This window comes from Acipenser ruthenus, chromosome 4, assembly GCF_902713425.1.
Source record: "Acipenser ruthenus chromosome 4, fAciRut3.2 maternal haplotype, whole genome shotgun sequence".
In the NCBI taxonomy this organism is placed as follows: domain Eukaryota; kingdom Metazoa; phylum Chordata; class Actinopteri; order Acipenseriformes; family Acipenseridae; genus Acipenser; species Acipenser ruthenus.
In genome coordinates this window covers 107,111,088-107,169,250 of record NC_081192.1, presented here as the reverse complement: position 1 = coordinate 107,169,250, position 58,163 = coordinate 107,111,088, and the positions used below count along the sequence as shown (strand labels likewise).

Sequence of the window (58,163 nt, the reverse complement as noted above, 5' to 3'; positions counted from 1 at the left end):
TAACCCAGGTACGTGGTTTCACACTACACAGGATTGTGACCCGGGTCCAGACCCGGGTAGGAGTGCTAGTGTGAAAGGGGCTTAACTAGCCACAAATTATACACCTGGGAGTGTACTGAAATTAGCTAGTTGCTTAAAAAAAGATAATACTAAGTCACAGGATGGCAATTTAAATATACATTAAAATAGCTTCTATTGAAATGGGTTAATTAGACTTCTCAATTATTTAACAATGTGTCCTGGTTTTCAGCTTTGAAAATCCGGTCACCCTATTGCAGAGTGTTCATTAATAAGTGATGGTTCGTGTTGACGCTGTCTCTACATCTTGGTGAGTCTCAGAGTGTTCATTAATAAGTGATGGTTCGTGTTGACGCTGTCTCTACATCTTGGTGAGTCTCAGAGTGTTCATTAATAAGTGATGGCTCGTGTTGACGCTGTCTCTACATCTTGGTGAGTCTCAGAGTGTTCATTAATAAGTGATGGTTCGTGTTGACGCTGTCTCTACATCTTGGTGAGTCTCAGAGTGTTCATTAATAAGTGATGGTTCGTGTTGACGCTGTCTCTACATCTTGGTGAGTCTCAGAGTGTTCATTAATAAGTGATGGTTCGTGTTGACGCTGTCTCTACATCTTGGTGAGTCTCAGAGTGTTCATTAATAAGTGATGGCTCGTGTTGACGCTGTCTCTACATCTTGGTGAGTCTCAGAGTGTTCATTAATAAGTGATGGTTCGTGTTGACGCTGTCTCTACATCTTGGTGAGTCTCAGAGTGTTCATTAATAAGTGATGGTTCGTGTTGACGCTGTCTCTACATCTTGGTGAGTCTCAGAGTGTTCATTATAAGTGATGGTTCGTGTTGACGCTGTCTCTACATCTTGGTGAGTCTCAGAGTGTTCATGTGCACAGGCACCACGGTGGCTCCGGAAGCATAGCGAATCTCACGCAGAATTCCCGTCCATTGCTTGGTGTCCTCTTCATACCTGTGGGACAGGATTCACAAAGCAGTGTTAGAACAGGACTCAACCTGCTTCAAGCTGCTGACTGCAACATGTATTGCACCCTTTTAAGAAGGTTGTAGCTACACAACAATGTCAGCAATGTGCCTGTCAAGCACTCCATTCACTATACACTGTGTGGCCTAAATATGCACTTTTAGAACAAACACATTCTAATGCAGAACTTGCGATTTCATTTGAAAACACGGGATCTGGTACTACAGGGTGAAATTGTGCCCACCCCTTCAGTGCTCTCTTTCCTGTCATTAACCAACCACCTGCTTCACCACTTGACTGACATGCTTTACAGCCAGTATTTATTTTAATTTAGAGTGCCCAATTATTTCACACACAATTCTCTTCTCATTTTAGAAGGCCAGTCCTGCAGGTCTCCGCTCCGAGCTCACTGGGCGCCTGGCCAGTATGGTCCACTGTAGCGCGATGAGTAGAAACAGTCCCTGCAGGTTGTGCCTCCCTAATCAAGGCCAATGCAGTGCTCCCTCCGGAATCCCCAGCAAAGACCAGCAACTTCACACAGCCAGGACGCAAACCTGGTTTGTACCATTTCTATAGCAACCTAACTGGGTGGTAATAATGTGTGTTTACATATATATCATCTTCATTACTTACTTCCAAATGTCATTCATTTCTGTCGGAACCAGCTCTTCAGCCTCGTTTGGCATCATGGCAAATCCTCCGATTGCATAGAGATTGCCAGCCAGGCTGATGAGATTCATGGAGCTGCGCTCCTGAGGGAATTCTACGAAGGCTTCCCATCTGAGGGAGGGAGGGAAGGAGGGAGAGAGAGACGTAAGTCAGGGAGCTGTCTGTATTTGTTTATTTAGCAGACACCTTTATCCAAGGCAACTTACAGAGACTAGGGTGTGTGAACTATGCATCAGCTGCAGAGTCTCTTACAATAACGTCAGAGCATAAGGACTTGCTCAGGGTCACACAGAGCCGGGATTTGAACCGGGGACCTCCTGGTTACAAGCCCTTTTCTTTGCCTACTGAACCACAGCCTCCTATGTATGAGACTGTCATTCACAAAGCTGTATCTCTCAACTCAGCCTCTGTTTCAGGGTAGTCGGGAACACTTTGTTGAGTGAAGATGGACTCATTGGTGTAATTTACACATTGGGACGACGGGGAAATGTCCCCTCACATTGCAGCAATACTACAACTTGTATTTCTCAATAATGTATTTGTATAATCTCTAGTCAGTATAGGAGTCTCCACTAAGACCCAGTGGAAACACCAATCAAGTGAGGCAGCCAGTCTGCAGCACCTCGAGGCACGGCACATTATACACAGTTATCATGGCAGCGTAAAGGAATATCCCCTAGAAAGTGTCCCGAGGGCATCAGATGATTCGAGGGCATTTGCTATTTACTCCCACCTTTCACTTCCAGAGCTCGGCAACTCTACGAAATCAAGCCACCCTGACCCTGACCCAACCCAACCCTAACCTTAAGCAACCCTGTCCTAAAACCTAACCTTAACCCAATACCTAACCCTAAACATAACCATTAAGAATCATCTGATGTGTCTCAGGACACATTCTAGGGGATATTCCTGTGTGCTGCGTTATCATGCAGTGCAGCTTGACATGTAAAAGCAATACTGTCTTCTTCCAGCAGGGTGCACCAGAGAGCTTTTAGGATTTGAATGGGCTGCACATCGCTTCCTTTAATGATTTCTGCTCAGGATTTGAATGGGCTGTACATCGCTTCCCTTAATGATTTCTGCTCAGGATTTGAATGGGCTGCACATCGCTTCCCTTAATGATTTCTGCTCAGGATTTGAATGGGCTGCACATCGCTTCCCTTAATGATTTCTGCTCAGGATTTGAATGGGCTGCACATCGCTTCCCTTAATGATTTCTGCTCAGGATTTGAATGGGCTGCACATCGCTTCCCTTAATGATTTCTGCTCAAGATTTGAATGGGCTGCACATCGCTTCCCTTAATGATTTCTGCTCAGGATTTGAATGGGCTGCACATCGCTTCCCTTAATGATTTCTGCTCAGGATTTGAATGGGCTGCACATCGCTTCCCTTAATGATTTCTGCTCAGGATTTGAATGGGCTGCACATCGCTTCCCTTAATGATTTCTGCTCAGGATTTGTTTAATACTCCCCTCCCTCTCTTGGGTACTGTATTATCAAACATAGGCTCCTGCATTTATTTTTACAATTAATTTGTTCATCGAGACTACAAAAGCAAAATAAAATCGAAAAAAATGCTCTTGCTCTCGTTCCTCTCATTAGTTTTAATGCAGTACCCTTGCTCTTATTAGTTTTAATGCAATGCTCTTGCTCTCGTTCCTCTCGTTAGTTTTAATGCAGTACCCTTGCTCTTATTAGTTTTAATGCAATACCCTTGCTCTCGTTCCTCTCGTTAGTTTTAATGCAGTACCCTTGCTGTCGTTAGTTTTAATGCAGTACCCTTGCTATCGTTAGTATTAATGCAGTACCCTTGCTCTCGTTCCTCTCGTTAGTTTTAATGCAGTACCCTTGCTCTTATTAGTTTTAATGCAATACCCTTGCTCTCGTTCCTCTCATTAGTTTTAATCCAGTACCCTTGCTCTTGTTAGTTTTAATGCAGTACCCTTGCTCTCGTTCCTCTTGTTAGTATTAATGCAGTACCCTTGCTCTCGTTAGTTTTAATGCAGTACCCTTGCTCTCGTTATTGGCCTGTGAAGCACATACAGTATCAAACAATCTAGATTATGCCTCCTTCACTCGTGTTTGTTATGGAAATGTAAATATAACGATGTTCTTATCTCACCCGACGTGTGACTCACTTGTTTGTGACAGCGTCATACACCTCCACAGTATTGGTGAGCCCGGTGTCCGTCACCCCTGCCGCCACGTAGATCTTGCCACTATGAACAGTGGCGCCAAACAGAGAGCGAGCCATCTTCAGAGGGGCCAGCTCCTTCCACTCAAACTTCCTGGAGTCATAGACGCACACCCTCTTCAGGCATTTTCTGAAAAAACACACAAACCATCAGCACAGGCTCAGGATTCAAAATGCAAACCATGAGCCTATAGTCCCGAGCCCAGGTAACTTTACAGAGACTGGGTGGAAACCAGTGATTTTTATAATGAGATTTTAACCAAATTTCACCAGCAGGGGGTGCAATCACTTTGAATTACACTGCCCATTAACAGTCCCACAATGCAGCAGGATGAAAGCTTCCTGTGAGCAGATAACCTGTACTGCAGCTCTCCAGAAGCACGCACCTGAACCACTGTGCAAGTCTCTGGTGTTGTGGGACCCTGTCTGAATCCTGGGTAACTGTTATTCTGTGAGATGAGGTAAGCAAGCTGTAGGCAGGGTTTAATATGAAGATGTTTAATATAACATCAGATCAGAGTCTGCTTCTGATAACACTGGTTATGATTTGCAGTGCATTTACCTTTGATCCATGCTAAACTGGGTTTATAAGAAGAGACACAGATTCATCACATACGGGGGTTACACATCATTTGCCTTTTCTTCGATAATCAGGGGCCCTGCTGGTTTCTGCCTCCCTGATCCGTATGGCCGCACTGACAGTCATGTTTGTACTTTCTTCAGCCAGCCAGTATCTTTATTTAACCCTTTGTCAATAGCATAGCTATATGTTCCATATGATTTTGCTCTAATAAGTACTATAACCAACAAGAACAATCCGATATAAATACTACAAATAGACTGTCAATACATTTCCTTACTTGCTGTCCCCTTTGCCTCCGATCACGTAGACCAGTCCGCTGTGTGACACGGCTGCATGCCCGTACACGGCGTATGGAAGAGGGTCTGATTCTCCCCACTTGAAAGACCTAAATAGATAACACATTCAGTTTCATTGCTGTACTGTTTCCAGGCAGGATCGTGCATCATCACACCGCTGTACTGTTTCCAGGCAGGACCGTACATCATCACACCGCTGTACTGTTTAGGACCGTGCATCATCACACCGCTGTACTGTTTAGGACCGTGCATCATCACACCGCTGTACTGTTTCCAGGCAAGACCGTGCATCATCACACCGCTGTACTGTTTCCAAGCAGGACCGTGCATCATCACACTGCTGTACCGTTTAGGACCGTGCATCATCACACCGCTGTATTGTTTCCAGGCAAGACCGTGCATCATCACACCGCTGTACTGTTTCCAAGCAGGACCGTGCATCATCACACTGCTGTACCGTTTAAGACCATGCATCATCACACCGCTGTACTGTTTCCAGGCAGGACCGTGCATCATCACACCGCTGTACTGTTTCCAGGCAGGACCGTGCATCATCACACTGCTGTACCGTTTAAGACCATGCATCATCACACCGCTGTACTGTTTCCAGGCAGGACCGTGCATCATCACACCACTGTACTGTTTCCAGGCAGGACCGTGCATCATCACACCACTGTACTGTTTAAGACCATGCTTCATCACACCGCTGTACTGTTTAGGATCGTGCATCATCACACCGCTGTACTGTTTAGGACCGTGCATCATCACACCGCTGTACTGTTTAGGACCGTGCATCATCACACCGCTGTACTGTTTAGGACCGTGCATCATCACACCGCTGTACTGTTTAGGACCGTGCATCATCACACCGCTGTACTGTTTAGGATCGTGCATCATCACACCGCTGTACTGTTTCCAAGCAGGACCGTGCATCATCACACTGCTGTACCGTTTAAGACCGTGCATCATCACACCGCTGTACTGATTCCAGGCAAGACCGTGCATCATCACACCGCTGTACTGTTTCCAAGCAGGACCGTGCATCATCACACTGCTGTACCGTTTAGGACCATGCATCATCACACCGCTGTACTGTTTCCAGGCAGGACTGTGCATCATCACACCGCTGTACTGTTTCCAGGCAGGACCGTGCATCATCACACCGCTGTACTGTTTAAGACCATGCATCATCACACTGCTGTACTGTTTCCAGGCAGGACCGTGCATCATCACACCGCTGTACTGTTTAAGACCATGCATCATCACACCGCTGTACTGTTTCCAGGCAGGACCGTGCATCATCACACCGCTGTACTGTTTAAGACCGTGCATCATTCACACTGCTGAACTGTTTAGGACCGTGCATCATCACACTGCTGTACTGTTTAGAACCATGCATCATCACACCGCTGTACTGTTTAGGATCGTGCATCATCACACCGCTGTACTGTTTAGGACCATGCATCATCACACCGCTGTACTGTTTCCAGGCAGGACCGTGCATCATCACACCGCTGTACTGTTTCCAAGCAGGACCTTGCATCATCACACCGCTGTACTGTTTCCAAGCAGGACCATGCATCATCACACCGCTGTACTGTTTCCAAGCAGGACCTTGCATCATCACACCGCTGTACTGTTTCCAAGCAGGACCGTGCATCATCACACCGCTGTACTGTTTAAGACCATGCATCATCACACCGCTGTACTGTTTCCAGGCAGGACCGTGCATCATCACACCGCTGTACTGTTTAAGACCGTGCATCATTCACACTGCTGAACTGTTTAGGACCGTGCATCATCACACTGCTGTACTGTTTAGAACCATGCATCATCACACCGCTGTACTGTTTAGGATCGTGCATCATCACACCGCTGTACTGTTTAGGACCATGCATCATCACACCGCTGTACTGTTTCCAGGCAGGACCGTGCACCATCACACCGCTGTACTGTTTCCAAGCAGGACCGTGCATCCTAACGACTTACTGTCTGTCGTAGCACATGACGGTCTCCAGCGTCCGCTCTCCCTCCTTCAGTTCCTTTCCTCCGATGACGAAGATGGAGTTCTCCGCCTCCCCCAGACCGAACAGGCAGCGGGGTGAAGGCAGAGGGGGCATCCCCAGCCAGTCCGAGTCCAGGTGGTCGTACTGCAACACAGACAACAAACGCGCTCCGTCAAGGGGACTGCTCTGTGATTTAATTTCTGCAAGTCGCTTTGGATAAAAGCATCTGCTAAATAATTAAGTAATAATAATAACAAACCAGCCCTTGATTACCATGTTATTATGGCCCATTTTAAAACGGTTAGGGTCATATGCTATCCAGAAGACACGTTGGGCAGGATTTTCAAAAAACAGTGTTATTGTATCGAACTCATGGTTTAGTAACGAGAGCTTTAGTACCAAGTGATTTTTCAAACGAAATGTGTTAATTAAATCAATCCGTTAATGCTTTGAAATTGAGTCGAAGTTGTTAATGAATGCATTTCTCGTTTAAAAGCTTAATTGTCGCAGGTCAGATACATCACTTCCTGTGTGAAGAACTACTTGATAAGGGGAACTCGTTAATCAAAATGCATGTTAATGAGATCAAGAAAAATGAAAGGAAGCAGAATTCGCTGTTATGGAAACTACTAGCATTCAGGGAGACGACTCTCTCACCAGAGAGCAGCAGCCACAAAAAATAATGGGAATATCTATGTTGTGTATAATTTGTAAACTTCAAAATTGTGCATTTTGTCATGCAGAATGTACATTTTTTTTAGAACAATTCACATATGCTGATTTATAATTATCTGGCGTGTGGGTAAAAATCGGACGGCACGGATTAAAAAGTAACAATAAATAAATACAAATTAAACCTCATTTCCCCTCTTTCATTCGGGGGGATATTGTGCCACAGCTTACTATATACAACTCTATTGATGTGCATTTTGCAATTATTTTTTGGGTTAAAAAGGAATTTATTTTCTTATGTTGACATCTACTTTTGTTTGTAGTTGTTAGTTATCATACATGTATACCATGTGTGTAACACTTGATTATATATTTATTAAGCTTATAAAATGACTCCCTAACCCAATACACAATTTGTTTATAATTAATTGTTCGGTGAATTTTTCTAATCCTGCATTTTCTCTGGTACTCTCTGCTCGTCTCTGCGATAAATAAACTCAACATGATTAGAAGTAGCCACCGAACACTTACTTATAATACTGTATTTTATATGCATACAAACGTGTGAAGATGAAAGTGTACACTGTACATAGTGTGGGGGGAGTCTGACAACATTACAAATACGTTTAGGCAAAATCCATGTCAATGATCTCGATGACATTCCTAGTGCATCACTGTGTGTCCTTGACGCCTGTTCTTCATTCTTGTGTGGATGAGACACAGGTGTTAAAAGCAGATCCGCAATCACCTAAGGAGACTTTATTGTAATATCTAATATGCCGTTTTCTAAACCAAGATTTCAGTTCTATAATCCAGAACTCCGCTGCCCGCCTGGTGTTCTCTCTGCCTCGCTTCTCCCATGCAACTCCACTACTCCGCTCACTCCACTGGCTCCCGATCACCGCTTGCATCCAGTTCAAGACTCTTGTACTAGCCTACAGATGCCTTGACCAGACAGCACCCAGCTACCTCCAGACCCTCATCTCTCCCTACACCCCCACTCGACCTCTCCGCTCTGCCTGCACAAGAAGACTGGCTCTACCTCCGCTATGCTCCCCTGCCTCCAGAGCCCGCTCCTTCTCCACCCTCGCCCCGCAGTGGTGGAATGACCTTCCTACAGATGTCAGGACTGCCCAGTCCCTGACCACATTCCGGTGCCTCCTTAAGACTCACCTCTTCAGAAAGCACCTGTAGAACTCCTCTGTTTTTGCCCTGGGACACTATCACCCTTCATTTAAATGCGCTTTACTTGCTCTTATCTGCCCCCTATTTTACTGCATTTAATCCTGTACTTCAGAATACTGTAATCTGCCAAGTGTTTAACCTGAAGTATTTTGCATTTAATCATATCCTGATGTAACTATCACTGACACTGTTATCTGCTGTATTATTGAATTGTATTTTGTCACACTTGTACTTGCTTGAACCAAAGTCATTGTATTTATCATTATATTTATCTTGCTCTTATTTGTATTATTACTTGCACTGTGATTCTTGAAACGTATTTTTGTTTACGACTGTAAGTCGCCCTGGATAAGGGTGTCTTCTAAGAAATAAATAATAATAATAATAATAATTCAAATAAAATCTACAGTAGAGGTCAGCTGTCATATAATGTATTTATGCAGAATTCAAATAGGCTACAGTTGCATTGATAATTTCTTGGTAGTAACATTACACTTTGTGCAAATAATGGTATATCATTTTAACAATACAACAAATGTTCCTTAAGGTTAGAAATGGTTAAAACAAGTGAATAAATCTTCTTAACCACAAGTATAGAAAAGGCTAAAATATTTTCATAACTACAAATATTGAGTTGTCTGTAAGAAATTAACTCTGGTCCTGTACAATCTCTCTCTCTGTATCGTCAGCCGTGGTCTGTTAAATTTCAGTTTCAAGGTAAGTTACATACTGTTTCGTTAATTAAAGCCCTCCTTTTCCAAGTGCAAATTAACACTTTATAAATGATGACAATTAACACAGATTCACTTTTAAATTCCCACACAAACAAAAGAAATAGTGGCAAGAAGCACTGCTCGTTAAGATATTAACATTATTTCGTAAATCAACATAATTTCGGAAATCACATTAGGATGATTATTTAATAACGAAATAGGCATAACGACCGCTTGAAAATACCGAAATCAACGCTACATAGCGATTTCTTGATTTAGCCTGGAGTTATCATTTACGACCTCTGAAAACCCTGCCCTTGGTTTCTCTTGATGTAATGAGTGCAAAGCCTTATGTTTTTTTTGTGACACTAAAGTGTGTCCTGTCTATAAAATGTATGATGCTCTCAAAGTTGTTCCAACCAAAATAATTCACATAAAATGGGAAGCACTTCATGTAGGTAATTCTACAGTAGAGCATACCTGTTACCTATTTCTTGCCTTTAATCTGTTCTTGTTTTGCAGTAGAATTGCACAGCTGTTTTAGCAGTTATTCAGATGACTACACATTTATACACATTATATAAAATAGTCTGCAATGCGGTTGAAAGGTTTTCGAATGAAGAATCCGTTCATATTTGTTCATACTTTCTCTGTAAAAAGCAGCGCAGATCACGTACCTGTAAGAAGTAGGACCTGAGCGGGTCTTCCTTGTCCTCTTCATTGTAATAGATTCCACCAGCCACAAATATCTGGTTCTCCTTTGTCACCAAGCTGCAGTGATTCTTAGGAATCTGTTTTGATAATGAGGCAACGTAACATTCATTTCCTAAGGGGTCATAGGCCACCGCTCCTGTGTCACTGACCATGAACAGCAAGTCTTTAAGGAACATGCCGAAGCGCATGTTATCATTCAGGATGCCTGGGAGAGGATGTTCCTCCTCTTCCTCAGCCACGGTCTTCTCATCTACTGTCTGCTTCACGTCCGGAAGCTTGCCCTCATGGGCGTCTTTCACCATCTGCAGCTTCTTGACAAGCTCCGGGGTGGACTTGATGAGCTCGTGCGTTTCCACATTGCTCGCAAAGTAATTTGTGGGTATCAAACGGAAACGGACACAGTCAAAGAGATCGGTCAGACTTGCAAGCCTGTTCTGCTTGTCATTAGAGACCCACTTCATAACGGCCTCAAAGACGATTTCTTCTTTCTCAACGTTCAGGGAGTCGCCCGAGATGATGGCAGCCAGCTCGCTGGCTGATAGCTGCTCAAAGTCCTGGTCTCTTGATATCAGCTGGAAGCGATCACTGATAAAATCCCTGGCAGCTATGGCTAGCCGGGCGCAATCCAGCATCAAGCCAAGCCTGAAGATAGCCAGGCAGTTACTCAAGCTGAGCCTCTTCTGCAAGAAGGAAACACACACAGTGAAGACGGAGGGCACCTGAAACATGTTGGCCGCAGAGAAGATGTCCTGGACGTTCTGCTCAGTTATCTCAATCTCTGACGTGTAGATGTACTTCAGGATCCTCCCCAGCACTTCAGGTTCCACATCTTCCAGAACTATCTCCTTTTGCTTGCTCTCCTCCATTTCAGACAGGAACATGGCTCGGAAGTAAGGACTGCAAGCTGCCAGCACGAGCCGGTGGCAGGGAAATTTCTTGTCCTTGACTTTTAAGGTACAGTCGACAAACTTGTCATTTTCCAGCAAGTCGTTGAGTCCGTCTTGAAGAAGGGTTTGCTGGTATATGCGTAGCTCTTCTGCCGGGTCTGTGGGCAGAGCCATGTTGGTGGTGGTGTTCTTTAATTGAGGTGGTAATGCACTTCCTAGTCCTCTTGATCCAACAGTGCTGTAGCTGAGCTGAGAAAGGAGAAGTGCGCTTGCTCAGACCGCTGTAAGCTGCAGGAAGCAGGATCACTGGCAGGCCCAGCTGTCCGTTTTCTTCAGAAAGCCCAGCCTGGTTTTATTTATAGCTCGGGCTGCACAAAGCCGAGGAATCCATATTGGTGCATGTGAAAGAGGAGCTCCTTTTAGACACAACATCAATCAGGCAGAGGGGAACAGCTGAGCTCCTCTGCGGGGGAGGAGCCCTCGCACCAGCACAGTCTCTCTGACATCATGGCCCAAGAGCAGGGGATCAGTGATTGTTTCCAGAGACATGTGGTGCCCCACTGACGTTAACTTTCCAAAGATTGAAGCTTAACATGAAAAAACAGTGAGTCATAAGTGTTCCATTATTGGATATTTGTGATTCCCTGGACTTCTCAAACAGCAGGCCTGCTAATCCTCCAAACATGTAAACTCACTTAGGGGCGACGTAGTTGATCACACCACTATAATATCATGTTGTAATATCCATGCCCTTGCTGTGTATTCTCTGATTGTCTGTTAATATTTACTCCATTTTTTGTTCTGTTCTACAGTGCTAGTATGGACATTGGCAGATGAACATGGAACCCACAATTCATGAAGCAGTGTGCAAGCAGCCGTTCTGCAGTTAGCAAGGACCTTCACATAATGAATATAATTAGTATGCAATGATATACAGTACAAAGTGTATGCAATGATATACAGTACAAAGTGAATACAATGATATACAGTACAAAGTGAATACAATGATAACTGCTCTTTCATAACATTGTGCTATGTGGCACATGTTCTGAACACTAGCTGATATTTACTCTGCAATCTCTTTAAGAACATAAGAACGTAAGAAAGTTTACAAACGAGAGGAGGCCATTCAGCCCATCTTGCTCGTTTGGTTGTTAGTAGCTTATTGATCCCAGAATCTCATCAAGCAGTATCTTGAAGGATCCCAGGGTGTCAGCTTCAACAACATTACTGGGGAGTTGGTTCCAGACTCCCACAATTCTCTGTGTAAAAAAGTGCCTCCTATTTTCTGTTCTGAATGCCCCTTTATCTAATCTCCATTTATGACCCCTGGTCCTTGTTTCTTTTTTCAGTTTGAAAAAGGCCAGCTGGGCCGATGTTGTCAGTAGTCTTCTTTGTTCAAGACTGAATAGATTCAATTATTTTAGCTTGTCTGCATACGACATGCCTTTTAAACCCGGGATAATTCTGGTTGCTCTTCTTTGCACTCTTTTTAGAGCAGCAATATCCTTTTTGTAACGAGGTGACCAGAACTGAACACAATATTCCAGGTGAGGTCTTACTAATGCATTGTAAAGTTTTAACATTACTTCCCTTGATTTAAATTCAACACTTTTCACAATATATCCGAGCATCTTGTTGGCCTTTTTTATAGCTTCCCCGTATTGTCTAGATGAAGACATTTCTGAGTCAACATAAACTCCTAGGACTTTTTCATAGATTCCTTCTTCAATTTCAGTATCTCTCATATGATATTTATAATCCACATTTTTATTGCCTGCAGCAATACTTTACACTTTTCTCTATCAAATGTCATTTGCCATGTGTCTGCCCAGTTCTGAATGCTGTCTAGATCATTTTGAATGACCTTTGCTGCTGCAACAGTGTTTGCCACTCCTCCAATTTTTGTGTCGTCTGCAAATTTAACAAGTTTGCTTCCTATACCAGAATCTAAATCATTAATGTAGATTAGGAATAGCAGAGGACCTAATACTGATCCCTGTGGTACACTGGTTCCCTCGCTCCATTTTGAGGTTTCTCCTCTAATCAGTACTTTCTGTTTTCTACATGTTAACCACTCCCTAATCCATGTGCATGCATTTCCTTGAATCCCTACTGTGTTCCGTTTGAGAATTAATCTTTTATGCGGGACTTTGTCAGAAGCTTTCTGGAAATCTATTTTGTATTTTATTTTTTTTTTTAAGTTCAAAATAAATAACAAAAAATACAATAAACAAAAAATACAAAATAAACAGGCACGAGGACCAAACAAAAAGGTTTCAAATACAAAATAAACACAAAACAAAACTTACAAATAAAGCTTCCAGGCTGGGCATTGCCTTCACTGGTTTCAAAACTTAACAAAACAGCACACACAGAAAACCGCTTCTTCTCCTTCCAGAACTCTCCCTCCAACTGGGAGGCTGAGGCCTCCTTTTATGCCAGGTGGCAAAGTCCATAATTGAATAATTAATTGACTGATTGCTCCCACCTGACACAATCAACCTGGGCAGGGAGGAGAATTTAACTCCTTCCCTGCCAGTATTTCTAAGGGCAGAGCCCTGCTCTGCCACAGGCTGATATTTACCCTGCAATCTCTTTGTTGAAACACCTTGCTTCTGTTCCAGCAGCTCAATGGCTCACATGGCTGGTTCATTTTAACAGGCTGACTTGAACGAGAGGAGTTCCCACTGGACTCGCACAGTGGCCCCGTTCTGTGGAGGGCAGTAACTCACTGTGATAGAGAGAGAAAGGATCGATGCTGTAAATCTCCCTCCCGATTAGAAAGGGCGCTGTGTAAGGGGGAAGGTAAGCTGCCTCCTAGATCTGCCACCTCGGTGGTACGTGGAAACCGGAAGGTAACTGTGACGGGGTACTGCCCGTCTTTATAATCAATGTTGGGACTGGCAGGGAGGGGGTTAAAACATGTGAGAATGTGGCTGGAGCCCTAATTGACTAATCAGTAATTATTGAATAATTGGGCTCCAGCCACAGGGGATAAAAGCCAGGGGAGAGGCCCTGGCTGGGGGAGAGTTGGAGAGTGGTAGAGAGAGTTCTGGAAGGAGTGTGTTTTGTTTGGGCTGGTTTTTTCTGTTCCAGTGAAGGCAACGCCCAGCCTGGAAGCTTTATTTTGTAAGTTTTTGTTTTGTGGTTGTATTTTGTGTTTGAAACCTTTTTGTTTGGCCCTTGTGCCTATTTATTTTGTATTTTTGTTTATTAAAAATCTTTATTTTGAACTTTCAACTGTCTCTGAGTCTCAAACCTCGGTCCATCTTGTCACATTTGGTGTCAGAAACGGGAGAGCACCACCTGGAGGCTCAGAGCAGTATTTTTTTTTTTTTTTCTCTTGAATTTTTGGGAGGTTTTTTTTGGAAACTTGATTTAAATGGGCAAGAAGAGCAGACAGAGGCAGCGACAGAAGCAGCAACAACAGCAGCTGCCACCACCACCCCAAACCTTGTGGGAGGACTCAGCGAGCCTCTTCCCGTGGTGTTCCTGGTGCGGGAAGGAGGATCATCGGTGGAGGTCCTGTCCAGATGGGCCACCAGCTGACTGGTGTGGGTACTGTGAGGCAGATGGCCACAGCTGGGCAGGATGCCACCACAACCCGGACCAGGAGCAGCTGCAAACCCCGTCCTCGGCAGCCACCCCACCACTTCCAACATCACCGCCTTCACCACCATCATGGGAGATCTGGGAGTGGCTGGTGCACCCCGAAGCAGACCTCCCCCACGACCTTCCCATAGCCATCCGCATGCTGTGGCGTCGAGATGGGGAGAGGTGGGAAGAGTGGGAGAGACGACACCACCCGGTTTCCCTCCAGGATATTGCCAGCATGGTGCTGGATTACCTGGAGGTAGACATGGGAGGGGCTCCCGTCAGTGAAGTAGAGGAGTGGTGCGCTCACTGCTGCCAGTACGGGCATGAAGAGGACGCGTGTCGAGAGCTCGACTGGGAGCCAGACGTGGAGGAGTCTGAAGAAGAGGTTGAGCTGCCGTCCCGAGAGCCAGAGAGGGGTGAGCCGTCGTCCCGAGAGCCAGAGAGGGGTGAGCCGTCGTCCCGAGAGCCAGAGAGGGGTGAGCCGTCGTCCCGAGAGCCAGAGAGGGGTGAGTTGTTGTCCCGAGAGCCAGAGAGGGGTGAGCCGCTGTCCCGAGAGCCAGAAGGGGAGGAGCCGCTGTCCCGAGAGCCAGAAGGGATGGAGCCGTCGTCCCGAGAGCCAGAGAGGGGTGAGCCGCCGTCCCGAGAGCCAGAAGGGGAGGAGCTGCCGTCCCAAGAGCCAGAAGGGGAGGAGCTGCCGTCCCGAGAGCCAGAAGGGGAGGAGCTGCCATCCCGAGAGCCAGAAGGGGAGGAGCTGCCGTCCCGAGAGCCAGAAGGGGAGGAGCTGCCGTCCCGAGAGCCAGAGAGGGGTGAGCCGCCGTCCCGAGAGCCAGAAGGGGAGGAGCCGCCGTCCCGAGAGCCAGAAGGGGAGGAGCTGCCGTCCCGAGAGCCAGAATGGGGGCCGCTGCCGTCGCCCAGAGAGGGGGAGCCGCTGCCGTCGCCCAGAGAGGGGGAGCCCGAATGTCCACAGCCCGAGAGGGAGGAGCCCGAACGTCCACAGCCCGAGAGGGAGGAGCCCGAACGTCCACAGCCCGAGAGGGAGGAGCCCGAACGTCCACAGCCCGAGAGGGAGGAGCCCGAACGTCCACAGCCCGAGAGGGAGGAGCCCGAACGTCCACAGCCCGAGAGGGAGGAGCCCGAACGTCCACAGCCCGAGGGGGAGGAGCCCGAGCGGGAGGAGTCGGTGCGTCCACGGCCCGAGCGAGAGGAGTCGGTGCGTCCACGGCCCGAGCGGGAGGAGTCGGTGCGTCCACGGCCCGAGCGGGAGGAGTCGGTGCGTCCACGGCCCGAGAAGGGGAAGCCCACAGGCCTAGGGCTGAAGGGACCTGTAGAGGGAGACGAGTTGCTGTTCCCGCCTCCGCCAGCAGAGGGAGACGAGCTGCTGTTCCCGCCTCCGCCAGCAGAGGGAGACGAGCTGCCGTTCCCGCCTCCGCCAGCAGAGGGAGACGAGTTGCCGTTCCCGCCTCCGCCAGCAGAGGGAGACGAGCTGCTGTTCCCGCCTCCGCCAGCAGAGGGAGACGAGTTGCTGTTCCCGCCTCCGCCAGCAGAGGGAGACGAGTTGCCGTTCCCGCCTCCGCCAGCAGAGGGAGACGAGTTGCCGTTCCCGCCTCCGCCAGCAGAGGGAGACGAGTTGCCGTTCCCGCCTCCGCCAGCAGAGGGAGACGAGCCGCCGTTCCCGCCTCCGCCACTAGAGGGAGAGGAGCCGCCGTTCCCGCCTCCGCCAGCAGAGGGAGACGAGCCGCCGTTCCCGCCTCCGCCAGCAGAGGGAGACGAGCCGCCGTTCCCGCCTCCGCCAGCAGAGGGAGACGAGTTGCCGTTCCCGCCTCCGCCAGCAGAGGGAGCCGGGCCGCCGTTCCCGTCTCCGCCTCCCGAGGGTCCGCTGCTGCTGCCGTCGCCTCCCGAGGGTCCGCTGCTGCTGCCGTCGCCTCCCGAGGGTCCGCTGCTGCTGCCGTCGCCTCCCGAGGGTCCGCTGCTGCTGCCGTCGCCTCCCGAGGGTCCGCTGCTGCTGCCGTCGCCTTCCGAGGGTCCGCTGCTGCTGCCGTTGCTTGGGGTCTTCGGGGATCCTGCGTCGCCTGGGGTCGCTACACTGTGGTCAGAGCCCCACGGAGGGGAATTGCTGACCATGAAGAGGGGGAGGGAGGTCAGGAGACCAGCTCCCCCAGCTGCACTTTCGCGGCAAGATGGTGTGTGGCCGGAGCCCCGGAAGAGGGAGCTGCTGGCCACGAAGAATTGGGTGGTGCCGGACGTCCCACCATGGCCACCCCCATGGACACTGTGCTTCCCCCTCTTCCGGGACTGAGACTGAGGGGGGAGGTGGCCATTTAGGCCATGTTGTGCTTGGCACAAGGGGGGGGATATGTGACGGGGTACTGCCCGTCTTTATGATCAATGTTGGGACTGGCAGGGAGGGGGTTAAAATTCCTCCCTGCCAGAAAAACATGTGAGAATGTGGCTGGAGCCCTAATTGACTAATCAGTAATTATTGAATAATTGGGCTCCAGCCACAGGGGATAAAAGCCAGGGGAGAGGCCCTGGCTGGGGGAGAGTTGGAGAGTGGTAGAGAGAGTTCTGGAAGGAGTGTGTTTTGTTTGGGCTGGTTTTTTCTGTTCCAGTGAAGGCAACGCCCAGCCTGGAAGCTTTATTTTGTAAGTTTTTGTTTTGTGGTTGTATTTTGTGTTTGAAACCTTTTTGTTTGGCCCTTGTGCCTATTTATTTTGTATTTTTGTTTATTAAAAATCTTTATTTTGAACTTTCAACTGTCTCTGAGTCTCAAACCTCGGTCCATCTTGTCACAGTAACCATATTAGGAGGGGCGCGTACCTGCAAGTACTCAGGACGATTCCATTGCAGTCAGCTGCGGGGCAGCCCTCTATTGGAGAAACCATGGCGACGCGTTGACTGCAGGGAGGAGTTTTCTGGGTACAAAGGGGAAGCAGCTACATCAGTTCCTCCTCTTGCACTGAGAAACTGAGCCACCAGCCAGAGCGTTGTGCTTTTTGGATTACATGGTGTTTGTTGTGTGTTTTCAGAGGCGGAGTAGGAGCGCGGGACTGCAGCCACGGAGCCAGTTCCAGATCACAGAGCACTACCTTCCCTTCACCAACATCAGCACACCCCATGTGGATTACAGAGCACTCTCATGCACAGGACACTCAGGATTTCATTGTGGACACTTTCTGCTTGTTTTTTGTATTTTTGTTTGTTAGCCAGCTGTGTTCCCCCCAATACCCTCGCTGGTAAAAGGGAGGTTTATTTTAATAAACACAGACGTTTTTTGGGGAGAAATACTGTTTCAGGACTGTTATTTATTCACACACAACTCGCATCCGTCACACTCACCTTCAGAGTGAAATGATTTCTGGAAGAAAGAGGCTGCTGTGCGGATTCTTCATCGCAGGATTCATTCCACCCACAATGAATCTGGGCTGTGGATTAACATTCTTTTCTAGGTCAGTAAAACACTCCACACGCTGAATCCTCTCTGCACTCCCGCATCTGAAGCATTGACTCATCCCCCAGGGTTCAGTGACTGTAATGTATAAAAATATACATTTATAGCTACCCTGTCATCTTCCAAAGCATAATGTAGTCCAGTGCAGAAGATTGGCCGCAAAGGTGGGTTTCAAAGCAGCCATACAGAAGCAACAGCTAATGATTTCTTTTTCAGCTGGCAAAGTCTAGCTAATTAAAATGGTATAAAGTGGCACCAATGTTTTAATATTCGTAGTTATATACCGACAATCCGGTAAAGACTATGTTGCCCATGTAACAGGCAGTGCTGTGTGATACACTGCGGGTCGGGTTCCATCGCTAAGATGAGAGGAGTGTAACAGGCAGTGCTGTGAGATACACTGCGGGTCGGGTTCCATCGCTAAGATGAGAGGAGTCTAACAGGCAGTGCTGTGAGATACACTGCGGGTCGGGTTCCATCGCTAAGATGAGAGGAGTGTAACAGGCAGTGCTGTGTGATACACTGCGGGTCGGGTTCCATCGCTAAGATGAGAGGAGTGTAACAGGCAGTGCTGTGTGATACACTGCGGGTCGGGTTCCATCACTAAGATGAGAGGAGTGTAACAGGCAGTGCTGTGAGATACACTGCGGGTCGGGTTCCATCGCTAAGATGAGAGGAGTCTAACAGGCAGTGCTGTGAGATACACTGCGGGTCGGGTTCCATCGCTAAGATGAGAGGAGTGTAACAGGCAGTGCTGTGAGATACAATAGGGGGATGAGTTCTATCCTGTCTCCTGTCGGTGAGATTAGAGGAGTGGTTTTTGACGATCGCTTGCGGTGTGCCGGGTCACCGGTTCATGCCCAGTGTCTGCCCTGTTACACCCTCACAATGTAGGGGAAGCCTCAATAGCTCTGTGGCAGTCTGGCTCGCAGTGGTGACGTCACGGACCAGGAAGTAGAAACCAGAACAATGGATGGGCGGTTGAAGCTGAGTGCAGCGGCACTCAGCGTATTGATTAATAAACAAAACAAAAATAAAATATTTAAACAAACAACAAAACAAAAAGGCACGTTGGCCAAACAAATAAACAGTATATCAACAAGTATATTAAATATAGCAATTGTTTTCGCTCGCTCTCCCGTGTTCTCCCGTACTCTCCTCTGTACACTCCACCCCGAGTGCAGAGAGCTGCAGGTTTATAAACTCTGGCCGAGGGATTAACTAGTTGTTAATTATCTTATTATCCCTCGGCCAGAGTCTGCACGCGTTTGGTAAGGATGCATGACTGTCAGCTAGTTAAATAATCAGTAGCTGATCAGCCATGCATCCTCACGGGGTTTTTAAATATAATAAAAGACGCAGCGCTTTTACCCGCGCCGCAAACAAAAATACAAATAATAATACATAGGGGCGGGACACTCCGCCACAAGCTCCCTTTATTGAGTGTCGTCTCTTAGCCTTCAGAAACACTGAACTCATCAACATTGTTGAGCAAGAAAAGAAAATGACACAGGAAAACACAGCTGCACTGCTGCATTAGCGATGCCGTGAGCTCCACTCTGCTCTGCTGCATTAGCGATGCCGTGAGCTCCACTCTGCTCTGCTGCATTAGCGATGTCGTGAGCTCCACTCTGCACTGCTGCATTAGCGATGCCGTGAGCTCCACTCTGCTCTGCTGCATTAGCGATGCCGTGAGCTCCACTCTGCTCTGCTGCATTAGCGATGCCGTGAGCTCCACTCTGCTCTGCTGCATTAGCGATGCCGTGAGCTCCACTCTGCTCTGCTGCATTAGTGATGCCGTGAGCTCCACTCTGCTCTGCTGCATTAGCGATGTCGTGAGCTCCACTCTGCTCTGCTGCATTAGCGATGCCGTGAGCTCCACTCTGCTCTGCTGCATTAGCGATGTCGTGAGCTCCACTCTGCTCTGCTGCATTAGCGATGCCGTGAGCTCCACTCTGCTCTGCTGCATTAGCGATGCCGTGAGCTCCACTCTGCTCTGCTGCATTAGTGATGCCGTGAGCTCCACTCTGCTCTGCTGCATTAGCGATGTCGTGAGCTCCACTCTGCTCTGCTGCATTAGCGATGCCGTGAGCTCCACTCTGCTCTGCTGCATTAGTGATGCCGTGAGCTCCACTCTGCTCTGCTGCATTAGTGATGTCGTGAGCTCCACTCTGCTCTGCTGCATTAACGATGCCGTGAGCTCCACTCTGCTCTGCTGCATTAACGATGCCGTGAGCTCCACTCTGCTCTGCTGCATTAACGATGCCGTGAGCTCCACTCTGCTCTGCTGCATTAGTGATGCCGTGAGCTCCACTCTGCTCTGCTGCATTAGCGATGCCGTGAGCTCCACTCTGCTCTGCTGCATTAACGATGCCGTGAGCTCCACTCTGCTCTGCTGCATTAGCGATGCCGTGAGCTCCACTCTGCTCTGCTGCATTAACGATGCCGTGAGCTCCACTCTGCTCTGCTGCATTAGCGATGTCGTGAGCTCCACTCAGCTGTCCTTCACAGGTCAAGCAATTTCCTAGACTGTCCAAATCCAAAGGTACAGGAACATCACTATAATATAGATTTTCTTAAACATTAATTATTATACTAATTCCCATTTTATTTGTACACTGAACTTCTAGTGACACATACTGTATAATATGCACTGCATTCACCTCATTTCTACAAGTATTTCACAGTGTCTTTGTCCCTCTTGTCAGAATGCTTTACTTTACGTGTCAGTGGCTTCGTTTGTGTTTGTGTCCACAGTCGTAGTCGAAGTGCTGTGGCTCTCGTCTTCGTCAGCATTGTAGTTTATAACAGAAGTTGTTCCTCATGCTCATTTCATTGCATCACGAGGACTGCTGACTGAATCAGACAGCTCTGCAGGAGATGGGAGTCATGTGACTTAGCTTGCCTAGTATGTGAGTTCTGACTCAACATCATCACTGCTGTCTATAGAAAATTGTTCACAGTGGACAGGGGGAAACCTGGGCAGCCAACAACAGAGAGCAGTTCATCAGAGTGGACAGGGGGAAACCTGGGCAGCCAACAACAGAGAGCAGTTCATCAGAGTGGACAGGGGGAAACCTGGGGAACCAGACAGCTCTGCAGGAGATGGGAGTCATGTGACTTAGCTTGCCTAGTATGTGAGTTCTGACTCAGCATCATCACTGCTGTCTATAGAAAATTGTTCCGGCATGTTCCGGCTCTACTGCACCACTGCTCTCACTGGCACTGGCAAAAAAAATGTGGTAATGAAGATCTGGAGTAAATAGCGTTGAGAATTTAACCCTTTACGTTTTGTCAAAATATTCATTCTTTTTGTTTTTCAGAGACACGTTTAAGACAGAGACAATGCCAACATATTAATCAACACAGACTCTGGAATTAGTTAAATATGGTCTTTTATATATTATATTTAATATACATAATCTTACATCAGCAAATGTTGAACAAACTACAAACCTCCTTTTGACTAATTTTTGGCTCAGTTAGAAAAAATGCACAAGCGGTCTGTAAAACAAATGCGCTTCCAAACTATACACAGTGTGCAGTGCATTGAGATGGAGCTCTATACACAGGTACAGTGTGCAGTGCATTGTGATGGAGCTCTATACACAGGTACAGTGTGCAGTGCATTGTGATTGAGTTCTATACACAGGTACAGTGTGCAGTGCATTGTGATGGAGTTCTATACACAGGTACAGTGTGCAGTGCATTGTGATGGAGTTCTATACACAGGTACAGTGTGCAGTGCATTGTGATGGAGCTCTATACACAGGTACAGTGTGCAGTGCACTGTGATTGAGCTCTATACACAGGTACAGTGTGCAGTGCATTGTGATGGAGCTCTATACACAGGTACAGTGTGCAGTGCATTGTGATGGAGCCCTATACACAGGTACAGTGTGCAGTGCATTGTGATTGAGTTCTATACACAGGTACAGTGTGCAGTGCATTGTGATTGAGTTCTATACACAGGTACAGTGTGCAGTGCATTGTGATGGAGCTCTATACACAGGTACAGTGTGCAGTGCATTGTGATGGAGCTCTATACACAGGTACAGTGTGCAGTGCATTGTGATTGAGTTCTATACACAGGTACAGTGTGCAGTGCATTGTGATTGAGTTCTATACACAGGTACAGTGTGCAGTGCATTGTGATTGAGTTCTATACACAGGTACAGTGTGCAGTGCATTGTGATTGACTTTGGCTGGAACAAAGCCAGTAACAGGATGGAGGAGGTTGTTTTTTTTTCTTTACTCCTGCACAGTGGAAAGGAAACAGGACTGATCATCTTATTCCGTTTTTTCCTTCTCGGCTCCTTCTTCCTCCAGGGCCAGTCTTCTCTCTCGCTCCTTTATCAGCTGGACTCCACAGTAGGTAACAAACAGGACTGACAGAGTGGACAGGGGGAAACCTGGGGAGTCAACAACAGAGAGCAGTTCATCACAGTGGACAGGGGGAAACCTGGGCAGCCAACAACAGAGAGCAGTTCATCAGAGTGGACAGGGGGAAACCTGGGGAGCCAACAACAGAGAGCAGTTCATCAGAGTGGACAGGGGGAAACCTGGGCAGCCAACAACAGAGAGCAGTTCATCCGAGTGGACAGGGGGAAACCTGGGGAGCCAACAACAGAGAGCAGTTCATCAGAGTGGACAGGGGGAAACCTGGGGAGCCAACAACAGAGAGCAGTTCATCAGAGTGGACAGGGGGAAACCTGGGGAGCCAACAACAGAGAGCAGTTCATCAGAGTGGACAGGGGGAAACCTGGGGAGCCAACAACAGAGAGCAGTTCATCACAGTGGACAGGGGAAAACCTGGGCAGCCAACAACAGAGAGCAGTTCATCAGAGTGGACAGGGGGAAACCTGGGCAGCCAACAACAGAGAGCAGTTCATCCGAGTGGACAGGGGGAAACCTGGGGAGCCAACAACAGAGAGCAGTTCATCACAGTGGACAGGGGGAAATCTGGGGAGCCAACAACAGAGAGCAGTTCATCAGAGTGGACAGGGGGAAACCTGGGCAGCCAACAACAGAGAGCAGTTCATCAGCCACCATCCTGTCCTTTTAACCTTTAACATCAAATGTATTAATCTGAAAACTGGTCACTGACACATTGAGCCTGCAGTGTATCTAAAACCCTGCAGATGTGAAGTCCTGTATTTCAATGCTGTCTGTGATACTAGGCTTTGGCAGTGTTGCAGCTTTTAAAATGATCACTGGAAGTTTGACCTGAATTGCATGGTGGGTCCGGGTAATAATAAAGCAGCACTGTATGTTTTCATTAGGAGGTTTGACTTCGCAAATGTCTTTCCAATGATAGTGTCTGTTTTTTATTAGTATTAGTATTATTTCTCTGCAAGGTTGCTTTCCTTACCTGTGATGAGCAACCTCTTAAAAACCAGGTTTGCAAAGTCCAGGCTGTTCAGAGCCAGTACATTGTACAGGATGATGGTCCAGAAGTTAGCTGCATTAAACACGCCCCTGATCCTGCGAGACGTGGCTTCAGACATCTTTGCCTGTGTGGAAAGGAGAAGCGTTCACCCAACATGGCATCATCCTGGCAGTGTTCCAATACAGTATTCAACGTGTACCTCCCTGCGTAAGAACATGGTTCATGTCTGAGAGATACAGAATGCACTAGTTAACGTGTACCTCCCTGCGTAAGAACATGGTTCATGTCTGAGAGATACAGAATGCACTATTCAACGTGTACCTCCCTGCGTAAGAACATGGTTCATGTCTGAGAGATACAGAATGCACTATTCAACGTGTACCTCCCTGCGTAAGAACATGGTTCATGTCTGAGAGATACAGAATGCACTATTCAACGTGTACCTCCCTGTGTAAGAACATGGTTCATGTCTCAGACATACAGAATGCACTAGTCAACGTGTACCTCCCTGCGTAAGAACATGGTTCATGTCTCAGACATACAGAATGCACTAGTCAACGTGTACCTCCCTGCGTAAGAACATGGTTCATGTCTCAGACATACAGAATGCACTAGTCAACGTGTACCTCCCTGCGTAAGAACATGGTTCATGTCTGAGAGATCATGTCGGAGAGATACAGAATGCACTATTCAACGTGTACCTCCCTGTGTAAGAACATGGTTCATGTCTCAGACATACAGAATGCACTAGTCAACGTGTACCTCCCTGCGTAAGAACATGGTTCATGTCTGAGAGATACAGAATGCACTATTCAACGTGTACCTCCCTGTGTAAGAACATGGTTCATGTCTCAGACATACAGTACACAGGACTGGCGCTGTGTGAAGTGATGCAGTGTTGAATGATTGAGATGAGACTCTGCCTCAATGTTTTTAAGGTTAAAGGTTGCTGTCTGTGGCCTCACCTCCATCGAAGCAAACGGCTCAAGCTCGAAGAACTTTGCCACCCAGAGTTCGAAGTTGAGGCCAAAGCAGTTGAAGAAAGACCAGATGTAGACCACATGACAGGGGCCGAGCCACAGGGTTGTCACGGCAAAGGTGCACACGGTGGCCAGCAGCTCCTTCACAATGTTGTCATGGTTACCACCAAGGTAGTCGTAAACATACCTGTAAGAGGGGAGTAAGGAGCATCAATTAATAAGGCAGAGCTAAAGTTAATAATAACAACAATTCCCATTTCTATAGTGCCTTTCATCACAAGCATCCCAAAGCACTTCACACACACACACACACAAGAACAATTCAACCATTGCATTCAAAACAGTCTGATACAGAATGTAATAAAACAAAATAAAAATAAGACCAAAAATGCATTCCAGAATGTAGGAGCTTTACAAGAAGAGGCCCTTCCTCCTGTGTTATTATATTCACCCTGGAATAACCAGCAGCTGCATCCAATACGATCCAAGAGAGGCATTCAAGCATGTGGAACAAGCAGGGAAACCAAACAGGTGGTCTAACATAGAGAACTTCACAGGCTCTTCCTAGCTTGAGTCATGATGCTTATCTGAAGACTTACTTGCACAGCCAGTCATTGATCCCCCTGTCAAAATGCCTGTAACAAAACAGAAGACATTCCATTCACTACCGCTCTGCTGAGAAGGGTATGAGAACGTGACCATTACAATATGCAGAAAGAAATACTATACAGCAATTCAAAATTAACTTGTATTAATGCTGGGCCGAGAAGACTAAGGGGTCCATTGAGATTGTTTTCTTCAAGCAGAAATGAGAAGCCCCACGAGAGAATGTAAGTCCCTTAGAAATGAGAAGCCCCACGAGAGAGTGTAAGTCCCTTAGAAATGAGAAGCCCCACGAGAGAGTGTAAGTCCCTTAGAAATGAGAAGCCCCATGAGAGAGTGTAAGTCCCTTATAAATGAGAAGCCCCACGAGAGAGTGTAAGTCCCTTAGAAATGAGAAGCCCCACGAGAGAGTGTAAGTCCTTAGAAATGAGAAGCCCCACGAGAGAGTGTAAATCCCTGTGACAGAAATACAATGAGTTCTGGTGATAAATCTTCCTCCCGACCTGTGAGGGCGCTAAAGAACGGGAGGAGAAGTATCTGGAAGGGCTGGCCTGACAGTTCGTTTCCGGGACCGGGAAGTGGGTCAGCCTGGAAGGAAGCGAGACTCTGTTGTAAGACCGTATTGATTTGACAGGTAAACGAGGGGCAGCTGCAAGTAATAAGGCAGCTGCAACCGTTTACCTAGATATCATGCGGGATTACATATAGGGGCCAGGGTAACGCTGTTCTTTTCCTTCGTTTTGGGTTAACGTTAGGAGAGAAGGACTGAGAGAGGAGCTCTCAGAAATATAAAAAGAAATAAGTGTTACGTATTGTGTGTTATTTCTGTCTGTCTGTAATTGTCTGTCTTTTTCGCAGCACTAGACAGTTAAATCACACCTCTGGAGCTGACGCCACGAAAGCACTATCCGGAGCACATCTGCACAGAGCACCTGCACGTATGAATTCACCCAGGACTAGTGACCGTGCCGTTGTTTTCTGTTCAGGACTGTGTGATATTATTTACGCTCCCCGCGCTTTACACATTGTTGTGTACTGCCGGGGATTTATTATTTGACGGTCGACAGACCTGGAAACGTCACAATAAACACTTATTCAGAAATTTACTGTTGTCTGCCTGTCACTCCTGCATCACATCACCGCTACACCTGTTCCCCTTACCAGCCACTTTGCCACAGTCCCTTAGAAATGAGAAGCCCCGCTAGAGAGTGTAAGTCCCTTAGAAATGAGAGGCCCCACGAGAGAGTGTAAGTCCCTTAGAAATGAGAGGCCCCACCAGAGAGTGTAAGTCCCAGAAATGAGAAGCCCCGCTAGAGAGTGTAAGTCCCTTAGAAATGAGAAGCCCCGCTAGAGAGTGTAAGTCCCTTAGAAATGAGAAGCCCCACGAGAGAGTGTAAGTCCCTTAGAAATGAGAAGCCCCGTTAGAGAGTGTAAGTCCCTTAGAAATGAGAAGCCCCACGAGAGAGTGTAAGTCCCTTAGAAATGAGAAGCCCCACGAGAGAGTGTAAGTCCTTAGAAATGAGAAGCCCCGCTAGAGAGTGTAAGTCCCTTAGAAATGAGAAGCCCCACGAAAGAGTGTAAGTCCCTCAGAAATGAGAAGCCCCGTTAGAGAGTGTAAGTCCCTTAGACATGAGAAGCCCCACGAGAGAGTGTAAGTCCTTAGAAATGAGAAGCCCCACAAGAGAGTGTAAGTCCCTTAGAAATGAGAAGCCCCGTTAGAGAGTGTAAGTCCCTTAGACATGAGAAGCCCCACGAGAGAGTGTAAGTCAATGACAATCTGACAGTTTTGTTTAATATAGAACTTGTCGGAACCTAACTAACTAAAACTCATTTATATTTTACAAGCGATTATTTATTTTATAAGCGATTACTTGTCTTTTATTATTATTTTTATTTAACTTTCCTTCAAAAGGCGTCATCTCTGCAGTGAATTGTGGGATTGTAGTCCTGGGCAAGATGTAACTTCTGATTAAACTAGACAAAGAACTACAAATCCCAGTGTCCACAGTGGTAGCTCTTGAGTTAGGGTTAAGGGGTGCATTTGCAACATGTTTTCATTCTCAGTTACAGCCTCTGTACAGCAGTATAAATGTCAGCGCCCAGGATGAGAGGAAAAATATGCTTTCAATCAGCTTTTAAAACACTCAGTGCTGAAGTTAATTACCTTTGACTGGTGCTCATTTGTAAAGCTGAGGAAAGGGCAACTTTTCTTGTTTTTAAATCAACAAATTAATTAATGGATTTATTTAATACAACTATTTCTTAAAGGTAATTACTCAGAATATAAGAGTCTCAGCACATCCATACTTACAGTCATACTGTAATTCAATGGAATATAAGAGTCTCAGCACAGCCCTGATTACAGTCATACTGTAATCCAATGGAATATAAGAGTCTCAGCACAGCCCTGCTTACAGTCATACTGTAATCCAATGGAATATAAGAGTCTCAGCACAGCCCTGCTTACAGTCATACTGTAATCCAATGGAATATAAGAGTCTCTGCACAGCCCTACTTACAGTCATACTGTAATCAAATGGAATATAAGAGTCTCAGCACAGCCCTGCTTACAGTCATACTGTAATCCAATGGAATATAAGAGTCTCAGCACAGCCCTGCTTACAGTCATACTGTAATCCAATGGAATATAAGAGTCTCAGCACAGCCCTGCTTACAGTCATACTGTAATCCAATGGAATATAAGAGTCTCAGCACAGCCCTGCTTACAGTCATACTGTAATCCAATGGAATATAAGAGTCTCAGCACAGCCCTGCTTACAGTCATACTGTAATCCAATGGAATATAAGAGTCTCAGCACAGCCCTACTTACATTCATACTGTAATTCAATGGAATATAAGAGTCTCAGCACAGCCCTGCTTACAGTCATACTGTAATCCAATGGAATATAAGAGTCTCAGCACAGCCCTGTTTACAGTCATACTGTAATTCAATGGAATATAAGAGTCTCAGCACAGCCCTACTTACAGTCATACTGTAATTCAATGGAATATAAGAGTCTCAGCACAGCCCTGCTTACAGTCATACTGTAATCCAATGGAATATAAGAGTCTCAGCACAGCCCTACTTACAGTCATACTGTAATCCAATGGAATATAAGAGTCTCAGCACAGCCCTGCTTACAGTCATACTGTAATCCAATGGAATATAAGAGTCTCTGCACAGCCCTGCTTACAGTCATACTGTAATCCAATGGAATATAAGAGTCTCAGCACAGCCCTGCTTACAGTCATACTGTAATCCAATGGAATATAAGAGTCTCAGCACAGCCCTGCTTACAGTCATACTGTAATTCAATGGAATATAAGAGTCTCAGGACAGCCCTACTTACAGTCATACTGTAATCCAATGGAATATAAGAGTCTCAGCACAGCCCTGCTTACAGTCATACTGTAATCCAATGGAATATAAGAGTCTCAGCACAGCCCTGCTTACAGTCATACTGTAATCCAATGGAATATAAGAGTCTCAGCACAGCCCTGCTTACAGTCATACTGTAATCCAATGGAATATAAGAGTCTCAGCACAGCCCCATTTAAAGCCATACTGTAATACATCATTTGAAAACAGCACACACCATGGCCATTTCTCCTGGGTTGTTGGGGAAGATTGTCAGGGATACCATCTCCAGCTGAGTCTTGCTTAACTTGCCTCTTCTGCACAGCCCTTATTTCATGATTTGTCATTCACAGATTTGGTTCACATGGTACAGGCCCTTTATTTATTTTACACATTTGTCTGCTTGACAAAGTTTCTTTTAAAGTCAGACAGGGATATAACAAGGGGAACTGTTTCTTCCCCTAGCTTGTACATGCTAACGGTTTTAGGTCAGATAAACCCCAACGCTGCCTCTGCCTGTTGATCTATAAGCAACTATCTCTTTGTGGTGACTGTGAACGGGAGAAGACACCAGTATCAGGCTCTACAAGCATGCTGTTCTCAGCTTCAGACTGATATCCTCCGTGCAGTACTACGCATTAACGGATCACAAACTTACGTTTCTGCGAAGACATAAAGCATGGTGATGCACTTGGGGGGCTGTGGAGGGTCCAGATGGTCCAGTCGTGACACGGTATTGATGACCCCAAACATGACTGCTGCTTTCACCCAATCGTACACCAGGTTAGAATAGGCCAGGCCCGCTGCATTGGTGGAGAGAAGCGGGAGTTGTTTGCCTTTCAACACATCAAACCTCCTTGAACATAAACTGAGCGAATTACTGAGGGTTCCAGTAAGTGGTCCTCAGGAGAAACGAGGACAGCAGGACAACATCAGCTGACCGAAGACCTTTTTGTATATTCTTTAGAAAGAGAAACTATACAGAGTTTATTTTTGCTAAGCTGAGGGAACACACAGACACTTTTTCAGGAACAGTGGCTTGAAACCTACTGCCAGGACACCGGGAGACCTCGTTTCAGGTGACTTTGCTTTTGTGTTCCCTCAGCTTTAGATGCTTCCAGCACATCCAATAACCAAAACTATCAATGCTATAAATGTCGGAATTTTGACCATGGACAACAGAATGGAAACCAAACTTCAATTTCATGTGAAGACAGTGTCGTGGCGAGCAGCTTGGTTCTTTTGATTTCCTAAGGCTAAGGCTCTATTCTTTTCACAGTTATCACAGATTTCACGATTTCCATGAAATTTACCCATTGCCGTGTAATACGTAGTCAGCCAGGGAAACTGCCATTTCTGAAAGAATAGTGTAAATATACATATTTTTTTCACTTAAAAATAATTACAGCAGATGTTTCCCTTATTGCCACACTACCCGTTACAATGCATTTAATTTGCAATTGAATTAATTTGCATTTAATTTGCGTCTGGTAAATGATGAACACACTGCATGGAGGGTAGTCACTGACCTAGTGACCAGTCTGATAGCTGTTTCACTAGTTTCATGTCAGAAGGTATGGTCAGAATGTAGAGGAAATGGAAAAGCACGTCCACCACAACAATGGCAGCCAAGTGCAGCACCGCCTGGATCCGGATATTCCACATCTCACGATCTTTACGAGTCAAGTCAGGAGTATTCACCTGCGGAAGACAGCAAGAGAGGTTAGAGAGGGTTTAAAAAGAAAACCTACTGTACCCTCTTCCCTTTCAACATGATACTGTCTGAGCTCACTAACACTGACGTACAGTACAGATACAGCCCTGGTTTAAATGGGGTTGATATCCCGTCTCACTGACACTGATGTACAGCACAGATACAGCCCTGGTTTAAATGGGGTTGATATCCCGTCTCACTGACACTGATGTACAGATACAGCCCTGGTTTAAATGGGGTTGATATCCCGTCTCACTGACACTGATGTACAGCACAGATACAGCCCTGGTTTAAATGGGGTTGATATCCCGTCTCACTGATGTACAGTACAGATACAGCCCTGGTTTAAATGGGGTTGATATCCTGTCTCACTGACACTGATGTACAGTACAGATACAGCCCTGGTTTAAATGGGGTTGATATCCCGTCTCACTGACACTGATGTACAGTACAGATACAGCCCTAGTTTAAATGGGGTTGCTATCCCATCTCACTGACACTGATGTACAGTACAGATACAGCCCTGGTTTAAATGGGGTTGATATCCCATCTCACTGACACTGACGTGCAGTACAGATACAGCCCTGGTTTAAATGGGGTTGATATCCCGTCTCACTGACACTGATGTACAGCACAGATACAGCCCTGGTTTAAATGGGGTTGATATCCCGTCTCACTGACACTGATGTACAGTACAGATACAGCCCTGGTTTAAATGGGGTTGATATCCTGTCTCACTGACACTGATGTACAGTACAGATACAGCCCTGGTTTAAATGGGGTTGATATCCCGTCTCACTGACACTGATGTACAGTACAGATACAGCCCTGGTTTAAATGGGGTTGATATCCTGTCTCACTGACACTGATGTACAGTACAGATACAGCCCTGGTTTAAATGGGGTTGATATCCCGTCTCACTGACACTGATGTACAGTACAGATACAGCCCTGGTTTAAATGGGGTTGATATCCCGTCTCACTGATGTACAGTACAGATACAGCCCTGGTTTAAATGGGGTTGATATCCCGTCTCACTGACACTGACGTACAGATACAGCCCTGGTTTAAATGGGGTTGATATCCCGTCTCACTGACACTGATGTACAGTACAGATACAGCCCTGGTTTAAATGGGGTTGATATCCCGTCTCACTGATGTACAGTACAGATACAGCCCTGGTTTAAATGGGGTTGATATCCCGTCTCACTGACACTGACGTGCAGTACAGATACAGCCCTGGTTTAAATGGGGTTGATATCCCGTCTCACTGACACTGATGTACAGTACAGATACAGCCCTGGTTTAAATGGGGTTGATATCCCGTCTCACTGACACTGATGTACAGTACAGATACAGCCCTGGTTTAAATGGGGTTGATATCCCGTCTCACTGACACTGATGTACAGTACAGATACAGCCCTGGTTTAAATGGGGTTGATATCCTGTCTCACTGACACTGATGTACAGCACAGATACAGCCCTGGTTTAAATGGGGTTGATATCCCGTCTCACTGACACTGACGTACAGTACAGATACAGCCCTGGTTTAAATGGGGTTGATATCCCGTCTCACTGACACTGATGTACAGTACAGATACAGCCCTGGTTTAAATGGGGTTGATATCCCGTCTCACTGACACTGATGTACAGTACAGATACAGCCCTGGTTTAAATGGGGTTGATATCCCATCTCACTGACACTGACGTGCAGTACAGATACAGCCCTGGTTTAAATGGGGTTGATATCCCATCTCACTGACACTGATGTACAGTACAGATACAGCCCTGGTTTAAATGGGGTTGATATCCTGTCTCACTGACACTGACGTACAGTACAGATACAGCCCTGGTTTAAATGGGGTTGATATCCCGTCTCACTGACACTGACGTACAGTACAGATACAGCCCTGGTTTAAATGGGGTTGATATCCTGTCTCACTGACACTGATGTACAGCACAGATACAGCCCTGGTTTAAATGGGGTTGATATCCCGTCTCACTGACACTGATGTACAGCACAGATACAGCCCTGGTTTAAATGGGGTTGATATCCCGTCTCACTGACACTGATGTACAGTACAGATACAGCCCTGGTTTAAATGGGGTTGATATCCCGTCTCACTGACACTGATGTACAGTACAGATATAGCCCTGGTTTAAATGGGGTTGATATCCCGTCTCACTGATGTACAGTACAGATACAGCCCTGGTTTAAATGGGGTTGATATCCCATCTCACTGACACTGATGTACAGATACAGCCCTGGTTTAAATGGGGTTGATATCCCGTCTCACTGACGTACAGTACAGATACAGCCCTGGTTTAAATGGGGTTGATATCCCGTCTCACTGACACTGATGTACAGTACAGATACAGCCCTGGTTTAAATGGGGTTGATATCCCGTCTCACTGACACTGATGTACAGTACAGATACAGCCCTGGTTTAAATGGGGTTGATATCCTGTCTCACTGACACTGACGTACAGCACAGATACAGCCCTGGTTTAAATGGGGTTGATATCCCATCTCACTGACACTGATGTACAGATACAGCCCTGGTTTAAATGGGGTTGCTATCCCATCTCACTGACACTGATGTACAGTACAGATACAGCCCTGGTTTAAATGGGGTTGATATCCTGTCTCACTGACACTGACGTACAGCACAGATACAGCCCTGGTTTAAATGGGGTTGCTATCCCATCTCACTGACACTGATGTACAGTACAGATACAGCCCTGGTTTAAATGGGGTTGATATCCCGTCTCACTGACACTGATGTACAGTACAGATACAGCCCTGGTTTAAATGGGGTTGATATCCCATCTCACTGACACTGATGTACAGTACAGATACAGCCCTGGTTTAAATGGGGTTGATATCCCGTCTCACTGACACTGATGTACAGTACAGATACAGCCCTGGTTTAAATGGGGTTGATATCCCGTCTCACTGACACTGATGTACAGTACAGATACAGCCCTGGTTTAAATGGGGTTGATATCCCATCTCACTGACACTGATGTACAGTACAGATACAGCCCTGGTTTAAATGGGGTTGATATCCCATCTCACTGATGTACAGTACAGATACAGCCCTGGTTTAAATGGGGTTGATATCCCATCTCACTGACACTGATGTACAGTACAGATACAGCCCTGGTTTAAATGGGGTTGATATCCCGTCTCACTGACACTGATGTACAGTACAGATACAGCCCTGGTTTAAATGGGGTTGATATCCCGTCTCACTGATGAACAGATACAGCCCTGGTTTAAATGGGGTTGATATCCCGTCTCACTGACACTGATGTACAGCACAGATACAGCCCTGGTTTAAATGGGGTTGATATCCCGTCTCACTGATGTACAGTACAGATACAGCCCTGGTTTAAATGGGGTTGATATCCTGTCTCACTGACACTGACGTACAGCACAGATACAGCCCTGGTTTAAATGGGGTTGATATCCCGTCTCACTGACACTGATGTACAGTACAGATACAGCCCTGGTTTAAATGGGGTTGCTATCCCATCTCACTGACACTGATGTACAGTACAGATACAGCCCTGGTTTAAATGGGGTTGATATCCTGTCTCACTGACACTGATGTACAGTACAGATACAGCCCTGGTTTAAATGGGGTTGATATCCCGTCTCACTGACACTGATGTACAGTACAGATACAGCCCTGGTTTAAATGGGGTTGATATCCCGTCTCACTGACGTACAGTACAGATACAGCCCTGGTTTAAATGGGGTTGATATCCCGTCTCACTGACACTGATGTACAGTACAGATACAGCCCTGGTTTAAATGGGGTTGATATCCCATCTCACTGACGTACAGTACAGATACAGCCCTGGTTTAAATGGGGTTGATATCCCATCTCACTGACGTACAGTACAGATACAGCCCTGGTTTAAATGGGGTTGATATCCCGTCTCACTGACACTGATGTACAGATACAGCCCTGGTTTAAATGGGGTTGATATCCCATCTCACTGACACTGATGTACAGATACAGCCCTGGTTTAAATGGGGTTGATATCCCATCTCACTGACACTGATGTACAGCACAGATACAGCCCTGGTTTAAATGGGGTTGATATCCCGTCTCACTGACACTGATGTACAGCACAGATACAGCCCTGGTTTAAATGGGGTTGATATCCTGTCTCACTGACACTGATGTACAGTACAGATACAGCCCTGGTTTAAATGGGGTTGATATCCCATCTCACTGACACTGATGTACAGTACAGATACAGCCCTGGTTTAAATGGGGTTGATATCCCATCTCACTGACACTGATGTACAGTACAGATACAGCCCTGGTTTAAATGGGGTTGATATCCCATCTCACTGACACTGATGTACAGTACAGATACAGCCCTGGTTTAAATGGGGTTGATATCCCATCTCACTGACACTGATGTACAGTACAGATACAGCCCTGGTTTAAATGGGGTTGATATCCCGTCTCACTGACGTACAGCACAGATACAGCCCTGGTTTAAATGGGGTTGATATCCCGTCTCACTGACACTGACGTACAGTACAGATACAGCACTGGTTTAAATGGGGTTGATATCCCGTCTCACTGACACTGACGTACAGTACAGATACAGCCCTGGTTTAAATGGGGTTGATATCCTGTCTCACTGACACTGATGTACTGTACAGATACAGCCCTGGTTTAAATGGGGTTGATATCCCATCTCACTGACACTGATGTACAGTACAGATACAGCCCTGGTTTAAATGGGGTTGATATCCCGTCTCACTGACACTGATGTACAGTACAGATACAGCCCTGGTTTAAATGGGATTGCTAGCCCATCAGAATGTGCAGGTTAGTGTTTGTTTGTATTTCTTTTCTTAGCACAAGTCCTATTAATCACTGGTCCCATTTTCCTCTGTTGAAGATCTCAGAAACCTTGCTCTAGACATTACAAGTTCCTGCTACTTCCTGGTGTGTTGTAGTTCAAACTCTATCAAATGGTCTAGCAGCAATCAGACCATGTGACCTACAGCGAAGATACCAAGATGCAGCAGTTCATCTAGTTTTGTATTTATTGTAAATATTTTCATGTCCTAAAAGTGGAGAATCAGAAAATCTCAGCACAATAGAAACAGGGGTCTGTAATAGTTAGTAATGAGCTAATAAGAGGTAAGAGGACTGATTGAAATCTATTGGCTATGGCAGTTCTTCATACCCTGCTGTAACACACTAGTTACTATACAGCCAAGCACCCACCTGCGCATGGAACCTATCGAACGTCATGATGGGTCCGAAGAAGAAGAAGGGCAGGTAGAAGTTGTACTTGAGCAGCTCCAGGAAGGAGTAATTCCCATCCTTCTTCTCATAGTTCTCCAAGGCAAAGCTCAGGCAGCGCATGATGGTGAAACCACTTCCTCCGTAAAACAGAACATCTTGAAGAGCGAAAGTCCCAGTCACCAAGCCAGACTGAAAAACAGAGGCACTGAGTAACAGGGGAGCTAGACAAGCTCAATGGTGGAAGACTACAATTCTATTTGGGGTGTGCAGAAAAAAGTAATGCTAATCATATGAAAGATAAGGTGTTAAAGCAGTTTGCTGGAGGTGACTTTGGCATGAGTAGACTTGCTAAGGTAACTAAACAATAACCTTCAATATAGAATATAATGTGGGTATTTGGAACGAATAAATGGTAAACTGTTGAAATATGACACATGGTCGAGTCTCATCCTCATGTAACTTTCTCTCACTGAAGCAGTAGAAAATAATCTGAGAATAACTGTTCTCACAGCTATACGTGGAAAACAAGTCCAAATGGAACATAGCTAGTCCTCTAATACATTACAGAATTAACCATTCAAAGAAAGTCTTAAAATGGATTGTTTCAGTCTCTCAGACAAGCTCAAATCAGCTGCTCATTTATCTATCAATATGCTCATTTTCTGTATCTCCTTCTTTTAGGAAGTGTTATTTGTTAACAAGATTAATACAATATTGAAGCTGCACTAACTCTTGCTGGCATTCAGCAGGTGTTATTGGAATGGCCTCCCTATCCCTGTGTATGGACTGGGCTCTCCAAGAAGGTTCTGGAGCAACGTAACCTTCAGCCCTATCCCTGTGTATGGACTGGGCTCTCCAAAAAGGTTCTGGAGCAATGTAACCTTCAGCCCTATCCCTGTGTATGGACTGGGCTCTCCAAAAAGGTTCTGGAGCAATGTAACCTTCAGCCCTATCCCTGTGTATGGACTGGGCTCTCCAAAAAGGTTCTGGAGCAATGTAACCTTCAGGGAGCTCATCTGGTCTCTCAGATCTGCAGGAGCGTCTTTTCACAAAAATTGAAATTGTGGTATATAATGATGCAATATTGTTGAACATGCTCTCACTGTGAAAGCCCAGGTAATATATAGCATGGTACTGTACCTGCCAGGAACTGAAAGGCTCCAGTTTAAAAGTGGCTAAGCTGCAGAGTCCAGCGGCAAAGCAGAGCCATTTCTGCTTGGACAGAGAGACGCTGTACAGCAGGACGCAGTGGGAAAGGATGAGCATCGTGAAGGTGAGCCCCATGGTAGCGAGCACAGCAAGCATCCCGTAGACCATGTACACTGTGGATCTGAGCTGTGAGGAGAGACAGTGAAGAGGCATGACAGCACACTCTACCCAGGACAGTCACACAGGAGGAATGGGATCATGCTTCATTACACTGTGGATCTGAGCTGTGAGGAGAGACAGTGAAGAGGCATGACAGCACCCTCTACCCAGGACAGTCACACAGGAGGAATGGGACCATACTTCATTACACTGTGGATCTGAGCTGTGAGGAGAGACAGTGAAGAGGCATGACAGCACCCTCTACCCAGGACAGTCACACAGGAGGAATGGGATCATGCTTCATTACACTGTGGATCTGAGCTGTGAGGAGAGACAGTGAAGAGGCATGACAGCACCCTCTACCCAGGACAGTCACACAGGAGGAATGGGATCATGCTTCATTACACTGTGGAGCTGAGCTGTGAGGAGAGACAGTGAAGAGGCATGACAGCACATTCTACCCAGGACAGTCACACAGGAGGAATGGGGTCATACTTCATTACACTGTGGATCTGAGCTGTGAGGAGAGACAGTGAAGAGGCATGACAGCACACTCTACCCAGGACAGTCACACAGGAGGAATGGGGTCATACTTCATTACACTGTGGATCTGAGCTGTGAGGAGAGACAGTGAAGAGGCATGACAGCACCTCGCTACCCAGGACAGTCACACAGGAGGAATGGGATCATGCTTCATTACACTGTGGAGCTGAGCTGTGAGGAGAGACAGTGAAGAGGCATGACAGCACATTCTACCCAGGACAGTCACACAGGAGGAATGGGGTCATACTTCATTACACTGTGGATCTGAGCTGTGAGGAGAGACAGTGAAGAGGCATGACAGCACACTCTACCCAGGACAGTCACACAGGAGGAATGGGGTCATACTTCATTACACTGTGGATCTGAGCTGTGAGGAGAGACAGTGAAGAGGCATGACAGCACCTCGCTACCCAGGACAGTCACACAGGAGGAATGGGACCATACTTCATTACACTGTGGATCTGAGCTGTGAGGAGAGCCAGTGAAGAGGCATGACAGCACACTCTACCCAGGACAGTCACACAGGAGGAATGGGGTCATACTTCATTACACTGTGGATCTGAGCTGTGAGGAGAGACAGTGAAGAGACATGACAGCACATTCTACCCAGGACAGTCACACAGGAGGAATGGGATCATACTTCATTACACTGTAGATCTGAGCTGTGAGGAGAGACAGTGAAGAGGCATGACAGCACCCTCTACCCTGGACAGTCACACAGGAGGAATGGGGTCATACTTCATTACACTGTGGATCTGAGCTGTGAGGAGAGACAGTGAAGAGGCATGACAGCACCTTCTACCCAGGACAGTCACACAGGAGGAATGGGATCATACTTCATTACACTGTGGATCTGAGCTGTGAGGAGAGACAGTGAAGAGGCATGACAGCACCCTCTACCTAGGACAGTCACACAGGAGGAATGGGGTCATACTTCATTACACTGTGGATCTGAGCTGTGAGGAGAGACAGTGAAGAGGCATGACAGCACCCTCTACCCAGGACAGTCACACAGGAGGAATGGGGTCATACTTCATTACACTGTGGATCTGAGCTGTGAGGAGAGACAGTGAAGAGGCATGACAGCACCTCGCTACCCAGGACAGTCACACAGGAGGAATGGGACCATACTTCATTACACTGTGGATCTGAGCTGTGAGGAGAGACAGTGAAGAGGCATGACAGCACCTCGCTACCCAGGACAGTCACACAGGAGGAATGGGATCATACTTCATTACACTGTGGATCTGAGCTGTGAGGAGAGACAGTGAAGAGGCATGACAGCACCTTCTACCCAGGACAGTCACACAGGAGGAATGGGATCATACTTCATTACACTGTGGATCTGAGCTGTGAGGAGAGACAGTGAAGAGGCATGACAGCACCCTCTACCCAGGACAGTCACACAGGAGGAATGGGGTCATACTTCATTACACTGTGGATCTGAGCTGTGAGGAGAGACAGTGAAGAGGCATGACAGCACCCTCTACCCAGGACAGTCACACAGGAGGAATGGGATCATACTTCATTACACTGTGGATCTGAGCTGTGAGGAGAGACAGTGAAGAGGCATGACAGCACCTCGCTACCCAGGACAGTCACACAGGAGGAATGGGGTCATACTTCATTACACTGTGGATCTGAGCTGTGAGGAGAGACAGTGAAGAGGCATGACAGCACCCTCTACCCAGGACAGTCACACAGGAGGAATGGGGTCATACTTCATTACACTGTGGATCTGAGCTGTGAGGAGAGACAGTGAAGAGGCATGACAGCACCCTCTACCCAGGACAGTCACACAGGAGGAATGGGATCATACTTCATTACACTGTGGATCTGAGCTGTGAGGAGAGACAGTGAAGAGGCATGACAGCACATTATACCCAGGACAGTCACACAGGAGGAATGGGATCATACTTCATTACACTGTGGATCTGAGCTGTGAGGAGAGACAGTGAAGAGGCATGACAGCACACTCTACCCAGGACAGTCAAACAGGAGGAATGGGGTCATACTTCATTACACTGTGGATCTGAGCTGTGAGGAGAGACAGTGAAGAGGCATGACAGCACCTCGCTACCCAGGACAGTCACACAGGAGGAATGGGACCATACTTCATTACACTGTGGATCTGAGCTGTGAGGAGAGCCAGTGAAGAGGCATGACAGCACACTCTACCCAGGACAGTCACACAGGAGGAATGGGGTCATACTTCATTACACTGTGGATCTGAGCTGTGAGGAGAGACAGTGAAGAGGCATGACAGCACCCTCTACCCTGGACAGTCACACAGGAGGAATGGGGTCATACTTCATTACACTGTGGATCTGAGCTGTGAGGAGAGACAGTGAAGAGTCATGACAGCACCCTCTACCCAGGACAGTCACACAGGAGGAATGTATCTTTACAGGAATTTTCACAGTGAACTACATATTACACAGAAATGGGTACATGTCATGGAAATCGTGAAATTCATGATGTGAACAAAATACAAGCATGATTAATATTCTTGTTCAGATTCACTTAGTATAACATTTTCTATTTCACTCATCAGTCCACCCCAGGGGCCCTCTCACAATCATCTTCAAAGTACTTCACCTATGTGTAACCATGAACCCGCCTGCTGCAACACTCTGGGTTACCTACTGGTGTAGAGACACACCACACAGAACACATGTGCTATTGTTTTCATCCACTGGGGGCAGTGCTGCAGGGGGCAGGTTAATGGTTACACTGGTGTACCTGCCGTACTTAGAGAGGAGACCTGTTTGAGAGCTCTATGCAGTACTTAGAGAGGAGACCTGTTTGAGAGCTCTATGCAGTACTTAGAGAGGAGACCTGTTTGAGAGCTCTATGCAGTACTTAGAGAGGAGACCTGTTTGAGAGCTCTATGCAGTACCTAGAGAGGAGACCTGTTTGAGAGATCTATAGGGTCCACAGGGGTTAAGACAGCTGTGATATTTAAATGCCTGCACTGAGTTTCTTTTAAATGTTCTACCAAGTTCTATGAATTTACGCGATGCAAAATGTCATGCCACCAAATTTCAATGGAGGTTTTCAAATACAAACTGAAATACATCATTTTGACGATTCAAACAAACATAAAAATTATGAAACCCTAAAACAAGCACGCCAAGGAAAACAAATGAGAAACAAAATCTGTGTCTGAAGAAGTCTTGTTTAAATGTCAACTAAATAACAAATAAGTGCATTGAATTGGATGAAAGTGGAACTCCCATACCTAGTTTACAACTTTACTGAAGAACATGTAAACAGAAAATAGTTACCTTCAATCTTTTAATACCACTCGTCTGTGACAGCAAGATAGAAAGAGATGCTTTCCAATTCCAGAGCCATTGCTGGAATGCAGTAGCTCCCACTGCATTGCTGTAGCTGTACTGTATACAGCTGAACACATTTCCAGCTCCCACTGCATTGCTGTAGCTGTACTGTATACAGCTGAACACATTTCCAGCTCCCATTGCATTGCTGTAGCTGTACTGTATACAGCTGAACACATTTCCAGCTCCCACTGCATTGCTGTAGCTGTACTGTATACAGCTGAACACATTTCCAGCTCCCACTGCATTGCTGTAGCTGTACTGTATACAGCTGAACACATTTCCAGCTCCCACTGCATTGCTGTAGCTGTACTGTATACAGCTGAACACATTTCCAGCCATTACAATTCATAACAAATAAAGAAGGCAGAGATTGAAGAAAATAAAATAAAGACATCTCCATGGCATGTGTAAATACAGTTTGGATAAATTAAAAATTATATTAACAGTTTAGAACAAATACTTAAAACTTGTGTTAAGAGAAATATTTATATAAAATGAATGATATTATGTCCATGCTTACTTATTTATTTAAATGTAGCGTGCCCAATAATTTCCTCCTCAATTTCTGAATGTCCAATTACTGTATGTTCAGCAACTTCACACAACTGCTCGCAGGAATTGGAGGGTGTCCTCCAAACCGCAGCACTGCCAAGCAAACTCCCTCTTTACACCCAGGAACTTGACAGGGGAAGTCTGCTAGCTACTCAACCCTGGAGGACAAAGGCAGGCACTGTGTGAGCTCACCAGGGACCTGGTATTAGATGATTCTGCCTCCCTAACCCACAGGCTTGCCAGGGTCAATAACACTCTCTCTGTGTAAGAGGCTCCATCTCAACCCACAGGCTTGCCAGGGTCAATAACACTCTCTCTGTGTAAGAGGCTCCATCTCAACCCACAGGCTTGCCAGGGTCAATGACGCTCTCTCTGTGTAAGAGGCTCCATCTCAACCCACAGGCTTGCCAGGGTCAATAACACTCTCTCTGTGTAAGAGGCTCCATCTCAACCCACAGGCTTGCCAGGATCAATAACACTCTCTCTGTGTAAGAGGCTCCATCTCAACCCACAGGCTTGCCAGGGTCAATAACACTCTCTCTGTGTAAGAGGCTCCATCTCAACCCACAGGCTTGCCAGGGTCAATAACACTCTCTCTGTGTAAGAGGCTCCATCTCAACCCACAGGCTTGCCAGGGTCAATAACACTCTCTCTGTGTAAGAGGCTCCATCTCAACCCACAGGCTTGCCAGGGTCAATAACACTCTCCCTGTATGTTCCATGTGTATCAGAATTTATTTACTTAAGCTCAGGGTAACTCTCGTAACACTGTCAGGCGCCACAGACTGGCAGTAATGGTTCAGTACTGATTGCTGTACATGATAATTGCTCAGTATTCATTATTACAGGAGCTACAGTGTTGTACAGGACTTGTTAAACCCACCTGAGGTGCTGCCATTGAGCAGATCTTTGCGAAGATCACATGACCGGACAGGGCAAAGACAATGTGGTTCCTGAACTTTGTAAACCACATGACCCACTCGAAGTCAGCTACGTCCTATAGAAGAGACAGAGCAGCTGTGAAAAAGAAGCACAACGTGCATCCAATACACGACCACAACACAGGACCAGAAAGACAGTTTTTTTATTCAAGTATCCACAGGCTGCCCAGGTTCCTTCCTAACTGCTGTGTTCCAATGAAAGTGAAATCTTGTGTCAGGTCCTTATACTGTAGGCCAGGGGTGGCCAACCCTGGTCCTGGAGAGCCACAGTCCTGCAGGTTTTCTGGGTATCTTTAAATCATCAATGGCTAAAGACCTGGAATGTTAGCATTGTCCAATTAAGAAAATAATGAGTTCAATGAAGTAATTGAGAATGAAGACCAGAAGACCCTGCGGCTCTCCAGGACCGGGCTGGACAAGCGTTAAAGTGACACAGAACAGTAAAGTGACACAGAACATTAAATTGAGGGTACGGCCCTTTAAGTACCAAGGTTATAAAAACAATATCTCTAATAAAGTATGCACTTTTAATGATTGGAAAAGCGTACTGTGATTAAAAACAAACACCTCTTCAGTAACAAAATTAGAAATAAACATGCATTTATTTTTAGGCCTGTCAAGTTCAGTTAAATGAAAAAACAAATGCTACATTATATTTTTGAATAAAAAAAGAAATCCCCATGGCAACACAACTTTGGATCCATGAAGAATTATATTAACAGTTTAGAAGGAATACCTAAACCAGTGTTAATGGAAATATGTATATATATATATATATTGAATGATATGTCAGCATGTATTTATTAATGCTGAGTGTCCAATACTTGTATCCCCAGTTTTAAATGTCCAGCTACTGCATGTTCAGAAGCTGCTCAGGGGGGTGGACCCTGTTTTGAAAATGCACTTCTTTCCAGGGATCACACTTTACAAACTTACCATTTTACGGCCAAAGTAATGCCATCCTGGCTTGACGCTCTCCTTAAAGGTCTTCCTGTTCACGTTATCTGAAATTCAAATTCAAAATGTCAAAGCTTTTTTTTAGTTTTAGTTTTTTTTTGCGCTATTTACAAATATTGAAATATTGCAAGTTTATATAACCCTGCCATGATCAAATTCTGCCCTCAAACTCTCTATGAAAAAGATCTAGGAGTTTATGGTGACTCAGAAATGTCTTTATCTAGACCAGGGGTCTCAAACCCTGGTCCTGGAGAGCTACAGGGTCTTCTAAAATGAACAGGTGTTGCAGATCTTTAGCCATTGATGATGTAAAGACACCTAGAAAGCATGCAGGATAGGGGCTCTCCAGGACCAGGGTTGGAGATCCCTGATCTAGACAATATTGGGAAGCTACAAAAAAAAGCTCAGACATATAGTGAAGTACCACCTGAAAGCCACGTGACACTTTCTTTACAGCGCACCCATTTTGTACCACCTGACACTATAGTTCCTTGTAATAGCCCTTGTCTCACGAGTTTGGGCTGTGATACCTAACAGTGCTCATAGCATAAATATATGCTCAGTGTGTACAATACAGTAGCTTCTAACACAGAAACAAGACATGGCACTGTGCGGAGTACAAATGATTTAGTAAAATGTAACTTTAGCCCTTTAGGAAACAATGTGGCTGTGCTCCAATATCCCAGGATTCTGTTACAGTGTTCTAGAAGTGTGTGCTGTTATTTTAGTTTTTCATTTCTTGTGAATAGTGTTTATTTTAGTGGTTCATTTCTTGTGAATAGTGTTTATGTAGAAATGTTTAATAGTGTTATATTAACTGAACTCAGTGAAGGGTTCAGTTTGTGTCTTGATTTAATCATTTCCATGTGAGAATGTGCGTGAAATTGAGAAAACTGTGGGCCTGAATTATTCAATCTGAATTAAATGATGCAGGTGTGTATCAAAGGCTGCAACTAGCCTGTCTGCTCAGACTAGCAGAGACTGGGGCTGAGGATGGAGTATTAGTGGAAGTAAGAAAGAAAGAAAGAAAGAAAGAAAGAAAGAAAGAAAGAAAGAAAGAAAGAAAGAAGTTATAGCTTGTTATTTGTTAAAACCCATTTGCTTTATTTTTGTTAAACAAAAGAACTGGATCGCATCGCTGCAGTACTCCTGCCCCTTTGCCTTGCCCTTTCAGGATCCTATTATTAGCATTGATGCACTACTTGGAATTCAATGCATTTTCCATCGAGTCTTTTAGCTTATTAATATAGACCCCGGATCCTTTCTTGCAGTCTCTCTGTATGCTGTGCTGCGCTTATGAGCTTCCCGTGCATATTTCACTCCACACAACCCTGCTGCAGCTCTATCACAGATACAGGAGCTATCTGTGACTGCATTCCAGTGTTACTCCACACAACCCTGCTGCAGCTCTATCACAGATACAGGAGCTATCTGTGACTGCATTCCAGTTTCACTCCACACAACCCTGCTGCAGCTCTATCACAGATACAGGAGCTATCTGTGACTGCATTCCAGTGTCACTCCACACAACCCTGCTGCAGCTCTATCACAGATACAGGAGCTATCTGTGACTGCATTCCAGTGTCACTCCACACAACCCTGCTGCAGCTCTATCACAGATACAGGAGCTATCTGTGACTGCATTCCAGTGTCACTCCACACAACCCTGCTGCAGCTCTATCACAGATACAGGAGCTATCTGTGACTGCATTCCAGTGTCACTCCACACAACCCTGCTGCAGCTCTATCACAGATACAGGAGCTATCTGTGACTGCATTCCAGTGTCACGCCACACTGCATTACACAGCATAGCTAGCACATCCTACTCCTAACCCTAACCCTAACCCTTTTCTGATACAATTGTGTACTTACATATATTGTGCAAAAATATTTACACATGAAGTACATTGTAACTGTGCATAATAACTTTGTAATTGTGTGTAAGTGCACATGTATTTTGGAAGTAAGTACTATGTACATGCACAGTGATTAGAGACACTTAATGTAATAAAGGAAGCCTGTGGTATTATCACAGGAACTACTCTATCACCTTACCACTAGATGCTTCAAAGATCCAGCTTGCTGCCCAGAGACCTGCGAGGGACAGCACCAGTGTGTAGAAATACAACTCATATTTTGGAAGAGCTGCCTTTATCCCCATGTTGGACGCTTAGCACCAGAGAGAGATAATAGAAGATCTGTGTGGAGAACAATAGAGTAAATGAGTAAGTTAAAGAGCACCAAAGGGCCTTATACTGTGGGTAAAGCAATTCATTGTTCCACCATCATTATCTTACCCAGTACAGCAAAAGCCATTGTGCAAATCATTAACTAAACCACTTCTAACAGATGAGTAATGCATTAGAATGACATCATCAACTTCCACTAGATTCACTTTGCATTGAAACAAATGTACTGTTACATGCATACAGTAATACCTGTGCAATGCTTGTTGAACTCTTTCAAGACTGCAGACCTACACATGTATATTCAGATTTTCATTTGCTTTTCAGTACAAGACATGGTCTGGGCATCATATACAGTGTTCAGAGTTGGGATGATAAAGAGAAGTGATGGTCTGGGCATCGTATGCAGTGTTCAGAGTTGGGATGATAAAGAGAAGTGATGGTCTGGGCATCATATGCAGTGTGGAGAGTTGGGATGATAAAGAGAAGTGATGGTCTGGGCATCGTATGCAGTGTGGAGAGTTGGGATGATAAAGAGAAGTGATGGTCTGGGCATCGTATGCAGTGTTCAGAGTTGGGATGATAAAGAGAAGTGATGGTCTGGGCATCGTATGCAGTGTTCAGAGTTGGGATGATAAAGAGAAGTGATGGTCTGGGCATCGTATGCAGTGTTCAGAGTTGGGATGATAAAGAGAAGTGATGGTCTGGGCATTGTATGCAGTGTTCAGAGTTGGGATGATAAAGAGAAGTGATGGTCTGGGCATCGTATGCAGTGTTCAGAGTTGGGATGATAAAGAGAAGTGATGGTCTGGGCATCGTATGCAGTGTTTAGAGTTGGGATGATAAAGAGAAGTGATGGTCTGGGCATCGTATGCAGTGTTCAGAGTTGGGATGATAAAGAGAAGTGATGGTCTGGGCATCGTATGCAGTGTTCAGAGTTGGGATGATAAAGAGAAGTGATGGTCTGGGCATCATATACAGTGTTCAGAGTTGGGATGATAAAGAGAAGTGATGGTCTGGGCATCATATACAGTGTTCAGAGTTGGGATGATAAAGAGAAGTGATGGTCTGGGCATCATATACAGTGTTCAGAGTTGGGATGATAAAGAGAAGTGATGGTCTGGGCATCGTATGCAGTGTTCAGAGTTGGGATGATAAAGAGAAGTGATGGTCTGGGCATCGTATGCAGTGTTCAGAGTTGGGATGATAAAGAGAAGTGATGGTCTGGGCATCATATACAGTGTTCAGAGTTGGGATGATAAAGAGAAGTGATGGTCTGGGCATCGTATGCAGTGTTCAGAGTTTGGGTAACTCGTTACTTAAGTAACAAGCGTTGCTGTAATAATATTACTTTTGTCAATAACAAGGTCATGTAACTCGTTCAAGTTTTGATTGGAGTAATAATACTACAGTTACTTTTCACAAAAAATAAACAAGCTTCTCTGTTGGTGGTATGTTTTTTAAGTCAAAGTACATTTCAGTTCAGTTGTAACCGTGAATGTGAATTGCTCTGTACTGTATTTTCAGTCAGTATGACACACCGTCAAACCAGAAACAGTAACAACTCGGCTCACGACAGTGCTTAAAGACGTAACTGCTATTTACATGAGCACGTAGAAACCTGCATGCTGTCCTGTGCTTTACTGTGTTTTCACTGTGCTTTATTACACTTTGCAATGCTTTACTGTGTTTTCACTGTGCTTTATTACACTATATATATACAATTCACATCCTAGCCCTATATTTAATGTAATATGCCTGTAGTTAATGTATTGCATTGTAATTTGCCTGCATTTAATGTATTTGCATTGTTTTTTACTGTTTGTATTTCATGTACTATGCCCTGTATTTCACTGTATTTAATGTATTATGCATTGTTCCTCACTATCATGTATTATTATTATTATTATTTATTTCTTAGCAGACGCCCTTATCCAGGGCGACTTACAATCGTAAGCAAAAACATTTCAAGCATTACAATACAAGTAATACAATAAGAGCAAGAAATACAATAACTTTTGTTCAAGTAAAGTACAAGTTTAAAGCACTTTGTGATGGTGGTCCACTATGAAAGGCGATATATATATATATATATATATATATATATATATATATATATATATATATATATATATATAAGTTTTACTGATTCAGTGAATACCGTTCACAGCACTGCTCTTACATTCTAAATTCGTGAATAGATTGGATCGGTCACAAAGTTATTAGCAGCTATAAATGACTACACAAATATGATTTTGTTTATTGTTAGTAGGCATTGGTGGTGACCAATCCGTACCCTTAATATACCTGTTGCATGAAAAGTCACCAAAATCAGTGAGATCCCATCGGCTGCGGCGGGGTCGACTCGCGCAGTATTTCAGTATGTGTCAGCAGCACAGCATGCCTGCACAGCCCCGCGCGCTACTTAATCTAGCGCAATGTGTCAATCAAAAAGCAGCCGCTGTCAGGCAGCCCCGTGAGTGACAGTACACAGGGTACTCGAAACACGGAATAATAAAGCACTTTGTTTTGGATAAGAACTTAAGCAGGAGAAACCAATAGCATGCTGAAAACTTTCAACGCTTGCACTTATACATTCAAATCTTTATTTTAGGGTTATTCTGCAGGTCCGGAGGCTACCATTATTACAAAAACAGTTCTTTACAGGCTAGCTCAGTTACATCAAAAATAACGCTAGCTCTGATTCCAGTAAAAATATTTGGGTTGGGCATAGGAAATTAGAATAGTCCCTCGACATTCAAATATGTGTAAATATATATACATATATATTGAAATAAAGGTTTTCTCATTATACAACTTCCACCTTTAAGAACGAAGGTAGAAAAGCATTCGCGCTTTCAAGGGCATTCATTATATGTTTTGGCCACACGTGAAAGCAGCTGTGAGGTACAGTAGTTGCTTAAATTGGACAGCGACGCCTTCAAGCTCCATTAAAAAGCTAAGTCAGCTGCACCATGTAACCCTTCTATTTTAAACTTTGCAGTTGCTCCGAATGGTACAGCTGCTGTAGCTCTAAGTGAGCCTCAGTACAGTACAGTACACTGCAGTTAGGAAAGCACTGACATCTAACATTCATCGAGTTGTGTGCGTGTGTGTGTGTCTGTCTATATATATATATATATATATATATATATATATATATATATATATATATATATATATGTTCTTCCTATTTATTAAGCGTTATTGTATTGGCATTTAGGTCTATCAAATCAAACCGTTAAATTGCACTGTCTGCAGTTTAACATTTGCTTTGAGTGAATGCAGTTCATTCCGAGTCGGACAATCATTCGATCCTCCAGCCCCGGTGCGCGGATGGCGCTTGGCAAAGTGTGCTTCATACACATGAGGTTTACTTTCTTTGTAATGGAAATACGGCAGAATAAGAATATAATGATAATATATTAAATTGCTCTTGTATTTCTTTGTTTTCTTATTAACATTTGCTTACTGACCTTGGTTGCCCACACAGATCCCAGAAGTGAAAATCCCCTTCTTTTAAATAAAAAAAAATGTTTTTAAGCCTAAATGATATTTAACTAATGCATGCGTCCAGTTGTTCTTATTGCTGATGAGGCGCCCAGTAGTGAATCCTAGCTCCTGGTGGATCAGCCGAGGAGAAGGCAGTGGGGAGGGGGAGGGGGGTCTGCTGGAGAGATTTTTAACTAGAACTGCAGAGGGGTTGGTTCAGTAGCTGTCTATCAAAACCCACTTACACACTGTGGGCGAGAGCATTGGGCACAGGGAGCGTAGTATTGAATCATATCGGCACTTACTGCATTAGCACGTTCAAACGGTAATGGGCAGTAGCTATAAGAGGCCTCATTGGTGATCTTGACGATGCTTGCTCATTTACTGTACACATGCGTTTTAAATGTAATAGCAATGGATTATTTATGAGTGTGTCAGTAGGCCAGTATATTATTCCTTGCTTTCTCCTGGCTCAGTTCTCTGTAGAGCAAATCCACTGGGGAGTTGTATAGACATGATTAACAGGGCAGGCTACAACACAGCTGTTACTCTCTGTCAGTCGGTAGTGAAAGGGTTAATACATATTTAACAAGTATAGAATTACAAGAAATGGCAATTCCGTTTTAGTGTTAAGTCAAATTAACTGTCCGAATTCACACACCCTTCCAAAAAAGTCCTTTAAGATTCCAGCAGTATACTACCAGCTGGCTATACAGTATACCGCTGTGGTCACCCTGCAGAATTAACAAGTGTGGCTTCATAAAGTGGACTGAAACCTGTTGAATAATGTTACGTTAATATACTGAATTACAATCCGCTTTGTAGTTTTCCATATACTTAACGAAAACTGATAGCAATTGAAAAATGTGACATGTGACATATATATATACAGTGTATATACAGACATGCTCAAATTTGTTGGTACCCCTCCACAAAAAATGAAGAATCCACAATTTTCTCTGAAATAACTTGAAACTGACAAAAGTAATTGGCATCCACCATTGTTTATTCCATATTTAATAGAAATCAGACTTTGCTTTTTTATTTTTTATTCAACATAATATTGTAAATAATAAAACAAATGAAAATGGCATGGACAAAAATGATGGGACCGCTAACCTAATATTTTGTTGCACAACCTTTAGAGGCAATCACTGCAATCAAACGTTTTCTGTAGCTCTCAATGAGACTTCTGCACCTGTTAACAGGTAGTTTGGCCCACTCTTCCTGAGCAAACTGCTCCAGCTGTCTCAGGTTTGATGGGTGCCTTCTCCAGACTGCAAGTTTCAGCTCTTTCCATAGATGTTCGATAGGATTCAGATCAGGACTCATAGAAGGCCACTTCAGAATAGTCCAATGTTTTGTTCTTATCCATTCTTGGGTGCTTTTAGATGTGTGTTTTGGGTCATTATCCTGTTGGAGGACCCATGACCTGCGACTGAGACAGAGCTTTCTGACACTGGGCAGTACGTTTCGCTCCAGAATGCCTTGATAGTCTTGAGATTTAATTGTGCCCTGCACAGATTCAAGGCACCCTGTGCCAGGTGCAGCAAAGCAGCCCCAAAACATAACTGAGCCTCCTCCATGTTTCACTGTAGGTATGGTGTTCTTTTCTTTGAAAGCTTCATTTTTTCGTCTGTGAACATAGAGCTGATGTGACTTGCCAAAAAGCTCCAGTTTTGACTCATCTGTCCAAAGGACATTCTTCCAGAAGGATTGTGGCTTGTCAATATGCATTTTAGCAAATTCCAGTCTGGCTTTTTTATGTTTTTCTGTCAAAAGTGGAGTCCTCCTGGGTCTTCTTCCATGGAGCCCACTTTCACTCAAAAAGCAACGGATGGTGCGAAAACAAACTGACGTACCTTCACCTTGGAGTTCAGCTTGTATCTCTGTATCTCAACCATTCGCACTATCCTTCTGTTCAATCTGGGGTCGATTTTCCTCTTGCGGCCACGCCCATGGAGGTTGGCTACAGTTCCATGGACCTTAAACTTCTTAATAATATTTGCAACTGTTGTCACAGGAACATCAAGCTGCTTGGAGATGGTCTTGTAGCCTTTACCTTTACCATGCTTGTCTATTATTTTCTTTCTGATCTCCTCAGACAACTCTCTCCTTTGCTTTCTCTGGTCCATGTTCAGTGTGGTGCACACAATGATACCAAACAGCACAGTGACTACTTTTCTCCATTTAAATAGGCTGAATGACTGATTACAAGATTGGAGACATGTGTGCTACTAATTAAAGAAATGAATTAGTTTGAAATATCACTATAATCCAATTATTTATTATCTTTTCTAAGGGGTACCAACAAATGTGTCCAGGCCATTTTAGAATATCTTTGTAGAATAAGCAATAATTCATCTCTTTTCACAGCTTCTTTGCTTTATTCTATGACATACCAAAGGCATGCAAGTATACATGATAAAATAGCTTTTAATTTCATCACTTTTCAGGAGGAATGAAGCATTATTTCAATGATCTGTAAGGGTACCAACAAATTTGAGCACGTCTGTATATATATATATATATATATATATATATATATATATATATATATATATATATATATATGACACTGGAAGACATTTCCTTCAAGCTGACCCTCTGCTTTTCTCAGGCTGAAGGCAAGGTTCTCCAGGTGATCTTCTCCATAATGTCTTTTATTAAGCTTATTATTGTTCAATATATATGTGTCTATCTACATGGTACACACATTATCTTATCCATACACTAGCTGTGCATAAAAAGAAAAACGCTGTCGGTGTAAGGAGATGGTACATGACTGATTCTTCAATGACACAAGTGTCTGATTCTTCAATGACACAGGTGTCTGATTCTTCAGTGACACAAGTGTCTGATTCTTCAGTGACACAGGTGTCTGATTCTTCACGCCTTTCAATTACACAGGTGTCTGATTCTTCACTCTTTTCAGTGACACATGTGTCTGATTCTTCAGTGACACAGGTGTCTGATTCTTCACTCCTTTCAATTACACAGGTGTCTGATTCTTCACTCTTTTCAGTGACACAGGTGTCTGATTCTTCAATGAAACAGATGTCTGATTCTTCAATGACACAGGTGTCTGATTCTTCAGTGACACAGGTGTCTGATTCTCCACTCTTTTCAATGACACAGGTGTCTGATTCTTCACTCCTTTTAATGACACAGGTGTCTGATTCTTCACTCTTTTCAGTGACACAGATGTCTGATTCACCACTCTTTTCAGTGACACAGGTGTCTGATTCTTCAATGACACAGGTGTCTGATTCTCCACTCTTTCCAGTGACACAGGTGTCTGATTCTTCAATGACACGTGTCTGATTCTTCACTCTTTTCAGTGACACAGGTGTCTGATTCTTCAATGACACAGGTGTCTGATTCTCCACTCTTTTCAGTGACACAGGTGTCTGATTCTTCAGTGACACAGGTGTCTGATTCTTCAGTGACACAGGTGTCTGATTCTCCACTCTTTTCAGTGACACAGGTGTCTGATTCTTCAGTGACACAAGTGTCTGAGTCTTCAGTGACCCAGGTGTCTGATTCTTCACTCTTTTCAATGACACAGGTGTCTGATTCTTCAGTGACACAGGTGTCTGATTCTCCACTCTTTTCAGTGACACAGGTGTCTGATTCTTCAGTGACACAAGTGTCTGATTCTTCAGTGACACAGGTGTCTGATTCTCCACTCTTTTCAGTGACACAGGTGTCTGATTCTCCACTCTTTTCAGTGACACAGGTGTCTGATTCTTCAGTGACACAAGTGTCTGAGTCTTCAGTGACCCAGGTGTCTGATTCTTCACTCTTTTCAATGACACAGGTGTCTGATTCTTCAGTGACACAGGTGTCTGATTCTCCACTCTTTTCAGTGACACAGGTGTCTGATTCTTCAGTGACACAAGTGTCTGATTCTTCAGTGACACAGGTGTCTGATTCTCCACTCTTTTCAGTGACACAGGTGTCTGATTCTTCACTCTTTTCGATGAGACGTATCTGATTCTTCAGTGACCCAGGTGTCTGATTCTTCACTCTTTTCAATGACACAGGTGTCTGATTCTCCACTCTTTTCAATGACACAGGTGTCTGATTCTCCACTCTTTTCAATGACACAGGTGTCTGATTCTCCACTCTTTTCAGTGACACAGATGTCTGATTCTCCACTCTTTTCAGTGACACAGGTGTCTGATTCTTCAGTGACACAGGTGTCTGATTCTTCACTCTTCAATGACACAGGTGTTTGATTCTTCACTTTTTTCAGTGACACAGGTGTCTGATTCTCCACTCTTTTCAGTGACACAGGTGTCTGATTCTTCAGTGACACAGGTGTCTGATTCTTCAATGACACAGGTGTCTGATTCTCCACTCTTTTCAGTGACACAGGTGTCTGATTCTTCAGTGACACAGGTGTCTGATTCTCCACTCTTTTCAGTGACACAGGTGTCTGAGTCTTCAGTGACCCAGGTGTCTGATTCTTCACTCTTTTCAATGACACAGGTGTCTGATTCTCCACTCTTTTCAATGACACAGGTGTCTGATTCTCCACTCTTTTCAATGACACAGGTGTCTGATTCTTCACTTTTTTCAGTGACACAGGTGTCTGATTCTTCACTCTTTTCAATGACACAGGTGTCTGATTCTCCACTCTTTTCAATGACACAGGTGTCTGATTCTTCACTTTTTTCAGTGACACAGGTGTCTGATTCTTCACTCTTTTCAATGACACAGGTGTCTGATTCTTCACTTTTTTCAGTGACACAGGTGTCTGATTCTTCACTTTTTTCAGTGACACAGGTGTCTGATTCTTCACTCTTTTCAGTGACACAGGTGTCTGATTCTTCACTGTTTTCAATGACACAGGTGTCTGATTCTTCACTGTTTTCAATGACACAGGTGTCTGATTCTCCACTCTTTTCAGTGACACAGGTGTCTGATTATCCACTCTTTTCAATGACACAGTGTGACAGAGATCGAATGATTCTTGGTGTTAGATCTCCCTCTCGACCTGTGAGGGCAAGGTGCACGAGGAACAGAGTACCCTTAATTAAATGGCACGACAATTTATTCCGTAGGGTAGATGGAAGGGGGTGGAGCCAAGGCACCCAAGCTCATTGACCCGGATGGTAAGCGGCGTGGCATCCGAGGACTGGAGGAGTGGATGCGCTCGTTAACCTCGGGGTCATGGGCGAGGGTATAAATAGGGGGCATGGCTTGAGTGATCTGTTCCTTTGCAAATGGTTACAATTACATAACCGAGAAGGAGCCCGTAATAAAGAAATAAACCGTGAGTGTTTCGTGTCTGTGTCTTAACACTGTGTGTCTTGTGTGTTGTTTTCACTAAAGATCACTAAGCACGATCCGGAGCTGCAGCCGCAGGCCAGCAAAAACCCAGACTTCACCACGCACCTTTTCCACTACAGGAACTGTCTTTGTTTTCAACACTAGCACTAGAATCACACACTGTCTAATTATGTCTGTGTTTTGTGTTTTGCGTGGGTGACGGAACGGGACTTTGGGTTACGGGTCAAACCCGTGGGATTACAAACTGAAGTGATACACGCCGCTGTACCACTTCCAACATTGTCATTATTTACAGGTTTGCCTTAAGGCTCTGGACATTTATCAAATTAAATAAACACCCTTGCACCTGTACAAACGTTGTCCGTGTGATTACTCCGCTCTGCACTGCACACACCTGCACGTCTTTACCACTTTGCCACACACAGGTGTCTGATTCTCCACTCTTTTCAATGACACAGGTGTCTGATTCTTCATTCTTTTCAATGACACAGGTGTCTGATTCTTCAATGACACAGGTGTCTGATTCTTCAATGACACAGGTGTCTGATTCTCCACTCTTTTCAATGACACAGGTGTCTGATTCTCCACTCTTTTCAATGACACAGGTATCTGATTCTTCACTCTTTTCAATGACACAGGTGTCTGATTCTTCACTCTTTTCAATGACACAGGTGTCTGATTCTTCACTGTTTTCAATGACACAGGTGTCTGATTCTCCACTCTTTTCAGTGACACAGGTGTCTGATTCTTCAATGACACGTGTCTGATTCTTCACTCTTTTCAGTGACACAGGTGTCTGATTCTTCAATGACACAGGTGTCTGATTCTCCACTCTTTTCAGTGACACAGGTGTCTGATTCTTCAGTGACACAGGTGTCTGATTCTTCAGTGACACAGGTGTCTGATTCTCCACTCTTTTCAGTGACACAGGTGTCTGATTCTTCAGTGACACAAGTGTCTGAGTCTTCAGTGACCCAGGTGTCTGATTCTTCACTCTTTTCAATGACACAGGTGTCTGATTCTCCACTCTTTTCAGTGACACAGGTGTCTGATTCTTCACTCTTTTCAGTGACACAGATGTCTGATTCTCCACTCTTTTCAGTGACACAGGTGTCTGATTCTTCACTCTTCAATGACACAGGTGTTTGATTCTTCACTTTTTTCAGTGACACAGGTGTCTGATTCTCCACTCTTTTCAGTGACACAGGTGTCTGATTCTTCAGTGACACAGGTGTCTGATTCTTCAATGACACAGGTGTCTGATTCTCCACTCTTTTCAGTGACACAGGTGTCTGATTCTTCAGTGACACAGGTGTCTGATTCTCCACTCTTTTCAGTGACACAGGTGTCTGAGTCTTCAGTGACACAAGTGTCTGAGTCTTCAGTGACCCAGGTGTCTGATTCTTCACTCTTTTCAATGACACAGGTGTCTGATTCTCCACTCTTTTCAATGACACAGGTGTCTGATTCTCCACTCTTTTCAATGACACAGGTGTCTGATTCTTCACTTTTTTCAGTGACACAGGTGTCTGATTCTTCACTCTTTTCAATGACACAGGTGTCTGATTCTCCACTCTTTTCAGTGACACAGGTGTCTGATTCTTCACTTTTTTCAGTGACACAGGTGTCTGATTCTCCACTCTTTTCAATGACACAGGTGTCTGATTCTTCACTTTTTTCAGTGACACAGGTGTCTGATTCTTCACTCTTTTCAATGACACAGGTGTCTGATTCTTCACTTTTTTCAGTGACACAGGTGTCTGATTCTTCACTTTTTTCAGTGACACAGGTGTCTGATTCTTCACTCTTTTCAGTGACACAGGTGTCTGATTCTTCACTGTTTTCAATGACACAGGTGTCTGATTCTTCACTGTTTTCAATGACACAGGTGTCTGATTCTCCACTCTTTTCAGTGACACAGGTGTCTGATTATCCACTCTTTTCAATGACACAGTGTGACAGAGATCGAATGATTCTTGGTGTTAGATCTCCCTCTCGACCTGTGAGGGCAAGGTGCACGAGGAACAGAGTACCCTTAATTAAATGGCACGACAATTTATTCCGTAGGGTAGATGGAAGGGGGTGGAGCCAAGGCACCCAAGCTCATTGACCCGGATGGTAAGCGGCGTGGCATCCGAGGACTGGAGGAGTGGATGCGCTCGTTAACCTCGTGGTCATGGGCGAGGGTATAAATAGGGGGCATGGCTTGAGTGATCTGTTCCTTTGCAAATGGTTACAATTACATAACCGAGAAGGAGCCCGTAATAAAGAAATAAACCGTGAGTGTTTCGTGTCTGTGTCTTAACACTGTGTGTCTTGTGTGTTGTTTTCACTAAAGATCACTAAGCACGATCCGGAGCTGCAGCCGCAGGCCAGCAAAAACCCAGACTTCACCACGCACCTTTTCCACTACAGGAACTGTCTTTGTTTTCAACACTAGCACTAGAATCACACACTGTCTAATTATGTCTGTGTTTTGTGTTTTGCGTGGGTGACGGAACGGGACTTTGGGTTACGGGTCAAACCCGTGGGATTACAAACTGAAGTGATACACGCCGCTGTACCACTTCCAACATTGTCATTATTTACAGGTTTGCCTTAAGGCTCTGGACATTTATCAAATTAAATAAACACCCTTGCACCTGTACAAACGTTGTCCGTGTGATTACTCCGCTCTGCACTGCACACACCTGCACGTCTTTACCACTTTGCCACACACAGGTGTCTGATTCTCCACTCTTTTCAATGACACAGGTGTCTGATTCTTCATTCTTTTCAATGACACAGGTGTCTGATTCTTCAATGACACAGGTGTCTGATTCTTCAATGACACAGGTGTCTGATTCTCCACTCTTTTCAATGACACAGGTGTCTGATTCTCCACTCTTTTCAATGACACAGGTATCTGATTCTTCACTCTTTTCAATGACACAGGTGTCTGATTCTTCACTCTTTTCAATGACACAGGTGTCTGATTCTTCACTGTTTTCAATGACACAGGTGTCTGATTCTCCACTCTTTTCAGTGACACAGGTGTCTGATTCTTCACTCTTTTCAATGACACAGGTGTCTGATTCTACACTCTTTTCAGTGACACAGGTGTCTGATTCTTCACTCTTTTCGATGAGACGTATCTGATTCTTCAGTGACACAGGTGTCTGATTCTTCAGTGACCCAGGTGTCTGATTCTCCACTCTTTTCAATGACACAGGTGTCTGATTCTTCACTCCTTTCAATGACACAAGTGTCTGATTCTTCACTCTTTTCAATGACACAGGTGTCTGATTCTTCACTCTATTCAGTGACACAGGTGTCTGATTCTTCACTCTATTCAGTGACACAGGTGTCTGATTCTTCACTCTATTCAGTGACACAGGTGTCTGATTCTTCACTCTTTTCAATGACACAGGTGTCTGATTCTCCACTCTTTTCAATGACACAGGTGTCTGATTCTTCACTCTTTTCAATGACACAGGTATCTGATTCTTCACTCTTTTAAGTGACACAGATACAGCATGTAAACACTGTTTACAGCACATTGCTAAAATGAGACCCTCTGGTGGTGGCTTTTAACATTGCAAACATTACATTGAGTAGATACTAAATTGTACAGTATATTTAATAATTAAAATACAGATTTACCTCTGCATACCCTAGAAACATTTTCAACCTGTTATGATTACAGTATATTCCTAAGATTTACTTTTCAAATTTGAAATGGCAGATCAACCTCTTTGATTAAATGGCAGCGAGCTCAGATTGGGGGTGGAGGGGCGACACAAATCAAACTCGTAAAAATGTTCTATTCCCAAATCCTCCCACCTGACTCATTCAATATAAACAAAGATTCAGTTCTCAAGGGAGTCTGAGACTCTAGCTCTTCCAGTGGTGAGATAGAGACTTCACATGAACTAGGCTGCACTACACACTCTATATATCTACATAGCCGTGTTCTGATTGGTGAGATAGATTTCACATGAACTAGGCTGCAACACACACTCTATATATCTTACGACTGTAAGTCACCCTGGATAAGGGTGTCTGCTAAGAAATAAATAATAATAATAATATATCCATGTACTGTAAAGTGCAGTGCTTTCAGATGTCAAGCACCGAACCAATGACTTTTGGCAAAGAACAAATCAGTGTGATCTTCCTGCTGAACCACAAAACAGCTGCTTGTAACACTCGTCACCACATAGCTTTTATAAGTGAGCGGTGCCTGAGTAACACTGTAATGGAAAGCAGCTTCCAT

The 58,163-nt window shown here is 44.9% G+C and overlaps 2 protein-coding genes across 4 annotated transcripts; both read right to left on the bottom strand.

Moving 5' to 3' along the window:
• Positions 1 to 476: 476 nt before the first annotated feature.
• On the bottom strand, positions 477 to 11,289 carry LOC117400115 (kelch-like protein 40). Its single transcript, XM_033999551.3, has 6 exons — positions 9,987 to 11,289; positions 6,723 to 6,883; positions 4,715 to 4,822; positions 3,799 to 3,984; positions 1,624 to 1,770; positions 477 to 978 (listed from the first exon to the last, which is right to left on the bottom strand). Exons 1-6 carry the CDS (start codon positions 11,082 to 11,084, stop codon positions 867 to 869), a joined length of 1,812 nt encoding a protein of 603 aa, XP_033855442.2. The 5' UTR covers positions 11,085 to 11,289; the 3' UTR covers positions 477 to 866.
• A 10,053-nt stretch (positions 11,290 to 21,342) lies between these two features.
• On the bottom strand, positions 21,343 to 48,773 carry LOC117400672 (protein-cysteine N-palmitoyltransferase HHAT-like protein). 3 transcript variants are annotated; one of them, XM_059023391.1, is made up of 12 exons: positions 48,595 to 48,773; positions 44,988 to 45,130; positions 42,911 to 42,978; positions 41,917 to 42,030; positions 36,428 to 36,622; positions 35,267 to 35,476; positions 29,819 to 29,990; positions 28,948 to 29,092; positions 24,927 to 24,962; positions 24,313 to 24,514; positions 23,330 to 23,471; positions 21,343 to 22,370 (listed from the first exon to the last, which is right to left on the bottom strand). In XM_059023391.1, the coding sequence occupies exons 2-12, from the start codon at positions 45,091 to 45,093 to the stop codon at positions 22,249 to 22,251; spliced, it is 1,512 nt and encodes a 503-aa protein (XP_058879374.1). In that variant the 5' UTR covers positions 45,094 to 45,130; positions 48,595 to 48,773; the 3' UTR covers positions 21,343 to 22,248. The 3 variants fall into 3 exon arrangements, with proteins under 3 accessions (XP_058879374.1, XP_058879376.1, XP_058879375.1); XM_059023392.1 differs by lacking the exon at positions 21,343 to 22,370 and adding an exon at positions 22,403 to 22,970; XM_059023393.1 differs by lacking the exon at positions 41,917 to 42,030.
• Between the last annotated feature and the right edge of the window lie 9,390 nt (positions 48,774 to 58,163).

Bases quoted from the DNA above. Each gene is read 5' to 3' on its own strand.
- LOC117400115 (XM_033999551.3), bottom strand. From the start codon at position 11,084: ATGGCTCTGCCCACAGACCCGGCAGAAGAGCTACGCATATACCAGCAA. The intron at 1,771-3,798 runs GTGAGTCACACG...TCCCTCCCTCAG, and splicing joins TATGACGCTGTCACAAACAA to ATGGGAAGCCTTCGTAGAAT. The intron at 979-1,623 runs GTAAGTAATGAA...CCTGTCCCACAG, and splicing joins GAAATGAATGACATTTGGAA to GTATGAAGAGGACACCAAGC.
- LOC117400672 (XM_059023391.1), bottom strand. From the start codon at position 45,093: ATGGGGATAAAGGCAGCTCTTCCAAAATATGAGTTGTATTTCTACACA. The intron at 42,979-44,987 runs GTAAGGTGATAG...TTTGAATTTCAG, and splicing joins GATCTTTGAAGCATCTAGTG to ATAACGTGAACAGGAAGACC. The intron at 35,477-36,427 runs GTACAGTACCAT...TCTGTTTTTCAG, and splicing joins AGCCTTTCAGTTCCTGGCAG to TCTGGCTTGGTGACTGGGAC.